This window comes from Phyllostomus hastatus, unplaced genomic scaffold (genome assembly GCF_019186645.2).
Source record: "Phyllostomus hastatus isolate PE091 unplaced genomic scaffold, TTU_PhHast_1.1 phas_scaffold_555, whole genome shotgun sequence".
NCBI classification, from domain to species: domain Eukaryota; kingdom Metazoa; phylum Chordata; class Mammalia; order Chiroptera; family Phyllostomidae; genus Phyllostomus; species Phyllostomus hastatus.
Window position 1 is genome coordinate 1,020,872 of NW_025334036.1, and position 54,783 is coordinate 1,075,654.

Below are 54,783 nucleotides of genomic sequence, written 5' to 3' on the forward strand. Positions count from 1 at the left end.
TTAAAAATTCTGTTTAGAAGCAACAGCGAGCTATCAAATGGGGTGAGGTCATCAAGCCACCGAGACCATGGAAGGAAGAAATCACAGAGGTGAACCTGCTATTTGGCACAGCCATTTGCCTTGAAGCTTTTTCTGATTCTTAAGAAAAACCTAAGAGCTGGAAAGCTGTGCTTTGTGGAAACGGATGCATGAAAAATCCAGGCGGAGGAGAAACAAAGGAGAGAACAGCAGCCCTTGGCCCAGGGCTTCCCACCTCCGGCCGGGGACCGCCTGCCTCCTCGCATCTGCCCCACACACCCACGGGAGCGCTGACAGGCTCGGGCACTCGAGGAAGCTCTAATGGACTGAGCCGGTGGCCCCAGGACCCAGGAGGGCTCATGGGAGGCTTGGGAAGAGAGAAGCCAGGAATCCCTCGCAGACGGCAGAGGGTGATCAGAGAGCAGGGCAGTGGGAAGAACAGGCTGTGAAATCAGTCCTCAGCACTTACTCCGAGCGGAACCTTGGCCTCAGTGTCCTCCTCCGGGAGAAAGGCACAGAGATAGTCCCAGAGTCAGAAGGAACTGCGAGTGCTACTACATGTGAACAAGTGCAAAGTGGCCACTGTGCGTCTCCCTTTCCCTGGCTCCGTGCGCTCCTGTGGGAGGACTTCAGCCAGAGTAAGACTCCTGTCCCCTCCCGCCTCCCCTCACCGTCGTTGGGTGAGTTTGACAGAGGAAACTAAGGCTGCCGGCTTCCGCGACACTGCCACACAGCATCCTCCACCCCCCGGAAGGCCCGCAAGCACGCTGAGCAGCCGTGCCCACGGTGCGTGCAGGACACGTGTGTCTCAGGCAGGAGTCCAGCATGAGGAAGGCTACACCTGAGCCGCATCCTCCAGCCCATTCATGAAGCTCCCTCTCCAACCACGCTCCACCCGAGCGCTGTGCCCTCTCCGGTGGCGTGGACCCCAGGAGGGCAGCGCCTGCAGCCTCCCGGTAGAGAAAGCACTCCCTGAAAGCCTGCTGCACGTGCACCCCCATGAACAGGGTCCTCCCACCACACCTGTCAGAGCTCCTGGACAGTCCCTGTCCCCCTGAAGGGACACTGGTCCTCCTCTAAGCAACCCAGACAATTGCATAATTGGTCAGCAAACCAGCCTTCCATTTCCGTTACGCGTCCTGATGGGCCCTGGAGGAGATGTCTGGGGTTTTACTTCCACAAGCCACTGCCCCCAAGGCTTGAGGCCCTCCCGTTCTGGGGCACTGTGGCAGCTGGACACCCTCTGCAGAGAGCTCCAGCCTCGGCCAGCACACCATTTCTTCCTCCAAGAAAACCTCGGAGACCACGGGCAACACGCACGCGGGTCCGTTCCTTTGTCAGGAATTCACAGGCTAACGCTCTGAGCTGGGGTCCTGCGGGAAACCATTACTTGGGCAGAGAATTTGGCCGTGAGCCAGCGGAGAAGGTAGCATGTAAACATGACTAAACCACCATGTGATTCACTGAATTCCCAATGACCTCTGAGAGGAGAGAGAAGAGCTGGGACCAGGAAGAAAGCTCCTCCGTGAACCCACCATGCCTACACGGTTACCAGTCCGTAAGGAGGGCCCGTGACTGGCACCCACTGGGTGGACCAGGGCCTTGCAGTTTCCTTTCCAGTTGAACCAGGCACAGATCGCAGAGTAGGCAACGACAGGGACGCGTGGGGGGCCCGCAGGAACCCGTTTCTGCGCGGATCCCATCGCTCTGCCCTTTCCCTGGGCTGTCCCCGCCCCTAGCCCCTCATCAGGGCGCTCATTTCCAGGGTTCTGGCCTTGCCCTCAGCTTGTGCTGTGTCCTGGAGTGACGGTCGTCATCACCTGCATCGTCAAGGCTGTCTCTCCCCTTCTCGGCATCCTCTGCACAATGACCACCTGGGTGGACCCCAGGGAGTGGCCCCGTTCCCAGGAAGACCCCACAGCCCCTCCCCCTCCTGACTCTCAGCACCTGGGTCCCGGCCAGCGGCCCCTGCACCCACCTGCACCCGAGGGACAGAGCAGAAGTTTGTGAACGCACCCCTCTGGCAGAACAATACACGGCGCCGAAGCTCAGACCGGCTGCAGCTCAGGAGGTTCGGTTTCACTGTCCAACCAGCTCAGGCCCGTGTCTGTCGGATGTACCGACGTCTCACACGACCCTCGGGTGGAAGGTGCACAGATTTCTAACCAGCACGGTAACAGAAGCTGCTCCCTCACTTCCATCTGCACTGCATTATGAAAATCCAGTATTAGGTCAACTAACACTTTTAAGGTGTTTTCACTTTTGTGCATAAAACATCAAATCATACGCTATTATGCGAAGGATATGGATCCATGTTTTAAGTGGAAATACCCTGTATTCAACTAACTCATCCAAAGAAAATCCTCAATCACTCTATGTCCAGGTATCCACCGAAGTGCGGGAAGTAATATTTCTGGGGAGCTTTTGCACACGAAGACCCCACCACGGACCAGTGAGTCACCGTGGAGCCTCCACGTGCTGCCAGACCGAGCAGGCCCGTGGAGGGCCTCAATGACAGAGCGTCCCCTCCAGACGGTCCACCTTCCTCTCACTCTGAGCCAGAGCAGTTCCTCATAAATATTTAACTTAAACTGAAAAGCAGAAAGATCAACCTGTCATGGTCACACCAGGAAATTAAGCTCAAATCCTATGGTGACAGCCTCCATTTTAATTAATGTTCTACTGTTCACAAGTGTATTAATTCTTAAAGATGGCTTTACATTATTAGGTATTTTACAATTACACTGAAAACAACGTAGCCCGTATTCCCGAAAGTGTGCAGCTTCAGCTAATTTCTGACAAAGGAAATCACACAGTCCGCAGGGCACTGCTTCTTCGGCACACAACTCTGGTTATCTGGCTGCAGCTGGCAGGACTCAGGATGCTGAGGCATCTTCATAGAGGACTTCGTCTACCTTCACGTCATGTCCGTCCACTGGGACCTGCAGGCAGATCTGCTCCTTGAAAGCCAAGGCCATGGTGTAGGGCTTCGTGTGCTGCTGCGCACAGCGCTTCAGGTACGTGTCGTAGTAGCCCTTGCCCCGTCCTAGCCGGTTGCCTTGCTTGTCGAACCCAAGACCCGGCATGATGATGAGGTCCAGTCCCCCTGTGGAGCAGAGGAACACAGGCACAAAGGTGAATGGTTTCTGAAAGAGACTGGCCACTCTCAAATCTGGCTCTCGCTTTTAATGACATCTATTCCTCCTCTGAATTCTAAGACAACGCATGCCAGTCTGGGAAATCCAAAAAGCACAGGGTATGGCCAAGAAAAAAATAAAAATGATTTGCTACTCAGTAAGCCAATCACCTGCCTCTCCACTTCTCCATGGAAATATGTACAAAAACGTCAGATTCTAGCCCAACCACACCTAGCTCAAGAGGTGCTCCAGGGACAGAACCTAAAAAACTTATTTCTTCCTTTCTTTAAGTGTCCAGGTGCCTCTACACACCTGCCAGGCCGGGGCTCCTGGGCCCTAGGACCATGACAACTGGAGGAGTGGAAAAGGGTCAGGAAGCAGCCAGATGGGCCAGAGTTTTCCCTCAGGCAGCGGGAACAGGGGCAGCTTGTGAGGGGATGGAGCCAACTGCTTTCACTTTCCTTCCCCCTGGTGAGGCGAGGCCAGGCTGTCACATGAGGGCGGGCTTTGCTCTACTCAGGGACATTCCAAAAGTACAAGGTTGAGGCCCCATAACTGGTCCTCTACTGGATGCCCTCAGGGGACCCAGGGACCAGAACTGGCCATGGCATCATCAGGACCCAGCAGGCTGCTGGGGTGAGGCAGAAGGGTGTGTTTTGGAAGCTGTAAAACCCTGACCTACGAGAGGTGTGGGGGTGTCACATGACGAGAGCAATGAAGGTCACGAGGTGGAGATTCTCTGTGGATGTGGGAGGCCCTGAAAATGGTCCCCGAGCCTCTGGCAGGCAGCATGACAGAACTCAAGTTCCACGTCACATATCCAACCCAGGGCCTGCCGTCCGGCCTCCGTGCTGGGCTTTGGCCTCCTAGAGGCCGTCCTGGACGCACCATTCCTGCAGCGTGGCTGGCAAGGACACGCAGGCTGGAAGCCACGGAGTCTGTTCCAAGCAGAGCGCCCCTGCTCGCAGCAGCGGCTCCAACTGCCCGCAGAGCTGTGAGGGAACTCACCTTCTCTCCGGCTCCCAGCACACACTTGTCCACCCCTGCCTGCTAAAGCCAAGCAGAGTGCATCCCAGGTCACAGTCATGACCTTCTCATGTAAACCTGCCATCTGTTCCAATCCCATCTTGCCAAAAGGCCCTGGTCACCGGCCTTTCCCTTTCCTCAATGTCCCTGTCCTGCTCATCTTTCTCCCTTGGGACGAACAGTGGCTGTGCACTCAAGACTCTGCTCCCTCCTCATCCTCTTTCTGCTGCAGAGCACACACAGGCCAACAGTGCAGCTCCAACCTTTTCTCAGGCTTCTTGCCTCCTTAGAATGTGGCAGGTGGTTTGCAAGGTCCTGGAGAGGAGAGGTGTTGAAGGTCGGTGAACATAAAATATGCATGTGTCGTATCCGTCTCAAAGGCAGGCAGCAGGCTCTGCCAATTTCTCAAAAGCAAGAGTCAAGAAGAACTAGAGATGTCAGCAGAGGGAGAGCCATTCTGGCTAGGTGGTCAGGGAGGACTCGTGCAGAATTCTGACTTGACCTGGGTTGTTAAGGATGTGTCTAAGTTGGGTCTGAGCACATTTTAGAAACCGAGAGAACGGTGGGAGGGGCAGGCTGGTGAGACAGGAACAGGAGGGCAGAGGGTGAGGCTGAGGAGTGGTGGGAAATGTGAGTTCCTCAGACAGGCGGATAGAGGTTTGAGAGGTCAAGTCAGAGAGACCCCTACAACTAGCTCAAGAGCAAAAAAACCCCAAATAACCCAATTTAAAAGATGGACAAAGTGAACAGACATTTCTCCAAAAAAGACCAAAAACAATGTCCATGACAAGATGCTCAATGTCAGCAATCATCAGGAAAATATAAATCATTACCTCAATGAGTTATCACCTCACACCTATTAGGATATACATTAAAAAAAAAAAAAAAGGCTTCTTGTTTACATATATATAAGACAAATGTTGGTGAGGATATGGAGAACCCGGAACCCTTGTGCATTGTCCCTTGAACATAAAAAGGTGCAGTCACTACGGAAAACACTGTGGAGATACCTCAAAAAATCAGGAACACAATCACAAACAATCCCACTTCTGTGTATTTATCCAGAACTGAAGCTGGGGTCCTGAAGAGACACCTGCACAGCTGTGTTCACAGCACACTGCTCACAATGGCCAAGCGGTGGAAACAACCTAATGTCCACCAACAGAACAAATGAACGAACAGAATGTGGTGCACATGGCGGAATATTATTCGGCCATGAAAAACAAAGTCCTGCCACATGTCACAACACAAGGAAGCGTGAGCACACCAGGCCGAGTGGAACAGGCCAGCTACAGAGGGACAAATGCCACACGACCTCACTTATGCGAGGAATCCACAGCAGCCAAACTCAGAGGGTGGAACGGGAGTTGTGAGGGGCTGGGAGGAAGCGATAGAAAGCTGCTGCCCACCCGGCGTGAGCCGTCAATTGTGCAAGATGAAAAGGGACAGGAGCGATCTGCTGTACTCTCCGTGTCTACAGCCAACACCGCTGTGCTCAGCCACTAACTCTGACGTACACGGGTGTGGATCGTGAGGCAACACTGCGGGATAAGAGAACGACAGAAAGACTACCTTGCACAGCTGCCTGTTCTGAGTGATCTCTGCGACTGTTAGGCAAGAGCAGCAGCGTTGAGATTTTCAGGTGATGGACAAAAGGCTCTGAAGTGGCCCTTCACAGGCAAGAGTCCTGACACCCTACTTTGGGCATTGCTCTGGGACCCCAATGCATAGGACTACTACTGCTGCTGCCCCTGGCTTCAGGTCCTTAGGATCCCTTCTGAGTTCTGCTTCTGCTATTTGGAGACATCAGGTGTTTTCCTGAAACTTGTACTATATTCCTTACAGACTTCATCCATCCGCTGTCACCCTTGAAGTTCTTTCCGTGTCACCACCATCACCACACACGTCACCCCTCCCCAAGGCGCACACGCCTGGGCTCTGCACACTGCCTAACACTGTGCTGGATGCCTGCCCTCCCTGAAGACGATGGGCCACCAGGCCCTGCAATCACGCACAGGCTTGACAAGCCCCCCTGCACATGCTGGTCCCACCCTGGCCCGCCCCCACTAACAGAGGCTGACCCAAGACCCCTCGAAACACACTGTAAAGTCAAAACTCACCTGAGGGACAGGAGAAAAACCCCGGGCCACAGATGGTCTTTTTAAGCCTCTAGCACAGCTCCATTTTCAGACCACCACAGGCTCCCTGAGAGAGGACATGGACGCTAGCACTACAGGTGAGAGGAGCCCGCTCAACATGGTTCAATCCTGGGTGCCCCTGCCAGGAGCCCCAGCTGCATGGGGACTGCAGCTCCAAGTCCTGGAAATGCTCTCTGAGAGGCCCAGGCTGTTCTGCAGAGTCACGGTTTGCTGGGTGCCTTTCCTCAGGTTTTGCTGGCTTTCCAGCATGATTCTGCATTTCAAACCTGCCAAGCTAACCTTCCGAAAACTCAGGTAGCCTCACATACTGCTTGCTCCAACATGTGGCCTTTACATCTGGCACTGGCTCTGGAATGCCAGTGCCCTCTGGTGGCCACCCAGCGTGGTGGGCAGGGCCTTGAGGCCATGTCTGCAGGTAGCCACCCTCCAGCTATCCTTCCTGTGCGTCTTCCACCTCCTCAGGGGCCAAGAAGCAGCCACACACAGTACCTACCTCACAAGCCTGGTCCTGAAAAAAAGTCTGTGACCTCTCCTGCACAGGGCTCAGATTACGCCTTTTATGATCACACGCGGCCCACAGATGCAGTTTCAGGACAGTGGAAACCATGTTAAAAGGTGACAGAACAAGTGCAGCAAGGACAGGAGACTAAAGGGAATCGCTGGGGTAAGGATAATTCAAGTGGGGAGATGGAGACAAATCTGAGATGTAGAATTGGCTCTGGGAGAAACAAAAGGAAACACAGGAACTAGGTCCTGGAAGAAAATGAAGAGGGCCTGTAAATGTTTTATTTGCTCCTGAGACAAAGCGCTACACTTGGCACCGAGGACTCAGTTCGCTCCATAAAGCACCCTTCTTTTAAACCCTAGCCGAGGCAGCAGCCGCTGGGCCCAAGCACCTCCTAGGAAGCCCGAGACTCAAGATTCCCGACCTGGGCTCTCAAGAACAGGATCAGGCCAGCCACAGACCACCTGCCCCGCACTGGCGAGGAGCTGGAAAGGGAGAGCCCAGCGCGGGCGGGGCTCTAACCCGCACACTGCCACCATGTGCTGCTCACAGACGTCCACTCCCTTCTCCTTCCTCCTCTTTCCCACTCAGGGTGTGTGGCTGCGTCCCCCCCAGTCTGCTCTCCAGGAACTTCATGACCCAGCGCCTGCTCCCCAAGGAGCCCTCTGCACCACTGCCGGAATTCTCGTCTCCACCTGTCACTCTGAACACGCCCTTCGTCCTCAAGTCCGACTGGTTTGCCTCCCACCAGGCACTGCTGGTCTCAACTGATCCTGAAGTGCACCTCCGTCATGATGCCCCTCGCTCACAATCTCTTAGAAAGAGAGCATCCAAATTCCTCAACTGGTTGCGCAGGACCAACACCACCGTGCCCCGATCACCTCCCCAACACTGCCTCACAGCACATCAGGTGGCCCCAGTTAAACGGAGTCACTGTGCCACACCGACCCAGGATTTCCTGCCTGCACGTCCTGGCTCCTGCTGCGCTCCTCTCCAAGCCTGTGAGGTCCTTCTAACCCCTTAGTTAACTTGTCTGACCCCAAGGCACAGTGTAACCACCTCAGACGAACTTCCACCTCATTCTCCCTGCACGTGCAATCTGCTGTGAGCAGCTCTCGTGGGGTCCTGAAAGTCCACCACCCACCGAAGAGGAGGAATCCTTTCCCCTGCCTTTTGGGAACAGAGCTGTGCTCACTCCCCTGAGAGAGACTGAGCTCAGTCTAGTTAGTATAAAAGGAGGAACGACAGTGGGAACAACATGTCTCTTGACCAAACTCATCTTCGTTTCCTGACTACACCCACAGTTACCTGTTCAGACCATCCCCTGTGACACTCCACGCTTATCCCAAGTCCAGCTTCTGCAAGGGGGAGCACAGAAGCTGGCCTCGGCGGGCGCCTGCACTGTGCCAGGTGCAGCACTGTACCCTGGGACAGAAGGGTGACTAGGAGCAGCTGCTCAGCACATCAGACAGACTGGGTGAGTCTGGAGGCCGGGGTTTCATCCCCATTTCACGGATGGGGAAACTGATGTCAGCGCCCAGACAAGTTAAATTAGTCTGTAAGGACACTCAGCTCCTAAGAGACAAGCCAAGAGCTTGCTGCCCAGGTGGATGATGACGCAACAGCACACACTGCTCCTATGGCTAAAAGGTGCAAGTGGGACCAGGCAAGGCGGTGGAGGGAAGGTGACAGGGCAAGTGTGCTTGGGAAGAAGCGGGGGAGGGGCTGAGTGTGCCGGCTTCCAGACAGGCTGTGGGAGGCTGAAGACCAGCACCACCACTGATCAGCTAGGGAGCATCCCTCGGAGGTGCCTCCCCCTACAATCTACGATGGCTAAGCACACTGTGATGTGAAGAGTCTCTAAGCTATTAACATCAAATGTCAACTTAATCAATTGCTGCACGCACACTCCTTGGGCCATGCGGCTGATTACAGACACAGGTCCTTCCATCAAACCTGGCCTGAAATACAAAGAAGCTGAAATCCTGAGGTAAAGCACAGAACCAATAATTCATGATATCTCCGGTGGCAGAACTCTCAAAAGTCAATACCGCGTGCTTTAAACTCACAACGGCCTCCGAAAGGACAGACTGAAGCACGACCTCCTTGAATCACTCCTCATAGTAAAATGGTGCACACCACAGAAGGTGAACAGAACCATTTATGTGATTACTGTCATAAAATACATTCGACTTCTGATTACCTATGAAATCGGGTTTTTAAAAAATGTATGTCCCTGTAAATCCATAATGATCTTAAGCAGTATTCAACTAAACCACCTAACGTAGACAGCTAATTTAAAAAAAAAAAAAAGGTATTATAGATGCACCTTCACACTGTTTGGCTGCATCATGTTTTTGCTGTTCGGCAATCTCCACGCAGAATCAGACACACTGCAGTAAGACCAGCTATTACAGACACAGCTGCTGGTTCTGGCTGGGTGCTCAGCTGGTTATAGCAGTGTCCCCATAAGGTTGTAGGTTCAAACCCCGGTTAGGGCACAGACAAGAATCAACCAATGACTGCATCAAAATGTGGAACAACAAATCTGTGTTTTTTCTTTCTCTCCCACCAACACTCTAAATCAGTAAATGGACCACTAGTAGCAGTTTTACTCTAACAGCCTTTTCTAGATGTTACATTTGTTTTGGGTTGGAGCTTGGGATACGTTCACTGTTACTGATAATCAACTGACCTTAGAACTGAAAAGAAACTCCAAAACTTCCTATGGTTTCTCACTAACTTTGGGCAACCTCTGGCTGTCCAATCTGTAATATGAGTGGATGGCACTCTTCAATTTCTCAACTTTAGAATCAAAACTTAGCAATTCTGGGAACCTTAAGGACAATTCCTTGTAGTGTATTGTAGCACAATCAATCAACAAATTAAGCCAGTCACAAAATGACAAGTACTGCATGATTCTACCTATATGAAATACCCAAAACAGTGAAATTCACAGAGCCAGCGAGCAGCATGGGGGCTGCCAGGGCTGGGGTAGGGGAGGTGGGGAGGAGCTACTGGGGGCAGAGGGCCAGGGCTGCCATAGGAGAAGGCCTGGAGACTGGTTTCACAGCAATGGGAACACCCGCACCACCACTGAACCGTTCACTTAAAGATGGTTAAGATGGTAAAGTTTATTTATGTTATGTGTTTTTTACAACTAAAAAAACAAAGGGAAGTAAGAACTTAGGTGCTGGAGTGAAGTCAGATGCATCTGTAGGCAGCCCCACTGCATAGCCCAGGTCATGTGGTGTGTACTTAAGAAGGAAAAGAAATGCCTGGTTCACTCCTGAGGGTGGTGAGGAACGGCTTCCTCAGACCCAGAAACAAGTGGGTGCTGCTGGAGCTATTTCTCTTTTTCTCACTGTGGGAGACGGGCTCTCAAAGTCACTACGGTAAATAACTGCTGCGAGGCACGCTTCCTGAGCCTAACAGCTTGGTGAAGTGGAAGCCTTTCCCTGGCTCCCACAATTTGTTTTACCAAGGCTGGTTAAATGAGCATTGGAAAGTACTGCAGACTTTCTGGTTCAGTGCATTTACCTAAAATAAAACTACACAGCACGTTGTATTTCTTCTGCTTGCTGTCGTCTTCTACCCTAGTAAGACGCGTCGCTTGGCCCCTATGAGCCTGTGCCGTCTAGAACACATTCCATTACTGTCAGCCTGAGATAAAGTAACCTATTATTGTGAAGTGATAGTACCTGGTTTTTATATAATGGCCTGTACTAGTACGTTCCCAGTGCTTTTTCGCTTCCACTACCCTTATCTGCTTCGTTAAGTCTTCTACTAGGGGACAAACTTGCTCTTGAAACCCTTAATGTTTCATAAAACCTGCTTGAGTACCTTGATAGGAAGAAGCAGAAAAAAAATCCTGAAGATTTACAGCTCAATAAAAATGCAATGGAATCAAATTAATAAACACCCATTACTAACAACTCACCATATGGAAGGCCCTGTCTGAAGAACCAGAGAGGACACAGAGATAACTAAGCACTCACACTCTAGGATGTAACAACCTGAGCAGATACTCCCGACAGGTTGTATGTATACAAACAAGTGACAAGGTGAGAAGCTGAATGAGGTAAGGAACCGCTGCACCCCACTGAGATAGGGTAGCCTGGGAAACCTCACCGAGGAGTCGGCCTACTGAGCCCACCATGAAACAACAAGCAGGGTGCTGAAGGGTCAGCACAGAGAGGCAGGGAGAGAGGATGGGGATTGAAAACAGGGCCGGCACAGGCAGAGACTTGGGAAAGCACAGTGGGGTTCTGGGCCCGTGACTGTTGGTGACGGCTGGTATGAAGTAGGGGGCATTACATCAAAGATCACTTTTATATCCAATAATTATACATTCTGGTAACAAAAGCCAGCTATTTTTAGTTTCTGTTACCCAATTATTATAATCCAAGACTCTAACATCTCATTCATAAACAATGTTTAAACATCTGTCTACCCAAACAAACTGAGCAACACCGCTTCCCTTCGTCCAAATGTGACTTCCACAATGGACTCTGCGCTTTCTCTTCCCTTCGACACTGGGGAGGGCCCTTTACTAGAGGGGGGCTTCAGAACCACCGCCCAGGTTTCAGCCTTACTCTGTGACTGCTGTGACTTTGGACAACTCATTCCCCATCCAGGCCTGCTTCCTCATCGGCAGAATGAAAGGACTGACTTGGATGATCTACAGAATCCCCCGTATGACAATTAAATGTCTCTTGGATATATAAAGGCAGGACACTGCAGACAAAACCACCAGTTCAGAGTAACACATTTGTAAAACGCTGACATCTGCTGGACACTGGGAAAACTGCTCGGCCTATCCAAAAGGCAGCATCCTTTATAAACCTAGTTTTGGGCACTTACTCTGAAACCCGTTACTGAAGATGCAAATTTCTTATGAAATTGGGTTTTCTAAAATTTGATTCTATACAACCTAAGAAAATTTTGAAAAAAATTAACTTTAAAGTTACTTCAGGGATGCCTGATGCCACTTGGAAATTTGTGCCTACTATGCTCCTATGCTTTCCTATTATCACAAAAATAACCAGTGTTGAAAATATAATGGAAAAAGATTCCATTCACAATCAGCGACAACAAATACTATTAATTAACTGGGAATATACTTAACAAAAAACGTGCAGAAGCCACACGATTAAAAGCACGACCAACAGAAGAACACACAGGAAGTACTGAACTGCTGGGCACAGGGCTGCACTCCTGGAGCGGAGCAGACCACCTGTCACAGAGAAGTCCCTTCTCCCAAACCCAGATCTTTAGAGGATCTGGGGCGCAAAACTGACAAAATAACGTTAATCTCAAAAGTGAACGTAAGGATAATCAGCTAAATTTTTAAAATAAAAATAATGGGACAGGACTTCTACTACCAAGCACTGAAGCATTCAAGTGCATTCAACAGTCACTATACGACATCAATCAAAATAGTACGGCACAGGTTCCAGAACAGGCAAGCAGATCAATGGGAAAGACTAATCCAGAAACAGACCTTTGAAATAACTGAGTGCACAAAAATGGCGGCACACTTTAAATAGGCAACACCATGTTAACTACCACCGCAGCACTGTGCATTTCACTCCTATTACAGACCGAGAGTAAAACAAACTTCCCAGGGGCAAAGTTCTCCCCAGCAGCTGCCTGCAACAATCACTTGCTCTCTGATTCCCTCACTTGAATGCATCTCTAATCGACCAAAAATAAGCCAGCAGCTTTCAACTCTGCCCTTCTTTCTCTATCTGGGCCTGAATATCAACCACATAATCTCTAACAGGGCCCATCAGAAGTACCAATATACAGCAAACCTAAACTTCTTTCAGATGAGGGAGGAGAGAAAAATCACTGCAATTTGAAGGTTTAGATGTTAGAAACAGGAACACCTTTTTGCCTTCTTTGCAGTTACTATTAATCATTCATTCAACATACAATTATTAGACTTGTACTTCAAAAAAGATATTGAAGCTAAAGAAAAAGTGGACACCTCCATGCTCACTTCAGCAGCACATACACTAAACTGGAATGATACACACATTAGCATGGCCCCTGAGCAAGCATGACGTGCAAATTCTTGAAATGTTCCATATTTTAAACCTCATCAAAATGAAAAGGGATCCAACCATATGGAAAACCATATTTACAATGATACCTCGGACAAGGGTTTGATCTCCCAAACATATGTAAAGAACTCATATGATTCAACAGCAGAAAGACAAACAATCCAATTAAAAAATGGGCAAAGGACCTGGACAGACACTTCTCCAAGGAGGACATACAGAGGGCCCAGAGACATATGAAAGAATGTTCAGCATCACTAGCCATCAGAGGATACAAATTAAAATCTCAAAGAGATGCCACTGCACACCAGTCAGAATGTCCATCATAACCAAATCAACAAACAACAAGTGTTGGAAAGGCTGTGGAGAAAAGAGAATCCTAGTGCACTGCAGACCGATGCAGCCACTGACTGTGGAAAACAGTAGGGCATTTCCCCAGAAAATTAAAGATAAAACTGCCTTTTGACCCAGCAATTCCACTGCTGGGATTATACCCTAAGAATCCTGAAACACAAAATCTAAAGAACCTATGCACCCCAATGTTCACAGCAGCACAATTAAAATAGTCAAGTGTTGGGAACAACCCAAGTGTCCTTCAGTAAATGAATGGATCAAAAAACTTGGTATTTTTACACAGTGGAATACTAAGCAGCAGAAAGAAAGGAGGAGCTCCTACCCTTTATGACAGCATGGATGGATCTGGAAAGCATTATGCTAAGTGAAAGAAGCCAGGTGGGGAAAGAAAAATACCATATGATCTCACCTGTAAGTGGAACCTAATGAAGAGAACAAACAAGCAAAATACAGCCAGAGGCAGGGTAACAAGGAACAGACTGACAGTGACCAGAGGGCAGGGGGTAAGGAGTTAAAGATGGAAAGAAGGGAAAGGGACTAGTCAAGAAATGTGTATGAATAACCCATGGACAAGGACAACAGGGTGTGGGCTGACGGTGGGAGTGGGGGGTGGGGTGGGGGGAGGAGAACAAAGGGAAAAACTGGGACCACTGTAATAGAATATTTAATAAAAAAACGAAAAAGGTGATACCTCAAATCCACTGGGGTACTGTGCTGAGCCCAAACACCACAAAGGAAACGCCTGAAGAATATTTTTGTTTCTCCAGGGGCAGGAGGGCTGCCAGGTGAAAGCTACAATAAGGCACATAGAGAATAATTTTCTGACCTTTATAGAATGGTCTAAAATGGAACGGGCTTTCCCGTTAAGTTGTGGGCTCTTGATCCCTGTATTCAAGTAAAAACAGAGAAACACTTTGAAATTACATGCATGGGATGCAGTAGAGCTAGTCCACTTACATGAAGCATACTGAGGTGTCCCAGCATGGGTAGAAATACGGAGGAAGAAGGGCCCAAATCCCAGGAGGCTGCAGCACATAAGCTGAGACAAGGAAGGTGAAGACCCCAACAGGCAGACAAGCACGATGCACATTCGGTAGGACGGAACCAGAGAACAGAGGAACAGAGGCCAAGAGACCTTCCCCCAAAAAGGAAACACACACACACACCCCCCCTCTTCCCTGACTCTGGCTACAGAACATGGACTTGTTTTCTAGGCTGCAAAGACAAAGCTGTCACGTAGTGGAGGAACACAATCCAGCTGCGTGTTAAGGTCACTCTGGCAGGAACATGAAACTGAGAAAGCAAGCGTTCGGAGAAGGTGGCGAGTTGGGCATTCACTGAAATGACGTAAGACAGAGAGCACAACCCTGCCATGTGCCAAAATCACTGGGGGCAAAGGTGCAATTTCACTTCCTGGTGCAGCTCCCTTGGAATCACCTCTTGTCCTCATTTTTCAATGGAGAATACTTTCTAACTTACTTTTCTGGAAAGAAGAAAATGTTGTAATTCATCAAAAGAAATATCCCAGTCTTGTGGCCTGTCAAGATGCTACAATAAAGAATTTTAAAGGGATGTTTTCACTGATGAAAACATTCACAGAAATGCATCCTCTTGGCTCTTGCCCATAGAACAGGAAAAAAAAAAAAAAAAAGAAGCGCTACATCCAGTCTTGGGGTGAGGAGTCCCCTAGGCCTGCTGCAGGACTGTCCCACTGTTCCTTGGGGGCAGAGGAGATGTGGAGGGGCACAGAGAGATGAAGAGGGGGATGGAGGGAAGAAAAGGGGTGGAGGAGGCAGAAGAGGTTAAAGGGGGGATAAATGGTGATGGAAGGAGACTTGGGGTAGTGAACATAATATATAGATGCTGTGCTGCATAGAACTATATACATCTGAAACCTATATAATTTTATTAACCAGGCACCTCCAAAAATTCAATAAACTTTTAGAAACAGAGGAGTCAGGAGGAGTCAGGGTTGAGAAGCACATTCACATAAACCCATGATGACATTTTTATACACACAGGTTTTCACCAGTCTAGCTTGAGATTTAAGGGTCAGAATTAAACTAAAAACAACTTTTTTTTCCTATTTCAAACGCCTCTTAAAATTAAAAATTCTGCTTCTTCTCTGAATTGAACATATATGGAAACATACATAAAACTAATAGACATCTTAATGTCTCAACTAAAGGTAATGAAATAAAAACTGAATTGGAAAAGGAGTTTAAATACCTGAAATTTTGTGTGTAGGGACTTGAAGTCACCCGGGTTAGTTCCTTTAACGATGCTTCAGGGTCCAACAGTGCACTCAATGCATCACTCTGCTTGAACAGAACGTTTAGCAGGCTGACCCATCTTGGCAAGAGTAACAGGCCATAACCCCTAAGGAAGTATCTTTTCATCTTAATGGGAGTTAACAAAAAGTAAATTACCGCTCTGTGAAATGAGAATATATTCTAAATTTGCTGCTGCAAAAAATAAAATAGACAATCCTGGAAGAGCTCCAAGGAAGCCTATAAGTGCACTTACAAGTCAAATGAAGGCCCTGACATAAAGGAAAAGCCTTGGCTCTTCTCCCTGTGTATTTACTTGAATAAAAAATACCTGGGGGAAAAAAAGTAAGGTTATGACCAGTGTACCTTTACATACACCTGACTTAGTGCAAGTTCTTCCTTGGGAAAGTTACTGGCTTTCCCACGAATGCCATCGCCAAGGGTACCTGTTCCATGAGTAATGGTTCTCATGCAGAACGCTGTCAGGAGAGAGGCAGAAAGTACATGTGATAGAGCAATCTTAATGAAGGAGATGTTATGAAAAGAAACGGTGCTTCAAAAGGCACTGGAGTGGAAAACAGGAGAAGTGGGTGCCCATGGCCATGTGAACTGCCTCTGTGTCCTTGGAGAAGTCCCTTGAACTCCCTGGGCTTCAATGATCCCATGTGAAAACAGGGCAGATGAAGTGAGGCCTGTGAGAGTCTGCTGTGCCTCCGTCAGCACCTGACTCTGGGGGAGGCACTGTGCAGCCCAGAACTGCCACACTGGCAGATGAAGTGCGCAAAAGCACATTTTAGGTTGCAAGGGTGGTTCCGAGTCAGGTGATGGCTACCTTTTACCTAGCCCTACTGAGTAGGGTGTAGGCACCAGAGGCTCCCGGCCCGCTATTTTTCTCGCTGGCTTTCAGCGGGCGGAGCAGCATGGGCCTACCGCCGTCCACCATCCAGTTTAGCGCAAAATTGCAACTGCTTTGATTTATTTTTAATTTTGATTATTTATTTATTTTGGGAATGAAAACAAAATGAGTGAAGGTGATTTTTTTGCGAAGCAAAAGAGACATGTTAAAGGCTTAGAAACTCCTCTTGTAGTCAGAGCACGCGCTATTGCTATGAAGCATACTGAAATATCAAACCTGGGAGGATCTTGTGATTGGTTATTTTTTGGCATAGTAAAAACTAAACAAAGAAACAAACTTACCACAACACTCTGATAGTCATTTTGACAATCAAGTGGGTCAGAGGTGTAACAACTCATCACAGTCGGACACCACCCTAAGATGTCAACTCTAACACCACATGCTCACCTGTTATCAAGGCCTCCTCTCGAACCTCACCCTCACCAGGCTGATGAATATTCCAGGATGTTTTGGGAAGTGAAGAAATTTCCTCGGGCGATGCTAATTTGACCATATCCATGTGACTGCTCTGGAACTGGTACCGTGGGATAAAGCAGGTTTTCCCTTGCTGGAAAATGTCCTTGATGATCTCTTCTGTCTCAATTTCATCCTGCATGCTCAGAAAGATGGAGATCCTTTTGGACTTCTGATACTGACTGTGGGCAATCACCTAAATGGAAAAGGACAGCAGTTATATTTTCCAAGATTATACTCTTAACAATCAGAGACTCCCTTTAACAGTTTTAACATTTTCTCCCTTCTTTATCAGCCTTCAACTCCCTTAGCTGTCCAAAAACAAAAACCAAAAACAGCAGAGTGCTTCAGTGGATCAGTGCTGCATCCTGAACACAAAACTTTTGGTTCTGTACCCCACACTTCTCTGATCCCTTTACATAGGTCAGGCACACCTACTTTTGTAGGTGTGAAAACTCATTGTAAAGCTACTGTGTGGTCCTGCTGGCTGTTTAGAGAATTCCAAGCTTGACCTCCATCTATCTACTCATTCTTTTCGCTCACTTCTCCTAGTTATTATTTTTATTACTTTAACTCTGAACCTTGGCTCCCACAAGCTCCTTCACTCTTTGGATTGTCAGGATTCTCTCCTGAATTCTACCCACTTAAACCCAGCTCAAGCGCTACTTTTCCTGACTTCTGCCGACCCTTACATTTACAGTTACTATACGTAACTCAACACTTATGTAGTGTTGGGAGTTGATGACAAATTGTTTCATGTGCCCTCAATGTGCTACTCTAATCAGTCTGGAAGCTCCCAGGAGGCAGAGAACATGCCTTACAATTCTCTTATCTTGACTCAACCTCCATCCTCTTTTCTAACCTTCTCTTCATGTGCATATTAAAAGGTTCACAAAGATGTGGGTGGGGGTTCTTGGAGAAACAAAGTTCCTCTAAAAATAAGTACCAAGTTTATGAGAAAGTAGACATGGGTGAGAGAATTCTCTTCATATTCATCAGGTTTAATGGTTCATCAGGTAGGAGAAGGAGGCCTCACTTTGCTTAACAAAGAAAGTTAACAATCTGAGAACTTCCCCACACTCAGCCTTAGCTCTCAGCTCCCCTTTTTCCCCTTTCCTTTTCTGTTCTCCCTTGTTCTGGAAGCTAAGAAGAAAAAGATACCACAAAAGTGGCTTATAAATGTGACTGGCCAATTCAGAAGAATCAATCTTTCCTAATAAAAAGGGACATATAGTAAATAGAGCACACCAAAACATTAAGGAAGAAAATTCATTCCATCATCTGAGAGGTTACTATGCTGTTAGGCCTAAAATAGGCAAAGCAAACATCAATGTGAAACCCCAGACCTTGGGTGGCAGATCTGGGACTTTTGGCACCCAAGTAACCTGAGAAAATTAAGTGTCTTTTTTTGGTGCTTTTAAAAGAAGAATATAGAAAATCAAGAGCTGAATAAGTAGTAATGAACATCGGTTAAAATTCAGTGTGAGACTGTGCATATATTTGCCTTTCTTCCATCCTTAAACCTCATTTATGTAGAGTAAAACAAGCATTTCAGCACTGAGAGCAGGAGCATAGAGATTTCACTGATTTACATAAGACAGAAAGTGGATGAGAGAGTATTTACAAACAAAGCCAGCAGCGGACCACAGCACGTGGAGAACACGATGGATGTAGGTCAGGCAGAATCCATTCCTCTCATGGAATCCCAAAATGAGTACAAAAGGCACAGGAAATCCCCATTAGCTATCGCTCTTCCATTGATAAATATGTACAGGCAGTAAAGGTTCATCCAACATCCTAGAAAGCCAATGCGCAAAATAAAACGATTAAAAAGGGTGGATGCCCTGGCCCGGTAACTCAGTTGGTTACAGTGCGGCCCTGATATGCCAAGGTTCTTGGTTTGATCTCTGAACCCCACTGGTCAGTGCACCTAAAAGAAACAACCAATGAATACATAAGTAGATAGAGCAACAAACCAATGTTTCTCTCTCTCTTTAAACCACAAAACAAGCTACTACAGGAAGCAGAGAATTAAAAAATATATTTGGAAATTAAAATTACAAAAATTAAAACAATTCAGGAGAAAGCCTGAAAGAACAAAACAAAGAAATGGGGAAAAAAAGAGAAAAAAATGTTGAAACCAAGATCAAGCTAGAATTTTTATTATTTAACAGGAATTGCAGAAAAGCAGAAAAAGTAGTAATCAAAAATATAATAACAAAGAAAAGTAATTTTAAACTTTAAATTCAAACTATCAGCTTTAACTGGTGTGGCTCAGAGGACTGAGTGCCGGCCTGAGAACCAAAGGGTCACCAGTTCAGTTCCGGGTCAGGACACAGGCCTGGGTTTTGGACCGGGTCCCCAGTAAGGGGCGCATGAGGCAACCACACGTTGATGTGTCTCTCCCTCTCTGCCTACCTTCCCCCCTCTTAAAAAAAAAACACTTAATCTTTTTAAGAAAAGAATTTGAAACTATCAAACAGGAAGGTATAAATATTTCCTAAGGTATAAAGTATCACCTGGTTTACCTTTCACTGTGCCATACACGTTAAACTAGTAATACTGTACGTCAACTGCAATTGAAAAGTATTTTCAGTTACTAAAAACGTGAAAAATGTTTACTTATTCACTGGACATCGATTTTTCTTTCCGGTGTCCAACCAAAGTCAGTCTGGTTCGTGCCCTCGGGGCAGCACAGGGCGCCATGTTTTCCGGACGGGAAAACCCACGAACCATAATGGCGGCCGCAAAGGTCACCAAGAGGAGGTTTCGAACCCACGGACGGGGAACCTCGTTCACGGCCCCCTCACCTTCCCCCTTCACCGGCAGCAGCAGGCTGAGAACCAAGTGTCTTTCAGCAACTCAGAAAGACACGCCCTGGTCACCCACTGCCCCACACGAAGCCGCGAGGCAGGCCCGAGACGGCCGCCATGCTCTCTCAGTCAGTCAGGGCGGTGGTCGCTCGCTGGCGCCTCCATGTCCTCACAGTCCTCGGCCTAAAGAACAGCGTTTCTCCGGTCTTTTCGGCTCCCTCTCCCGCTCTTGCTTCGCGACCTCCAACACTGACCGACGCCACCTCAGCTGAGGCCCCGGTGTCCACGTCCCAGCTCTCACCACCACCCCGGCGTCGCCCGGAAGTGGGAGTCACGCGCTCCGTCCCCTCACTAGCCCTGGCGTTCCCCCAGCAGCACCCGCGCAAAGACCTCGTGCTTACGAGAGTCCAGACACGCTCCAAGGGACGTCAACGTGCCGGACGGAACGTGCGTACGTCGAGGGGGCGGAGAAGTGCGACGGGGGTGGTGCGGTGAGACACTTGCGCACGCCTGGGGAAGTGCGGCGGGGGTGGGGGAAAAGCGCGCAACGGGGGCAAGTGAGCGCGTGGGAGACGTGCGCGCGGTGTGGGGAGTGCGCGCGCCGAGCCCTGCGTCTGCGCAGGTCCGCAAGCCCTCGCGGCGCGGCCGTGAGTCAGTTTAGCCCGCAGCCGTAACCGCCTCAGCGGTCGCCCACCTTCTGGGTCAGGAGGCGGGACTGGCGCAGCCGCTCCTCCGCGCTGATGGCCCGCAGGCGCTGCTTCAGCTCGGCCCGCAGGCTCCGCTTGGCGCCGCTCACGGCCGCCGCCGCCGCCGCCATGTCGGGTACCAGTCCCTCACGCCTACTCCGCGCCGCAGATCCCGCGGGTCGGAGAGGGCCCGGCGGCTTCCGGATTGCGGGCGCCCCGCCCCCGCCCCGCCCCGCCGGGCGACCGCCGCGGGCCACCCCTGCTCTCTACAGGCTGCGGGCCTCCGGTGTTTCAGGTGACGTTCAGTGATCGAAAGAAAGGGGGGGGGGAGTCCAATGGGTCAGGAGATTAAACTAAGATAACTGCAAGTTTAGAAAAAAAATGACTTTGTTTTATGTTAATCAACTTGTTTGAAGTTCTTACGGAGAACAAACATTCAAGAATAGCTAGGATAACACTGAAAACCGAAGGTCCGGGGAGGGCGGGGCGGGGGGCCGGAAAGTGGCCCTTGCAGACACTGACACAGAGTCTGAAGACTATGATTCACCCAGCGTGGCAGTGCCACTCGCACGCACAAATCGACAGTAGACACGGGCAACAACAGAAGTTTATCAGAATTGAAAACATGTGCATGAAAAGACTCCCAAGAAAATGAAAGGATTATCTAGAAAATGGGAGGAAATATTTGCAAATCGTACATTTGATAATCCAGAAGAGTATATAAAGAACTCTTGCAAGTCAGCAATTAAAAAAACAACCATAATCCAGCTTTACCAGGGCAGAGGTCTTGAGTAGACATTTTTCCATATAAGATGTACAAGTGGCCGATAAGCACGTGGAAAGATTTCAGCATTATTTGTCATTTAGGAGAATGCAAATCAAAACCACAAGGAGATACCACTTCACACCCACTAGTGCGGCTGTAATTTAAAAAAATAAAACAGAAAGGGACTAGTGAGGATGTGGAGAAACTGAAACCCTCACACCCATGAGAATTAAAATGCTACAACATGGATTGGCCTTCAAAATTGTACACTAAGTGAAAGAAGAAGCTAAACTTGAAAGGCCATATAGTCTATGACCCCACTGATAGGAAATTTCCAGAACAGGCAAATACAGAGACACAAAGGTTAGTGGTTGCCTTGGGCTGGAGACAAGAGGAATAAGGTCAAGGATTTCTTTTTAGGATGATGAAAATTCAGTTGCGGTGAGAGCTGTTCCACAGTGAATATGCTTAAACCACTGAACTGTACATTTTTAAAATTCTTATTCATTGATTTTGAGAGAGAGAGGAGGGCAGAGAAAGAAACATTGATTCGTTGTTCCACTTATCTGTGCTTTCATTGGTTGATTCTTGTAGGTGCCCTGACTGGGGATCAAATCCGCAACCTTGGCGCATCAGACAATGCTCCGACCAACTGAGCTACCCAGCCAGGGCTTTGAATTGTATGTTTTAAAAGGATGAATTCAGTGTGAATTATATTTCTATAAGGTAGGAGAGATAAAAGAAGATATAAATGTTTCTGCTCATTTCTAGAAGAAAGCAGTACACATGCACCAGAACCTAAGTTTAGGTACCTGTAGGGAATGGGTGAGGAAGGCTGGAAAGACTGCGGAGATGGGACGGAGTGGCAGTGAGGAAGAGCCAGCGACCTTTCTCTCATGGCTCTGGTTTGTACAGCTCTGACTCTCAGAGTCATGGCGATGTTACATATACATACATGTAACCAGGGTGTGGAGGTTAACCCAAAACAGACTGCAAGCAGGGACAAACAAGCTGTACTGTGTTGTAAATGATTAACATACCACTACCAAATGGGTGGGGAAGAAAACAACTTAAGTAACTTTGGAAAACAGTATTTTGACTAAAGGCCAAAGCCAGACACAAACAACTTGATATAACCATTGCATTCTAGTTGCATTTGTTTCTTGTAGGGTTATAAATTAGCAACTGACAAACTGCTTTATCTCTGTGACAGAATTGAACAAGTAAGTAAATATATTGTGGATAATGAGACTCAGTGTTTCTCCCTTTTGGAAAAATAACTTATAAATAAGGAAAGAGGAAGTTTGGATTGCACCCTGTGGCATTGTGTTGGAATTAAAAGTGTCTGTGTAAACTCGTAGTTTTAAATACACACACACACACACACACACACACAAATAGATGCATGAATTGTAGTGACCTCCAGTGTAAGTCAACTGGTGTTTATTTACCATCTGCCACAGCAGGCTCCCAGCTGGTCTCCCACCTATCCAAGTCTCCTGGTCACAGCACTGCCAAACCTCACCTGCGTAGGAGAAATGACAGCGAGTGTGTGTCCAGAAGAAAGGGAGACTGAGATGCAGGAGAGGGAGCGATAAGGGCCGAGGTCTAGTGCACCAGTATTAGGAGTTGACCTTAGACCAGCTGATTCACCGTAGCAGGAGGGAAGGAAGATGCACCGGCATTGGTGCAGGGTAGGTGGGTTAGCACGGCGTGTGGACCTGTACTGTGGAAGTTCGTGAACTGGGAAGCAAGGTCGGCGAGAGTGACATTGTCTCAATAGTGTTGCAAACATGTATAATGAACTCTTCCTGTGTACATGCTCCGTGGCTGCACAGACTTCTGTGATCAGCCTCCAGCTTGAGAGCAGTTTTAGAGAACCTGAGTCATGGGTTTGGTTCTCGTGGGAGCCACACGCAGGCAGTCCTAGCCCGAGGCTCTGCTCGACCATCCTGCCTCGGGTCAGAGGGCAGATGAATCAGAGTGCCGGCCCGCCTGCCCACCGGCACCAGAGGAGTGGCTGAGCCACCCCCTGCCCTCCCGCTGTGCCCCTCAGAGCACCTTCCAGTAGAAGTAGCCACACAGAGCTACTGTTTATAGAGAAAGGGTTAGTTTTATTTTTATGCAGGAATATATAAAGCAACTTTCCCCCTCTGGCAAAGGTTTCCAGGTCCCAAACAGGGGCGACCAATGGTAGGTTGGACAACACTACAGGGGAGACACAGGATGCTCACCTGGCAGCTGCAGGCCCACCGCACCCTGGGGAAACCCCTCTCACCCAGCTGACCTTGACCAGCAGTTTCCTCTTGTGAAGGGGGTGGGGAAGGAAGGACGCGGCGGGACTGGGAGGCACCGTGTGCTCAGGGGGAAGCATTGCAGGGAGAGAAGGCTCAGGGCAGTGAGGTCCAGCATGGGCTTGAGGGGCCATGTGACATGCCCACTGACTGCACGACCTTGGACAAGATTCGTCCTGCTCTGAAGCCTGTTTTCCTCAAGAGTACAATAGGGATGATGTCTACAAGTCCCTAGGAAAATCAGTGCAAACTCCGAGGGCAGGAGATTGTATGGTGGGAGGAGGAGGAAGAGTGGGAAGGTCTAGAACAAAGGACAGAGACCCCCGCTGCGGTCCAATTTGCTGACCTCAAAATTGGAACATGGTGTAACAGATGACAATTTTCTAATTTGTGACATATTCTAAAACGAAGGTTTACCTTGGCTGGTGTGGCTCAGTGGATTGAGCACCAGCCTGCAAAACAAACAGTCGCTGGTTCGATGCCCAGTCAGGGCACATTCCTGGGTTGCAGGCCAGGTCCCTAGTGGAGGCACAGGAGAGGCAACCACACATTGATGTTTCTCTCCCTCTTATTGTGTGCTGAGTATCTGGGTCCCAAATCCATCTGCTTCAAATGGCAGGCCATGGAGTGATGATGGGGGAGTCATCAAGGGAAAACCCTAGGCATCCAGGCACCCTGGGTGGGACAACAGGGCTCAGAGGGAGGTGGGAAGCCAGCCCACCCACTGTGCAATCCAGACCAGTGACAGAATGACTTCTGGGCCATGGGCTCAGCCTTAAGGAAGTCTGCAGGAGACACCACCTTCCTCTTACTCATGGCCTTCATCCAGTACCTGTCCCCATATCAAGCTTCCCCCTCAGCTGGACTCCCAGGCAGGACACTGGTCACACAGAGACACACATATATTAGATTTATTCATCACTGTGGAACATTGGGTTGCATCATGGAGGTTGGTTGTCCAGAAGCAGAAGAAAAGTGTCCGCAATTCTTCTTGCAAGAGTCCTGTTAAGTCTGTGTGTTTCACAATACGAGTGTCCTTTTCAGTTAGTAGTATTGCTTCAGGAGAGAGAACATTGTGCAGACCTTTCCTATAACGTCCAGAAAAGTCAGCCGATGAGATTTGGGTTCAAACTTCTTTATGAAGCCATTTTCCTATGAGAGAACAGATTGAACACTTTGAAAAATCAATGGAGACTTAAGTATGCTGGATTGGAAACAAACTTTTGTTTAAATAATGTAGGCAGTTAATCTGCGTGGTTTCCCTACTTTATCCTGTGCATCCTCATCATCTTTTTCTATCTCTAGTTCAGACCCTGAGCAGCACACCCAATGAGGACATACTATATTTTGCAGTGTATAATGTGCACTTTTCTGCTCAAGTTTTTGAGGGAAAAATAAGGATGTGCATTGCGCACAATGATTACGTGCTGCGGGTGTAATAATGGTGGTAATCCCGTGAACAGCGTGCACAAAAACGGGTGTGCATCATACACAGCAAAATATGGTAGTGTAAGATACATATGTAATTTAATTTTTCAGTGGCCACAATTTTAAAAGGAAAATAGAAATAGGCAAAATTGATTTTTGAAATATATTTATCTAAAATACTATGCTTTCAATATGTAATCAATATGAAAATTATTAATGAGGTGTCTGACATTTCTTTTGGTTTCAAATCTTTAAAATCCAACGTGTGTTCTGTACTTACAGCATATCTTCATTCAGACTAGCTGCCTGTTAACAGTTCAAATGTCCCAAGGGACAAGTGGCCACCATGCTGGACAGAAGCTCTAGGAGCTAGGAAGCCCCCTTTGCCCCCTCTTTCTCTTTCAGTTGTCAGCAGTGAAGTGTGCGTGCGTGCTTGGCGTGCGTGTAAACCGTGTTATGCTGAGCGCCGTGAGCACTCGCCGTGAAGGCAGATGGAGTCGAAGTCGGCACTTCGGAGCCAATGAGAAGTTTGTTGATTGTTTCTAGTACAGTTCGTTTTCTTTTTGATCATAGTTTTTAAAAAACAGAGTATGGATCGGACATTGTATTTAATTTATGGCTTACAATTATGGAGCATCCTCAGCAAAAACTACCTCTGACATCAGCCGGCTTTTGACAAGTGAGGAAACTGAGCCTGGGAAAAAGTAAGTTACCTAAAGCTACCCAACCTCTTAGTGCCTGGGCCTGCGCGGGAATGCAAACACTGTTCTTTTCACCCTGTCCATTTCCGAGCCACCAGCAGACAGATTAGAAAACTGGTAAAATAAAATGTTTAAATGTTCATCTAGTAAACATTTGCTCTGCATCCGGCAAGCTCCAGATTCTGGAGTTAGAGACTGCCTTCGTGTCTAGTGTGATGAACGCCAACAAGTAAAGCCCGCACATCTCTGAAAGCCAGCGGAGGCCTGAGGGCTCTGCGGGGTCTGGGAATCAGCTTTCTGAGCATCTCTGGCAGCAAAGGTCAACTCAAACCAGCCAGGGGAGTTTTGCATTTGAAAGGTGGCCCAGGAAGCCAGCTTCAGCCTGTTAGGTGTGGAGTCATCCTCTGAGACACACTGCCGCCCCAGGGAGGGAACAGTCTGCTCCTCCGCTCCTGTGCCTGCCCCTCCCTCTGGCACAAGGCCCGCAGGCTCTCAGCTCCCAGCCGCTCCCTCCCTGGGGTTTGCACAAGCCCCCACCAAGGAGGCACTCCACCGGGAATGCATGAGTGTGCCCGTGAGCACTGCCCGTTAGGATCTGGCATTTAGTAGGCATCTTCTTGATATACATTCAACTTCTAAAGAGAAGAAACAAAGGAAAAGCCCAGCAAATTCATCTCCATGAAGATGAAATGTACTTTTAAACTACAATAAAGAGAGCAGACTAGGAAAATGTTTACAATGATAGAGTTCATTCAAATGCAAGAGAAAGATCAAGCTCTTTGTAGTTACAGAGGCAAAAGCTATTGAAAAGAGAAATATAAACCATTAACAAGTGTATGGGAAAAATTCAACATTACTGGCAATTAAGTAAATTCACCTTTTAGCCCTGGCTGGGTGGCTCAGTTGGTTAGTGTGTCATCCTGTAGACCAAAAGGTTGCAGGTTTGATTCCTGCTCAGGGTGAGTACAAGAAAACAGATAGATTTATCTCATATAAATGTTTCTCTTCCTCTCTCCCTTTTTCTGTCTCTAAAATCAATTTTATATATATATACCCTTGGGCGAGGATTAAAAAATAATATATTTTTTGGTGTGCCACCGAGTTTTAGTAATTACATGTTTACATGTGCCATGGGGTAAAAAAAAAAAAAAAATTGAAAATCACTGATTTCGAGCAAGAGGACCATTAAAACAATAAAACCTACTTACCCTAGCTCTCATGACTCAAGAGTTTTACATGCTGGTTGCTTGGAAAGCACCAGCTCTAACCGCGCATCTCTATGCTCACAGGGGTTTCCTTTTCAGTAACTAGGGCAGTTTCAGCAATCACACATGTAAACTGGTCGGGATTTCCCTCAGAGCCTGCCTAGTTATATTGTATCTGACAGTTTACAAGCACTCAGGAGAATGTTCTTAAATGTTTTAGCTTCCCTGCTAAGGTAAAGTAGTCTTGTCATTGTATTACATGATACAAGAGGACACATGACGCGAAATGAAAGACATTACCTAAGGAATCTGTGTCTCCAGGGGCTTCAGGGCCTCATCCAAGGCCACACCTCTAGCCAGCAGGGAGACCAGGGCTCGGACCTCTGGTCCGGCGCCAGTTCACTCTCTGTCCGCCAGCACCCCTTTGCTGGGCTCGTTCTCTGCAGAAGGCCCTACGTGAGCCTGAGGTACACGAGGCAGAGGTCTCCTGCGTGGACTCTGGGCACCATTGCCCGCCCCTGGTGCTTAAGGACCCGAGATCCCCAGGGTGAGGAGTTTCTTCTCAGGCACATTCTCATGGCTTTTAAGAACAATAGTTGCCGCCCGAATGCTCAAAGCAGACAGCAGAATATTGCCCTTGCCCTCCTACCAGGTCTCCTGAGAGCCCAGCCACCCTCAGCACCTCCTGTGGGCAGCTGGAACAGGAGGAAACAACAATAAATGAGGAAGAAAGATGAGAAGCAGCAAAAGAAGGAAGGAAGGCAGGGAGAAAGGAATTCATACCGATAACAATGAGGAAGGATGGATTAGGAGCTTACAAATCCCATTACTGATAGACTGGTCTCATTTTTTCCCCCTTAGGGCATCTGTTTGAGATGCCCTAACATCTCAAACTAACATCAAACTGTCATTGATCATGTACTTAATGGAGAATTAATATACTTATTCCGGGAAGTTAGGCAGTACTACTGCTAATGGTAATCACAGCAAGTAGTGAATCCTTGTTTGCAGAGACTGTTCCAGGTGCCGTGTCACTGACTTCACCCTCACCCTGTCCTGGGAGGCAGGGGCCAGCGGTAGGGGAGTGACCCTGGCTGAGAGGAGTGAAGTCACTTGGTGAGTCATACAGGTAGTAAGCACTGCAGCCTGAAATGGAGCCCAGGTCCGACTGCCTCAGAGGCACCACATTCTTGGTCCAAAACCATTCATCAAACTTTGTGGGCACATTTACAGTGTGATGAGATGATGGGTATTCCCCAGTTGTAGTTTGGGGTGAAGGACAAGCAAATATGGACAAGACCCAGGACCACAGAGCAGCACCTCCCAAGGGGTGGCTGGTTCTGAGCGTTTGGTCAGGAGCGGGGAATGTGAGAAGGCAGTGCTGTCCAGTGTCCGACTAAAGCTGTGCAACGCCTCTCTTTGTCCTGTGGGCCACCAGAGGCCACTAGCACAGTCATGAGGCTGGGCCATTTCCCGAAATGAATGGTTCAAGAGGAAGTTCATTCACTGCAGTGTCCCAACTCGGAAAAGCAGGGCCTCCTGGGAGCAGAACTGTGTCAGGGAGCCAGGAAAGGGAGACGGAGGAGGCGGTGAAGGGGAATCGTGTAAACTGTTTCCATCCTGTCTCTGACGGAAGTCATCCACAGCCTGAAACCTACCTAAGGACTATGTGCAGGCAGAGTGTGCTGTGGACACACGCGTGTGTTTACACCTCCCCGAAGGAGAAGCACACTCCAGAAATGCTCAGAGACGGTTCCCCACCCCCACTGGCTGAGTTCCAGGAGGTCACCCCATTTGTTGTCAAGAGGCTGAACCGTCAAATACCACGGATCGCTGTCTGTGTCCCAAAGACTAGAGGGAATCGTCCCAGCCCAGGCTCGCGTGCGGGCTTCTGTGCTCGGAAACGTCTGCTTCCCCTGCACCGCAACCGGAAGAAAATACGTCATGTCATCACTCAGACACCTCACCCAGGTCAGGCTGAGTTAGAAAGCAGAGCTGCAGGAAGCCAAGCCGAGTGCAGAGGGGCGAGCTTGTAGTAAACCCCCTCCCTCCACAGCAGGGCCTCAGACCAAGTGCCAGACACCACGATGTAGGACTGCATCCAGTTCTAAAACATTTATAATCACTGAAGACGTCCATACTTTCCAGACACGGCAAAATGGAAGATATCTGCCACGCATACAGAAGTATTTTCTATCCAGAATATCCCAGAAGTCCATACAAGTCAGTAAGAAAAAGGATGGGAAAATGAGCAAAGTGTGTAAGTAGGCAACTCCCTGAATGAGACTTGCCGGTGGTCAATGAGCCCATAAGAAGACGCTTAGCCTTGCTGGCAGTCAAGGAAACGAGAATTACACAAGATAAACTAGGAGTACATTCTGAACCCAGCAGAGTGGGGACATCAGGAGACAGCTGTAACCTACTGTTAGTCAGCGGGGCGTGGGGGGTGGGGGGGACAGTCTGATCCTCTCACACGTGGTGATGGCAGTGTGACTCAGAAGACCCAAGTCAAAGTCATGGTGCATCGTGAAGCACTGTGCGTGATGGCTACCTGTAGAAATGACCTGAATGTCCATCAGCTCAAAGTGGCCAGACATTCCACAGTGTTTGCACACGGCACCATATATGGCATGTCCCATTCTTTTTAAAATGCTAGTTTACATTCCATTGGGTGAAGAAAAAGCGGGAGAAGCACCATATACTATTTATATGTATAAAAAAAACCTTGTTTACAATGAAGCACTATGTATATTTTCTATGGCTATATTCAATAGCTGTGTGTTGCATGTAAAACGACTGATAGCAGTGATTACCTCTGGGGAAGAGGGAAGGGCAGGGCTGGGGAGTTGGGCAGAGGACTTCCGGGGACACGGCGCTTGAAAAGGCCGAATGCTCAGCACTGGGATATAAAGACAAGGACAGACACCAACTGCGGAGGCGCCGTGTCCAACCTGAGTCCTGGCTTTCTGAGGCCTCGATAATAAAGTGCATTTTCACTTGGGAATTCCTGAAAAAAGTTTCTTGCTGGTGGCGCAGCCCCTTACTTTTTACTATCAAGCTTGAACACCCAGAAATTTGTTGTATTAGAAAACGGGGGGAGGGGGTGTGGATCAACTGTAAGCAAGGAACCTGCAAAAATTTATACCTACCTTTTGCAACATCATAAACATCTAAGTATAACCGTATCTCATACCAAATCTTGCCGCTTACGTTGTCATGACAACGCTAACAAACATGCAGCCCTACACCGGGCTCTGCGCTATCGATTCTACAGATGGGTCAGAGATGTGCTTGAAAGTACATATATAATATATAAATATATTTATCTATCAAATAAACATATTATCAGGGGAACTCTAAATTCCCATTTCAAAGTAAAGGACGATGAAGCCTACTTACCCAGCCTCCGTTCTGCCGTATCCATTCTCCTGTGTGTTTCGTGATGAACTCGGCCACGAAGTGGGAGATCTCCTGGTAAGCGTCCTCGTCCGCGGCCCCCTGCGCTCCGAGCAGCTTCTTGACGAGAATCCCTTCGAAGGCGAACACGGTCACAATCCGGCCCCAGTTGACGACGCCGTCCTCGAACTCCTTCTGCATGACGGCGCGGAACAGCACACGGGCGGCGTCCACCGACTGCACGTCCAGGCTGTCCAGGCACGGCTGCAGAGTCTTCTCCACCTCCTTCTGGACCGACGAGGCCACGTCTCGCAGCAGCCGGGCGACCCTGCCGGGCTGGGCCTCCGCCGCGGACAACTGCAGGACATGCTCCAGGTAGTCCTGCGCCAGCGCGCGCACGTAGCCGAACTCGCAGTCGGTCATCTCCGCCCGGCTGCAGTGCCCCGTCCCGAGCGGCTTCCCAGGGCAGCGGCGGAGACGTTGTGAGGCCCGAACTCTCGGAACGCAACGCCGAGGGGCGTGACCCACAGCGACGTCTGCGGTGGGTGGAATTTCTGGCCGCAACACCCGTCCTCCCCCGTTGTCACGTGGGGCAGCCTACAAAAGTAACAGTTCAAAACCGCCTCCGAGAGGCCCACTTCCCCATCCGGGCCGGCCTTGGTTAATTCGGCGTGCAGTCTGAATGGAAGGCCAGGGTGCACAGAAACGGGGGCACCCCCCGCCCACATTGCTGGTAGGACGGAGCTGGTCCAGCCCCCGTGAGAGCCTGGTAGCTGCTCAGGAACTTAAAAGAGAGAAATTACTTCTCTGCCCAGCAGTTCCACTTCTCAGTGTCATGTGCCCAGAAAAACTGAAAATGGGGGGACTCAGACAGACACTTAAATGAAACACCAGCGGCCACAGCAGCGCTACGCCCAACAGCCGAGGACCGACCCCAGTGCTCGTCACCAGAGGGATGGATGGGCGAACAAACCGGGGACCAGTTATTCAGCCATAAAAGGCAGGCTGCGTAGTGGGTGAATCTCAAGAACACGATGCCAAGTGACAGAAGCCAATGTAAGGGAAAATTCCAAAGAAGTACATCAGTAGAGACAGGAGGCAAACTGGTGTCTGCCAGGGAGGGGCTGAGGGCAGGGAGGGGCGGCAACTGCTCCCCAGGTACAGGGTTTTGTTTTGTGACAGAAATGTTTGGGAATGACACGGAAGTGGTGTTTACACAGCCTTGTGAATATCCCAAACACCACCGAGCTCTTCACTTTAAAATGAGTCATTTTCCATGATGTGAATGCCATCTGGAAAAAAGGTCTTCAGTGCCGCCCCGGGGCTCGAAACTGGATGGGTGAGCTCAGAGAAGGGAGGACAGCGAGCCCCTGGGGCAAGGCTCCGGCTGCGCCTTGTGACACTCTGGCGCTGGGGGGAAACCAGAGGGGAGGGGTGGGGAGGTCCAAGGACTCCCTGTGATCTTCACCTCTGCTGGACTGGGAAACTTCTGAGGAAAGTTCCACTCGAAGCCGGCGCCCTTAATGTGTGGTTTATTCCGTGCACACATCAGAACTGTGGGCAATCAGTCAGAGGCAGAGGACCCTATTGGGTCCCAGCCCAACCCCCAGCCCCTCGCTCACTGTGTGTGTTCCCTGGGGACTGGACCATAAGACACACTGACCTCAGAGGGGGAGGCGGCGTGGAAGGAGGTGGCCCCTGTCGCCCCCATCACCACGCCTGGCACCCCAACGGCCAGCGCAACACTACCATCCGGTTCCCCATCATCCTCTCAGGGGCTGACGGCGAGGCACGGGGCCCCTCGTGAGGGCGAAACTCTAAGCAGCGCAGTTTGAAGTGAAATGCAAATCTGGCTTGTGATGAGCTACGGTGGCAATTCTGGGTGGCAATTCTGGGAAACCGTGGAGACGGTGAATTTACCAGCTAAGCGAGGCAGTGGGGATTTTGGGCAGGTCGCCCGTCGCACCCCTGTCAGCTGGCTGCACCTTCCTGTCTGCTGAAGGGGCAGTGGGAGGGAGGAGGGAGCAAGTCAGGGTCCCTGGAGAGGGGATACCCACTTGTTTTTCCCATCCACATGTGGAGTGACTGATTCTTTGCATTAGGGTCTAGGAACAGCTGCAAAGAGCAGGGGGAGAGTCACCTGTAGGTGGCATTTCTGAACTATGGCCGATGCTGCTCTGAGTGCCAATTCCCAGGGATCTGGTGGCCCAGCAAACGCACCTCTCGGAGGTCCCACTGTGGGAATGTGACTGAGGAAGCACCCTTGCTGCACCCCCCACCTTGTGCACCCCCCCACCCTGCCGCAGCCCCCCACCCCACCACTCCCACAGGCTGCCCCCCCAACCCCTGTCAACCACAGAGCAAGGTGTGGGTGCTAAGAGCGGTTCCTGTAAGTCATCCCCTTTGCCAGGCACCTCGGAACCCATGACTGCCCATGACCCACTGCTTTGTGGCTGCAGCCCCACCCGGCCTCTCTTGTCTCTTAACTCTTGCGTTGTCTCCAAGGTCAGCCCTGCACCGGGGTCTGCCAGCCTCCCGGCCTTTCCCACCTCCCTCCCCACTCTCCCTCAAGGGCACTTCCGCCAACAAATCTCTCCCCCACACCTCCTCCTCTCGGGGTGTTTCCTTGGAGTGCAGAGCTGCAAAGGAGCGCAGAGACCGGGGTCGGGGGTCAAGCTTTCCCCAGCATGGCCTGTCCTCCCTCCTGTCCCCTCGAGCCATCGCCGAGCATCCTAAGAACTGCCAAAGGGTTGGGAAGTTTCCCTTCTCCCCCATGACATTCCCACGGGGATGAGTGTTTCTAGAAAAACAGTAAACGCATGTGCTTCAAAAGCTGAATGTGGCATTCCGAGGTCAGCGTCAGTCTTCTCCCTGTGTGTCCCAGTGCCTGAGCCCGGACCCGGGAAGGGTGGGGAGCCGGCCCCGGTAGGGTAGATGGAGCACACACCCATCACGCCTGGGCCCAGCCACGTCTGGGGCCCTATATGCCTGGCCCCTTGGATCCAAACACAACTCACACTCAAACTGCTAAATAGTGTGGCCTGCTTTAGTTTATTTTGGAGAGTTTCCAGAATAAACGCTTTTTAAGAACGGGTGAGAGGAAAACAAAGTATTTTCCAAAAAGAATGACTCCTTTCTTTCTAAAGCACAAAATGACCAGAGTGTGGGACACAGACAAGAGGCTGACCGTGGCCGGGCGTGAAGACAAATGTCTCCTTTCTCAGCGTAACCTGTCACCTGAGCCCCACGCACCAGGGTCTAGTGTGCAGGTCTGTGTGGACCAGCATAGGTTCCCCGTCTCCGGAGTCCACATGTGAAATTTAGGTGAAGTTAGGGGTCCTCCCAAGAACCCTCTGGGCGAGTCAGCCAGAGTGGTGGGGTCTGGAAATCTCGCATGTGTTCAGCTATTCCACAAGCACACGCACGTGCGAACCTGCGACGGAGCACCAGGGACCTGGAGGTGTGGGAGAAAGGACTGTCTGTGCCCCCCTCCCCCAGGGAACACTCTCGGGAAGGTGCCGCAGGACAGCATCCACGTGGGGACCCGCCTCGGCAGGGCGGCAGGTCTGCGGCTGGGCTGGAACGGCTCCGGCAGTCGGGGCTGGAGATTCAGGGACTGGCCGGGCAGCTCTCAGTGTAGGGTCTTTCTGCGTGTGTCTGCGGCCCGGCAGCCTTGATCTGGTCACGCCTGTCCCGTGCTGGCTTCTGCCCACGATACTGGCAGCAATAGCCACACGCCCGTCCTCCTTCAAGGAGAGGAGACGTGGACCATTCTCACTGGTAAAACGTGTCAAAGAATCTGCAGCCACGTTTTAAAACTGCCGCAGTGTGCCACTCCTACGCAAGGGCCGCTTACAGCCCCGTGCACAATTTAATCGACGCCATCCTCGTACCATCCCTTGGGTGGGTAAGGCAGGGAGGCCGTCCAGTCTTGGGGCGACCACCGACCCCTCCTCCCACCAGGCTACCAGGGGGCCGGGCCCCTGGACTGGAGCCCTCTCAGGACAGAGTGTCCCGAATGCATCCAGCGGAGATGGGGAGAGATCTCACTTTATCCGTCTCCCAATCCCAGGGCTCTGTTATCCGAATACCCCTTGCCCCGGCCAGGGAGCAGAAAGGGATGGCCAGCTAAGGGTCAGCTCTGATGGGGACTGGGAGGGAAGGACCCCGACGCCTCTGAGCCCGCTGCGCAGCCAGAGGGTCCCAAGCTCCCAGACAAAGCTCCTGGGGTGCGTGACCTCGGGGAGATCCCGCTGAGGTCAACTACCCCTTTCCCCAAAGGCGGAACTTGGGCGGAAACTCCTCGGGCTTTTGGCTGCTTCTGAGGAGGTGGCTCAGGGGAACTCCCAGCCCCTCTGAGCTTCTCAGAGCCACTTCTTGTGCCAAGGCCCTGGCCAGGCGACTTCTCTGTAGGGAGCAGCGGTCATCAATGGTAACACCATGCAACGCACGAGGACGGCAAGTCCACTCCCCACCGAGAAAACCAGGGGAGACCAGGCGCCTGGGGGGAGCTCCATTTCTATCCAAGGAGACCCATTCCCGTGGATCTGCGAGCACGGGGCGTTTCCCCCAATTCTCCTGCTGTATTTGGGAGCAAGGCGTACGTGGGTACGCAGGGAGCTGAGGGGCAGGGACACAAGAGTGAGGTGTCAATGTACAAGCCGCCTGGGGTAGGGTTTGTAAACGACGGTCACAGAGGTCACCAGGGAGATGGAGGAGGAAAGGGTAGAAGGGAAAACCCCAGGGTTGGTGGCAGGGGGGCCGGGGGCAGTAAACATCACACAGGGCCCCACATGAAACAGAACGCCTGCCTTGCCCGTCACCCCGCCCACCCCGCGGCCCTCACTGGAGCACCCACTGTTCATTCCACTCAGCAGCTCAGGATCCTCCAAGGGCTCCCCGTGGCCTGCAGAGAGGAGCCCCAACCCCCCAACCCCTCAAAGGATCGTCTGCTGCGGCTTGACCTCCACACTCAGCTCTTCCCCCAAGCTCAGGCCGCTCCCCCGGCCGTGGGCTCTGTCCCAGCTCCAGAAGCTGGGTCTTCCCGGTGTCTCTAACTGGAACAGCTTTCTCCTGTCGTTTCCGCACGCCCAGGTCTCCACGGGCAAGGCCCACTCTCCGTAGGCAGGGAGGCTGTCCAGGCACAGGCTCCTGCAAGAGTCACCTGAATAGCACATTTTGGGGTGCACCTGATGCCGCAGCCCCTCCACTGAAGGTCCCCTCCTCGGGGCTCCAGGCCACCCCTCTCCTGGGGACAGGGCTGCCTCACTCATCTTTGCTTACTTCCAGAGGCCCATCGCCCCGGGGCTGGCCCCAGAGAGAGGTCGCCAGCATTCTATCATTATCACTTCCAAGACGGTCGTGTCGCGTGTTTTACAAACGGGCTACTTCCCAATCAGACTGACACTGGGGCTGTATCCATATCAGCTTTTCTCTTAGGTTTTGGTCTGCAGAGCAGATGCAGCCTTTTCTTTTGTTTTCCTAAATGCCATCTGAGGGGAAGTACAAAAGAAAAGCCTTATTTGCAGAGGACCTTCAAGCGGTGTGGGCGAAGGGCCCTGGACTTTCCACCGCCCGAAACCAAAGGGCAGAGACGGAACACGAGGAAGGAGAAGTGTGCTGCCCCGCGAGGAGCGAAACCGGGCCCCTGGAGCTCCACGCTCGGCCGAGAGCCCAGAGCTCAGATCACTGTGCGGAGCAAAGAGCAGAGGCCACAGCCAGCCAGCCCCCTCCACTCCACGGAGCCCCCGCACTGGCCAGGGGCCTCGCTCCTGACCGCAGGTCGCCTGTGACGTGGTGGGGTCTCACCCGGACCCCCACAGAGTCCAGCCGCTACGTGTTAAGTGGCCCAGTACGAAGTGACCGGAGAGAGCTTCCCCGAGGGAACCTCGCCACCTTGTCAGCTCCTGACGAGCTGAGCTGCGGCCCTGGGGGCCGCGGACACACTGGGAGAGGCAGCGGGGACAGGGTCCGGCGGCCTGTGTACGGGACTCGGAGCTTGGACGTAACTGAAAAATAAGAGGAACCTCTGAAGGGTCTTACACAGGAGACCAGCACACCAGATCTGCATTTTTGGAAGGCTGTTCAGAAGGAACTGCATCACCCCGGCTGGTGTGGCTCAGTGGACTGAGCGCCAGCCTGTGAGCCAAAGGGTCGCTGGTTCGATTCCCAGTCAGGGCACAGGCCTGGGCTGCAGGCCAGGTCCCCAGTTGGGGGTGTGTGAAAGACAACCACACATTGATGTTTCTCTCCCTCTCCTTCCCCTTCCCTTCCCCTCTTTCTAAAAATAAATAAATAAAATCTTTAGAACAAAGAAGAACTGCATCAACAGGATTGGTATCCTGAGGACACAGGAAAACCGTGTTATTTTAAATCATTATCACATTCGATTTGCGAATACAAAGTCCACCCAGGTTAAGTGGACACCTCAGCGAGTTTCGACAAAGATAAACATTCCTTTCATAACATAAAACGTTTCGACCGCCCCAGATGTGTCCTAGCCCACCTCCCACCACGGCGGTGCTGCACATCGCAGTGGGTGATTTCCCCTGTCCTAAAAGCTCTTACAAATGACCAGTAAGAGCTGGTCTGTGTGCTTTCCTGTCTGGCTTCCTTGACTTAGAAGGGTGGTTCTGAGATTCAGCCTGTTGCTGAGAATGTCGGGGCCTGTACCTTTCTCTAAAAGGCAAGTCTCTGCAAGTCTCTGCTCTCCTGCTGACAAAGGACATTTGCACTGCCCACAGTTTGGGGCTGTTGTGAATAACGCTGCTATAAACATGTTGATTCTTTACAGGAACGCGGGTGTTTATCCCTGAGGGCATTCACCCTGGAGCTGGACGGCTGGGTCCTCAGGCTCAGTGCGTTTTGTCCGGAGCTCCTTTCCGAGAAGGCTGCCCCACCTGTCTCTGTTTACCCTGGGGAAACACCTGGGAATAGGATGTCAGGTCAAAGGTAAGTGACGTGTTTCGTGTTCCATTTGCTTCATCAGAACCTTCCAGACTGAGTTCCAAAGCAATCTCACTACCCGTTTCCTGCTTCCACCCACACCAAGGCCTGCACCCCCACCCTGCCGACGTTCGGTGTGGTGGGTCTGCGGAACGGTGCCGTCTGGTGCTTGTGTGGCAATGGCGTGTTGTGTGTTTCTGTTTTTGTTTTCAGGTTTTATTTATTTACTTTTAGACAGAGGGGAAGGGAGGGAGGAAGAGAGGGAGAGAAACACCAATGTGTCAGAGACACATCAACAGTTGCCTCTCTCACATGCCCAGAACAGGGACCTGGCCCACAACCCAGGCATGTGCCCTGACTGGGAACTGAACCAGCGACCTTTCGGCCCACAGGCCGGTGCTCAATCCACTGAGCCGCACGAGCCAAGGCACATTGTGGTTTTAATCTGTGTCTTGACCACTAAAAACACTGAACATCTTTTTGTGTGTTTATTGGCTGTTTGTATATCTCCTTTTTATGAACCGTATATTAAAATCTTCTATTTAAAAAAAATACTGGAATTGTTCCTCTTCTTACTGAGTTTAAAAGCAGCTTACACGTTCTGGATTCTAACAGAGACCCCTGAGGCCTGATCGGGGTCACAGCTGTGAGTGACCAGGAACAGGCAGGCCTGACCCGACAGGCTTGGGGCGGGGGAGAACGCTCCGACACAGCCGTGGGGAGACGGTAGATGTTAACAGATTCCCCGTGAACAATGCCACCACCTGAGCCCCAGAAGGTCTGGCACGGGGTGGCCTTTGGGGTGTCCAGGGCGGTTTGACTGAGCACAGACTTCCATCCCCCCTGGGCCAGCAGGCCACCGCCGCCGTAACTATGAACACACTTCCCCAAACCTGCATGCAACACCCCGGCCACCACTTGGGGTCACACCCTCGGTCTTATTGGGTCAGGGCAGCTGGCTGACCGGGGCAGTTCGGCTCCAGGCTCCGGAGGGGCAGGTCAGCTCAGGGGGCTCTGCCCCACCTGCCCCACCTGCCTCCCCTGCCTGAGGGTTGGGTGGTGCCCACGCTCACGGCTCCTCCTCGAGGGGGTGAGGACACAGCAGAAGCCCAGGGCCCATTTCAAGCCTCACACCACTGGGACGAGGCAAGTGTGGTGGCCAGTCCCTCCGAGGGGGGGGGCCGTTTCCTCCGTCATTCTCCGAACTCCTCCGCAAGCTGCGGGGAAGCCCCTCCCGGGCACGGAGGTGGGCCCTCGCCGGTCTGCTTCCTGTCTGCCGTGGGCTCTTCCCGTTTTCTCTGAGAAACTTTCCACTCGGTAACTCCAACACGTGGTTCCCACTGGGGCTGTCACATTTGCCACAAGACCGTCCAGCCCCACCTCCGACTGTAGCTGACTGGTCCTGACACCCCGAGGTCCCTGGGGCTCCCCACGCACAGGCTGCCCCCCCAGGGCCGCTGCACTCAGACTCATGGCTCTTCGGGGCACCTGAGGGCCCTCCCTCCCCTTCCTGCCTTCAAGGCCCTGCTCACTGCCCCCACGGGGCCCCGTGTTTGTGTTCATGTTCATTGTGTGTGTCTCCGAGTGGAGCGTACACGCCCTGAGGGCAGAGGCCCCTCTGTGTTCGTCCTGTAACCTCAGCTCCTGGAACCCAGAGGGCGCCGGCCCGTGTCTGCTGAAGGAACATGCACAGGAGTGAGTGGGGAAGGCCTGGCTGAGCTCCGGGGCGGTGGCAGGCCCGGGACTACAGCACCCGAGCCACAGCCCGGCCGCCCCTGCCTCAGACGTTTCAGTTCTGTGGAATGATCGAGTTCTGTTTGCTGCTGAGGCAGCCCGTAGTCAGCTGCTGCTGCTGCTGCTGCTCCGCCAGGCCTGGGTGAGACACCCTTCCCCAGCCTCCGGGACTCACGGAAACCCTCGGGCTGTGGGTGGAGTTCCAGGTGACTCCTTCCCGCACCAGCAGCTGCCTCGGGCGAGATTTCCCGGCTGATCCCAGAAGCACAAGATACCAGACCAAAGTCCAAAGTCCCTCTGAACCCTCTGTTCCCGTCTCCGCTGCGGACCGCACGTCGCAGAGCTAAGCGAGCCCCAGCCACTTGAAGAAACACACTCCGCCCCCCCTACCGGGAGGTTCCGCACAGTTGTGTGGAGGCATGACCGTGTATGACTTCATTACAGGGAGGAGGTGGGGAACTGGCACCTATGACCCGGTTGTCACATTCAGCGAGCATCTGCCGCTGAAGTCGAAAGCCCTGACTAATGCGAATGACACAGGAAGCTTCCAGCTGAGGAACAGAAGAGGCTGTGGTCAGGGTGACAGGGGTGAGAGGTACAGAGACGAGGGTGACAGGGAGCTCCAGAGTGGCGGCAGGGCCACAGGCACCGTCGTCAGAGCAGACAGACAGACGGGACAGGATGGCAGCCCTGAGGCCGTGGGCAGAGCCTCACCCCTCTGGAGTGGCGGCCGGCGGGGAGGGGACTCTGGCTGACACTATAACCTAAGAAAGACGGACCAGAACACGTTTCAAATTCCTCCCAGCTCCACAAATTCTTTGATCCTTACCTTAGGGCTTTTCTTTAAAAATATTTTATTTATTTATATTTAGAGAGGGAAGGGAGGGAGAAAGAGAGAGAGAGAGAGAGAAACATCAATGTGAGGTTGCTGGGGGCCGTGGCCTGCAACCCAGGCATGTGCCCTGACTGGGAATGGAACCTGCGACACTTCGGTTCACAGCCCACGCTCCATCCACTAAGCTACACCAGCCAGGGCTACCTTAGGGCTTATTAGCCTCTTACAACAGAATAAGTTGCTTCTACTGTAATGAAAAGAAAAAGTTTGGGGGATGAAAAACGTGGGCAAACGTTGGAACCTGTGAAGCCGAGGGCCCTCGGAGGTCGCAGTGCTGCCCTCTCTGCAGTGGGCGCGTCGCGCTCTTCCCAGGAGAAAGAAACATTTAAGGAACAGAGGCTCCGTGGGACGAGTGTCGTGATGACCTGTGTTTCCTTGCCCCCCTGGCTCCTCCCAAAGGAAATCTCCTTCCTGTCGTCCTTCATTCCCATCCCCTCTGGGGCTTCAGCAGCCACACCGCTCCCATGTTAAGAAAACCTGGGGGTTTCCAGAATCTTCTATTCCCACTTCCCACTTTTCCAGTGATTTGAATTATCACATATGTAAAGAAAAAAAGGGGAAAATGCATGCTCTTTGCCAAGTTGGGAGCTTTAGGGACACCCCTCCAACCCACAGTGGGGACAGAGTCCCTCCTGCTCGAGCTGAGCCTCCACTAGGAACCTGGGCCCAGGGCGGCAGAGCCGAAGGTCAGAGGTCACTCTTCCCTGTGTCCGTTACGGGAATTGTGTCCAGCATTCAGGACAAATTACCGAAGTGCTGGTAGGAAGACCTCGTGGCTCACGAGCGACCCATCTCCTCACAGCTCCATCTGCGCTCTGGCCATGGAGCCCAGTCACCCGCTCAGGTCTCCCCTCAATCAGAGGGCACTTAGGGTCACTCCCCCTTTCCAGCCTGGAAGGGCTGGGAAGCCCAAAGAAATGTGAGCTGCCCCAGGTCTAGGAAGAGCCGCTCAGGGGAGACGCCTGACTCATCCCCCAGGATCCAGGGAGTCAAACAGGACCCCGGAGGGAGGGTGCCCCCAGGCCACGCATGCTTTCTTCAGTCTAAAGCTGTCCCAACTGAGCTGTTTCAGCCAGAGATCTACCCACGCTTTCTGCCTCTGTGTCCTCCCTGCCCGCCAAGCCAGGGAGACAAGCCCCAGCATGTCTGGGACACAGGAGGCCCTGTGTGGGCCAGAAAGGTTGCAGTCCTCCCTGTCACTGCCCCAGGGGCCACCCTTCTCGCAACTGGACTGCAGCCAGACTGGCGCCTTCTTGTCTCAGAGGCAGCCACGCCTCTGGGGTCTTCACAGCAAAAACACCAGTACAGGTTTTACCACATTCCCCCCACTATGTGTTTTAGGCAAAAACAACCGAGAGCTTAGACCTTAACTTTGTCTGCAGTGGAAGTAGAGGCAGTGGAAGTAGAGGCCGAGGTGACCACGATCATCATCCTTTTGTTGGGTGTTGACTGTGTGTTTGGCTCTGGGCTGGGTGCTGAATGCAGAGAAATCAGATAAGTGCTGCCTGCCCTCGAGGGTCCCCAGGCTGGAGGAAGGAGCAAGGAGACAGACAGAGAGGCTACTGTTCAACAGAATAGACAGCAGTGGACCTCAAGGAGGCACAGGAGGTGAGGTAAGGATTTCCAAGGGAAAGCGAATGTGTAGTACGTGCCAGGAATTATGAAAAACCTCGTCTCCTTGAAAGCCCTAAAAGTATTCACTCGGTTCCATAGAGGGGAAGTCTGACACCCAGAACTTGCGGGGTCTCACCGCTAGAAGCAGCAGAGCCAGGAATAAAACCCAGACCCCAAACTTCCGTCTGACCCCAAAATAATAAATACAATGCTATTTATAAATTTTTCCTAAATTCACATATAGACATGAGTAAATGCAAGTTTCTATCACCTCCGTTCATTGTCGCACCCAAGTCCAGTGTCAACCAATCCACTCTGGATTTCCAGGCTCCGGCTGCTTGGGCTGGGAGTCTTGAGCACCCAGCAACCCCTGAAAAAGCCTGCGTTGGGCGCCATCTGGTGGCGACAAGTGGGAACGCAGCAGGGCCCCGCTGGCCCTGGCAAGCCAGGAACCCCTTCCTCGCAGGGCTTAATGTCAGGGTGGAAAGTGCAGGCGCCATCGTCAAAGGTTTGGCTTGGATTGAGAAAACCAGGGGCGCCGAGGAGTGGCAACAGCAAATCCTCTCGGGAACCCTAAAATCAAAGAAGCTGCATGTGCTGTGTTTGCAAGAAAATCCTCCCTGTAAGGAAGGAGGGCATAGCCACCTAGGGTTGGTCCCCGGAAAGCCGATGGGGGTAGGGAGAGGGCATTTCCCTCAGGATAAAGCTCAAAATGACTATACAAGCGCCTTAATGAAAACGTCATTTCCGTCAGTATAAGGACAACACAAATAGGTCGACGACATTAAACATCATTTCACTCCAGAGGAAGGTCAAAAGAATGTGAGGGCGCTCTATTTTCAGTCGCCCCGAAGGTCTGGACGAATATGTGAGGTCAATGGTTTCAAACGTCATTCCCATCGTAAAAAAGTTTAAATGAATGAGGCCACCTCACTTTAGACGTCACTTCCGTCACATTGAAGGTCTACAAGAACGTGTGATGTCACTGGTTTCAAACGTCATATCCATTGAAAAGGTCAAAATGATATGTGGGTCAACTACATTAGAGGTCACTTCCGTCTCAAGGATGGTCAAATGATATCAGGGAGCCTTCAATACGTCATTTCCGTCAAAAGGAAGGCAATAATACGAGGTGCTCTTAAATACGTCATTTCCGTCGCGGGTAAGGTCTGCAAGTGTGAGGTCACTGATTACTAACGTCTCTTCCGTCGCCGAGAGGGGCAAATGAAGAGTTGTCGACTAAATGAAACGTCACTTCCGGGGCAAGTAAGGTCAAGTAGTCACCATTGCTTGTACGTCATTTCCCACTGGAGGTCAGGAGCGCGTGTGACGTCACTAATTACAAATCGTCATTTCCATCGCAGTGAGGTGAATAAATTGAGTGACTATTAATTTATACGTTTTTTCCGTTGGGAAGTCTACAAGTATGATGCCACTAAGTACAAATGTCATTTCCGTCGCGGAGAAGGTGTGTAGCTTGTGTGACGGCACTGATTTAGGATGTCATTTCCGTCGCTAGGAAGGTCACATAATTAGTTTTATACGTTTTTCTGTCGCTGAGAAGGTCAAATGAATGTAGGGGCCTTTAATTTTACGTCATTTCCGTTGCACTGAAGGTCTATGCTTATCGGTGAGTTCAGATGTCATTTCCGTTGCGAGAAAGGTCAAAATGATTAATGGGTCGACTACATTAGGCATAATTTTAATTGCAAGGAAGGTCAAAAAGAAATGTGAGGTCTGTTCAATTTATGTCATTTCTGTCGTGGGGAGCGTTGGGTCGTTATGTTGTCGCTTTTAATTTTTACGTAACTTCCGTCGCTGAGAAGGTAAATGAAGAGTGGTCGACTATGTGAAATGTCATTTCCGTCGCAAGGCTAAAAATAATTAGTGACTATTATATGTCATTTCCGTCGCAGAGAAGGTCAGTAGCACGTGTAATGTCACTATTACAAACATCACTTCTGTCTCAAGTGAGGTCAAATTAATATAGTGACCATTAATTAGATATCATTTTCGTCGCATTGAAGGTCTATAGTTACTATAATGTCACTTACTTTATATATCATTTTGGTCACGAGGAAGGTCAAAATGATTATTAGTGTTATAGAACAGGGACCAGGGCCAAGGGGGATGTGATATACTATTACCGCAAGGACCCCCCACGAGGTTCGCTTGTCCGCTGCCAGAGGAAAGACATCTCTCAATGCCAGAGATTTATAAAAAGAAAAGGAAATATTTATTTAAAGTTATACAGACTTAAAGTAGTGACCTAATGTCTTCATTAAAATATCAAAGTCCTTTAGGGTACCCACAGATGCGCACAGTGGTTCCTTCTCCCTCTGCCCTAATATGGGGTACGGTATCTCAGGAAAAGAAGTATATTCAGGCCCCTAACACCCTCAGCTGTGTCATCGGCCAGGATCAAGTCATGTGGTTCTCTCCTCTGCAAAGCTGTGGGGGTCTCCACCCTGGCCAAAGCCTCCTGGTTCTCTCCTCCACCAAAGCTGTGGAGGGTCTGCACTCTGGCAAAGCTGCGTGGTTCTCTCCTTAATGGCTGCCGCGTCCGAGTTTAAATCCCCACGCCAGTCTTGCTCTGCAGCCCCATTTCCAACTCCTCCCACAATCGGGCTACACCTGCCAGCCCTCCCATATCCTTCCAGGTTTACTGGGCTGCCATAGTGGGTCTGGGCAGGTGCGGCCCCATGGCATGGAGCCAGTCATCTCTAAGCTCTCATGCGGGTGCTGTAACCAGGGGAAGTTGCCTCCCAGTTACATCTTGGGTGGAAGTCACTCCCATCTCCCTGGCTCAAAGCTCAGCCACAGCTATTCAACATTTCTATGAAACCAATTAAAGGCTATAGATATATTAAATGATCATTACAGAGGTTATCTGCAAAACTGTTGCTATGCAAAACAACTCAATGGCCCTGCTCCATGTGTCCTTTCCCCCAGCTCAGACTTGTGGGAGTGAGGACATCCCATATTTTTAATATTTCCTGGACACCCTGAGTTCTGGACCCTATTACAAGTCCTCCTTTGGGGGGCCTCCTGGCTGCACCCTCTTACACTAGGAGACATCACGCAAGCCTCGACATCACCTGAGCTGGGACCTCAGGTGGTACTGCGGTCACCCCCGCTGCAACAGAAGTCAGGGCAGCTGCAACACCGTGTGGGCTTATTGTCACTCCAGCTGGGACAGGACGTCACACGAGTTGGGAAGTCAAGGCAGGAACCCTTCAGCTCCATTATGACCTTATGGGATCACAGGGGTATGTTTGACCTGTCCTTAAGGAAACTTTCTTATGCAGTTATGCAATCCCTTTATTATTTGTCTTACAGCTGTGGACCGCTGCGATTCAATGGGGTGTGGAGCATCTTTCAATTAAGCGATAGTGGGATAAAGCAGACACTGTATATGAGAGAGGGGAAGAGACTTTGATTCTTTCCTCATACTGTGCATAAAAATACTTTGAGGTAGATCATAAAACAATGAGAAAATCTATAAGAAAACAGGGGAGTATTTTTATGATGTGAGAATAGACATTTAAATAGGATATAAAAAGCTCTATTCTAATACAATAAGTTGATAGATAAGTAGTTAAAATTAAAACTTGTGTTCCATGGCTGGTGTGGCTCAGTAAATTGAGTCCCCGCCTATGAATCTAAAGGCCACTGGTTCAATTCTCAGTCAGCGTGCACGCTGGGATCGCGGGCCAGATTCCCCACTAGAGGGCGCGAGAGAGGCAACCACACATTGATGTTTCCTCTTCCTCCCTTTCTCTCTCTCTAAAAATAAATAAAATCTTTAAAAACACTTATGTTAATCAAAAAGCACTATTAAAAGAGTGAAAGATAAGCCATGGACTGAAGAAAATACAGTGCTGGTCTGGCACAAATAACACTTTTTTTTTAATTACAAAATCTTTTATTACCAAATCATAAGCATGTAATTCTGTAACATAACAATATCACACGCAAGCACACTATATGACATTTTAGGTGAAATGTTCAAATTAAAACTATAAATTATTGCACGCATATCATCACCCTACCAACCATGCACAAACGGGCCTTCCTTCTGCTGGAGCCCTGTATATGTGCAAAACACACACCCAACAGAGGACTCCTAACTGCCGTATGCGAAAAACTTCTACAAATCAACAAAAACCTATCACCTCGATTTCTAAAAATAGGCAAGTGACTTGATAAGCTATTCCTCAAAAAAACATTTACAAATGTCCGATAAACAGAGAAACTCAGTATTTTCCTGTGAGCCTCCTTTCCCCTCACACAGAGCACTTCACTTCTCACCCTTCTGGTGTTCAGATGTATGGGGTTTACCCCCAGACTAAGTGATTCTCCGGGGTCAGCCAGGTGTCCTGCCCGGGTCACAGACAGGCCCAGGAAGAGGAGCCGACACCATGTCTTTGGCTTCTTTGCTGTCTCCACCCCCACCCCACTCCCCGCACCCAGAGGGCATTCCTGGCCTCTTTTGGGTTCCTCCAGCCTCGCCCACTGACTGGCTGCACGCCTCCAGCATCATCATTACAGAGGCTGGGCCGTGGATGGCAGAAGAATGAAGCCATTACAGTAATGAGTGGCATGAGATGACCTCATAGTTGGGACGGGAGGCAGCTGCTGGGGCAGAGCTATGAAGAGGCCAGGCCTGGCTGATGCTGGGGCCAAGGGGGCAGCACAGAGTCCCACCCCAGGTGCAAGGGCCCCGGGCTTGCAGGTGGGTTTGCTCACGCCCTGGCCGCCCACAGCTGCTCTGGTCCCCGCATTTCCCTACCACAGAGTCCTGGGGTTGGCTGAGTGGGTCGGGAAAGCTCCCTGCCTGTCATCAGATGAGTAAGAAAACCGAGTCGCACAAACAACCTGCAGGCTGGCTGCCAGGTGAGCACGCGGAGACGAGCGCACACCGGTGCGTAGGAAGCGCAGGATGCTGACCGTCGTCTGGCGCAGCTGAGCTCCTGCCGACGCCCCTCAGCCCTCTGTCCCTTTCCTTTCCGTGGCCCTGACCGCCTCCTGCCCAGGCTCCAGGGCAGGGAGACCTAGGGGCCCCGGGGCTCCCTGAGGGGCTGCAGTAAACAGTCTGGCTGTGGTCCCACACTCTGGAGGCCCTGCGTCCCAGGGGCCTGGGTCTCTGTGCCTTGATGCCGCCCTGGTAACCTGCCTGGGCCCGGCCCTCCACGAAGCTCTGGGTCCCGCCAGGCTCTCTGGGGAGCGCCAGCCCCTACCTTCCGGCTCCTGTGCGAAATCGCCAGCGAGGGCTCTGCTGTTCTTGCAGGCTTTCCTGGACAAAAGATAATGCCCGAGTTTGTCTTTCTTTCAGTCCTCGTTCTGGTTGAATAAAAGCAAGATTGGGATGTTTACATGGCAGCCGAACAATAGCCCGCTGGAATCCAGCCAAAAAGCCGAAATCATGTTCTGTGAGGTTTTCTGACAAATTATTATTATTATTTTTTTTGCCAATACATTGTTTCCCTGCTTCGGAAAGTGCAGATACTGGTGACTGGAGTCAATGAGGTTGGAAGGTCGGGAGAGAGGTGCACTGTGACAGGTTCCAGGGCTGTGTGTCGCCCGGGCCCAGCTGGACCGCTGTCCCCAGAGGTCAGCCGTTCCCTGGAACCACCCCTATGGGCAACTCGGCCTGCTTCTGAGGGGGTCCCGCAGAACGGGGAACAAACGGGGCCAGCAGACCAACAAAATGGTTTAAAAAAAACCTGGAGTGGAGGCAGAGACAGGAGATGCAACTCAGGAAGATACGACGGGGCTGCTGCTGGTGACTGGGGGAACTGGGCGAGGCCCCAGGGTGCCTGCTGTGGAGGGGGCTGGGGCGCCATCGCCCCGTGCGCCGTGTTTCGTGCATCCCGTATCTCCTGCAGGAAACGTCTCCAGGTCTCATGATGCGCGGCTGAGTACTTTCTGGACAGACCTGGGTTTTCGAGGGCGGGGAGACGTCGCTCTGAACCTAAGGAGACGGGGAGATTGGATTACGGCTCCCCTTAGGGCCCACTGAGCAGCTTGTTGGTTCAGAGGCCTGGGTGGGGCTCTGGCGAGGACCCCAGAGGGCGTGGGGACAGCCCCCTGCCGCGGGCATTCTTCCGCCTACGCGCCTGAGCCCCTCCAGCAGCCCGGCCTGAGCGGACACCGCGGGGGCGGAGCAGGAGTCCGGCTGCGGGTGTTCAGGTCCTGGCCCTGCCCGTGTGTCGCTGCGTGTCCTTGGGCAGGTTTCTTACTCTCCCCGTAACTCGGTCCCCCCGACTGTGCAGTAGGGGCCACAGTGGTGCCTGTCCCGCGGGGCTGCTGTGGGGACTGCGGCGGCAGGGCGTGGGGCGGCCTCCGGCAGGGTCTGAGGCACGGATTGACGGGGGGGCTTTTCTGAGCGGACGGAAATAGTCTGTCCCGGCTTCATCCAGCCCGCCTGCGGTTCCGTGGGCGGTGGCAGCTGCGAAAAGTCCACTGAACTGAAAACTGGAAAAAGAAAAACAAACCTCACATCAAAATGCACACTTAAAATGGGTATATTTTATAGTATGTAAATTTTATTACGGTCAGTGTGTTTTAAAAAAGAAGAAGAGCTGGCCTCGTTGGTGGGGGGTTTTTGTTGTTGTTTTGCAACAGAAAAACTGATTCTCCACCTGAGGTGGCAGAGGGTAGGAGAGTTGGGGAGGGGGCCACTTTCCAAAAACACAGTGTTGTGACTTGGAGTCCCCGGAGGAGAGATGTTTTCTTCGTCTTGGAAAAGTCTTCTACCCTGGCCCTCCCCCAAAAGGGGCAGATCACTCCTTCCAAGGAACCTTCAAGAGAGGACAGAAACGGAGAAAATGTATGTTCTCTTACCCTGGGGCTCCTCCTCCTTCCGGGAACATCCTGTCTGCTCTGCTGGGGCCGGGGCAGCTGAGGCAAGCTCAGGACGGGTCCCTTGTCTGAGTTTCAGGTCAAGGAGGGAAGCCCTCACCCTGCTCCCCCCGCCCCTCACCGCTGCCACCCCAAGGCAGGGGCGCGGGACACGGGCCAGGCTGCTGGGGCTGGTCCCGCAGGAGAGCCCCGGGCCCCTCCCTGCTGCCCAGGGCCCGACGGAGCTCCCACCCACCGAGACAACCCGTCCCCTCTCCGTCACAGCCCACGCCACCTGTCACGGAGGCCTGCCCTTTCCGACCTCACAGTCACCCCTGTCTTGGTCTCTCCTTCCCTGTCCTCGTCCCTGGCACTTTGTATCCTCACACTTGTCTCCCTCTCGCTCCCATTTCTGTCTGCCCTGTAGTCGGTCACACACCCACATCAGCCAAGGGGTCTTTGGAAAATGTAACTGCACTAGGCCCTGGCCAGGTAGCTCCGTCGGTTAGAGCATTGTCCAGGTGTGCCAAGGTCGCGTGTTTGATCCCCGGCCAGGGCCCATATAAGAACCAACTAGAGAATGAACATAAGTAGGTGGAAATACAAGTCAGTGTTTCTCTCTCTCTATGTGCTCTCTCTCTCAAATCAATGTAAAAAAAATTTTTTTAAAGTGAACCACATTAGGTAATTCTCTGCTTACAACCCTTCCAAGATATGCTGTTACTTTTAGGAAGAATTCCAAAGTCCTCAGGGTGTCCTTGGGACCTCTGGTGCTGCCCTGTGCCTGCTTCCTTCCGTTCCCAAAGCTGCAGCCGTTCCAACTGCTCTCCCCCGCTGTGGCCCAGCCTCTTTGCTGCCTCAGGGCCTTGGCACGTGCCGCCGCTCCCATTCCTTAACTGTTCTCTTCCTCCACGCCTCACCTGGCTCGTGCTTCACACGCCTCAGTTCAGAAGCCATAATCCTGTCCCCGTGTGCCCACATAGCATGCTGTAATTATTTTCTTCATCTGCTGTGCCACGCTTTTTAATGACACATTTATTTGTGTGATTATTTGTTTCATGTTTGTGGCTCTAATTATACTTCAGAAAGGCAGCTGCAGTGTCTGGGTTGCTCACGGCTGGGTCCTCAAGGCCTAGGATCGTGGCACTTACGTGGCTGAGGTACATACTCTTTAAATGTATGGATGCATCAATAAAGGGTGTTTTAAAATACAGGTTTTATTATTATTTAGGTGTGGCAAGGCCAAGTGGTCCGCAGGTGGCTGCCATCTTGAAAAGAGTTTGTGATCCTCACAGAGCCCAAGAGGAGGGGGCACGCCACCCTGTGGGCATGCAGAGAGGCACCCAGGGGGTCAGGTGGCAGAGGGGGTGCAGGGGGTGCTGGGAGCTCGTGGGCAGGACCCTCTACTACAGTTTCCTCAGGAAGGAATGGGGCGGGGGGTGGTGAGGAGGCTCAGGACTGGCGAGTGTGAATGCTTTCAGCCGACCCTGGCCATGATAGGAGCCGCCTCCCTCGCCTGGTGCCCGGCCCTGGGTGACTGGGGCAGCTGGGCCGGGGCCTGGGGCGGGAGCCCCACAGAGGAGGTGGGGGGTGAGGGCCCTGGATTGGTGGGCCTGCACTGGGAGGGTGAGCTCCCGGTGGGCTCTTCACTGTGTTCCGGGGGTCCTGGGAGCAGGAACCACGTGCCCCCTGGAAGCCTGTCGGCCCAGGGGTCCTGGTCTTCTGCAGACTAGGACACTGAGCTGATCCGGCACAGTGGCCCCACCTTGTCCCAAGGAGGGCGGCGGCGCCCCTCCAGAGGCCTGGGAGTGGCCGGATGGACCCAGCCGCCGGCAGGCGTGCTCCTCCGGGCCGTGGGGTGCTGTCTGAGTCCCCGGTGGCAGACCCCAGGACCCACTGGAGCTGGTTTGGACAAAGAGGCGTTCATGAAGGACCAAAGCCAGATCGTGGAAGCACAGGACGGATGACCATGTGCTGGAGCGAGCCCCCAGGAAGGGCTCCCGAACCCCCACACACACAGCACTGGGCAGCGGGGCCTCTGCCCGCGCACGGTCAGGGCGCCGGTCAGGGCGCCCCAGGGGCAGGAAGCCGCCTCCCGAGGCCGGAGGCCGGCTGCAGCCACCAGCTTCTGCCACGGTCCCGCGGCACTCCTCTCCCTGTGGGGTTCAGGGTCACGGACAGTCTGTCTGGTGGCAGGAAGTAGTTGCCGTCTGGTACCCTGGGGACGGGGAGTCTGGAAATGGCACTCACAGCTCCGGCTCTGAGTCAGGGTGGTGTGTGGTGTGCACCCATGCGTCCACTCCACGCAGTTTGGTGCCTTTCACTGGGCCTCTCATGTGTCCTTACAGGACAGACCTGCTTATTAGTCTTTGAGAAAGGGGAGCCACTGGGCAACATCCTGTGCCTGGAGCTCTGTGGCTCTGCTCCCACGACCCGACCCCCGATGCTCACGGCCGACCTGCCCGGGTGTGCAAGGGCTGCGGTCCCTGACCCCTGCCGGCACACTCAGGGCCTTCCAGACACGGCGGCAAACATCCGCCCAGACTCCGGCCACCGACGGGGAGGCTGCAGCTGCTTGTGTGGAAGGTGCTCGCTCTCCCCAGCCGCACGCACCGTTTGCACGGGCGGGGCCCGCCCACAAGGCCCGGCAGCCGCTCCGGACCCTCACCGTCACTGGACTCGCGTGGAGGAGCCCCGGGGACCTAGCAGACACCCAGGCGAGGAACACCGCGTGCTCCTCCTTGGGACGCAGTTCGAGGTCCCCACGTTCACATCCGGACTCCACCATGATGTGTATGGGCCCCCAGGGTGGCCCAGAGACGTTACACGGAAAATTCCAGAAGCAAATAATTGGTGTCAAACCGCAGCGCTCTGAGGATGTCCCTTAGTCTCGTCCCGTGGGCGTTGCATCGCCTCCCGTCACCACAGGGCGGCGACGGGAAGTGAGGTCCTGGGCGGGGGAGAGACCACGTTCACGCAGGCTTTCCTGCGGGGCGTCTCTGCGGTGGTTCTGCTTTTATCAGTCACTCCCGAGGATCTCCTGCCGTGCCTCGTTTGCACCCTGAACTGTATCATGATGGCACACGTGAAAACACGGTCGTGTGTGGGCTCTGGCACCCCCCCCACCCCCGTGGCCGGCACCCAGTGCGGGACGGGGAGGGCGTCCCCCGGGGACGAGGAGGAAAGCTGCGTTGTCCTCACCTCCACGGGGACCGGGAGTTTAATGCCCCCACGTCACCGCCCGAGCAGATTGCCGTGAAGGCTGCAGGGTTCCCACCCACAAAGCTGCCCTCTTGTACTTTCAGTCTCCCCGGCCCTCGGTCAGCACCCCGGTCATCCACTGGCGCCCAGTGCCCCCTAGCCCCTCCGCGTCAGTCCCGGCGCCCAGCCAGGGGATGCGTCCCGCAGGCTCCATCCCGGGAAGCCTCTGCCCGGCCTTCCCACCCCCCGCCCCACCACGGCCTTGGCCGTCGCCTGGTTCTGGCCTCCTTCCTGTTCTCACTCTGGGTTAGTCTCCTGACGGGCCCCTGCGTCGTCATCACTCTGCCTCAGCCCCAGTCTGTCCCTCCGTCCCTCCGTCCATCCATCCACCTACCCCCCCCACTCAACCAGCTATTCATCCATCCATCCAACTTGTATTTATTAAAAGCATCGCCGTGTGCTAGGCAGTGCAAACGCTGTAAGAAACGAGACTGTGGCGGAGATGATTGGGAGGACCCACACTAATGAACGAGCCCCACTAATTACTACGTAATTACAGGGGCTATGAATGGAAACGAGAGGTTATGAGAGCATCCAAATGGGGCCTTACACTGGTCATGGGGTCAGGGGAGCCGTCCCTGAGGAGGTGACCCCTGGGCTCAGGTGTGAAGGTTGGAGGAGGTGGGCTGGCAGAGGAGGGGAGTGGGGGGGGGGCGAGGCCCGCCAAGCAGAGGGGCGGCGTGGCCGGCAGGTGCAGGGGGCCTCTGGGACCCCAAGTCCAGAGCAGCGCGGGAGCCGGCCTCGTCTGTCATCGTGCCCCGGGGCCGCGCAGGGTGCCCACCTGCCGCACAGTAGGGGTTTCCGTGGTTTGTGAGGGAGCTGATGACCATGCGTGTGAAGGGACGATGGGGGCAGGTGGACGAGGCATGAAACTGTAATCCAAGGCACAGCCCGCAACCGGGAAACAGAGCCGCAGCTTCCAGGTCCCCCTCCCCCAGGCCCCCCTCCCCCAGCGCGTCCAGCGCTGCCCCCACTGCAGCCTGGCTCCCAGCGCACCGGGTCTGATGGGCCGGCGGCGTCTCCCGCCTGCCCGCCAGTGGTCCACGGGAACCGGTCTCATTCACCGTGCGGCCCTGCGCAGCAGGTGAATACTTCACGACTCGGTCGGCGCAGCAGGTAAACGCCGAGCTCCGGAGTCAGTGGGTGGAGTTGGGAGTGAGTAAAACTTTTAGCAGGTCCCTGCCAGCGTCAGTTGGCTGAGAGCCAACTGGGACACACACATGCTGGTGGCATGTGACAGTCACGTCTGGACACACGCCCGGAGCCGGGAGAGGTGAGCAAAGACGCAGGTGCAGGAGACTCGAGGAGGAGCCATGGGAGGGCCCAAGTCACCGGGACAGCATCTCTCTGGCTGCCCTAAACGTCCTGGCCTCCGCGCACAAGGTCGCACCATGGCCCTCAGAGCACACAGCCACACATGACACCTCACAGCTTATCTGCAGCACCTGGCTCTGTGTGTATCTGGGCTGAGCTCCCCTGGGACACGTGCACCCCTGCAGGGGGACCCCTTTTCTGTTAGCACCTGCATCCTGCCGGTGCCCTGCCCAGGGCCGCTGAGGAGGATCCAGCACATGCGTGTTGGTGGAATGAATGGCCCATAGGAGAGAGAGAGAGGGGGCGGGGGGAGAGGGAGAGAGAGAGAGCGAGCCCTGGACCCTGCAGCCAGACCAGCTGGTGGGGAGGCCCCTAGACAAGCTCAGGAAATCTAGCAACGCCAGGCCCCAGGGACACCTGGGAGGCGGCTGTCGGAGCGCTTCCTGTGTGTGTGTGTGCTGGAAGCCAGACCTCCACGGCGTGTCTCTTCTGGTCCTCTCGTTCTGACTTACCACCTTTCAGAATGATCACCGCCCCGCTCCATTCTGCCCTTCCAGTTCCCGCCTTCTGCAACAGCTGCGTTGCAGCTTTGCATTTGCTCACTGAACTCTCCCCGAGTCCCTAGAACGTGCTGGGTGTGACGCCACCAGCCGGGAGAGTCTGTGGGAGGACCTGAAAGGGCAGCGGAATGATGAGCATGCAGCCTCCAGGTGATAAGAGAACAACACACCCAGGGGACACTGAGGGCAAATGCCGAACCCAAACCGAGCATTATTTACCTTCCGTGATTTTCCTGCCTGCACTTCCTCTCTCTGTCAGAGTGACTCATGGGCAGGAATTGCAGGCATTTGGGTGGGAGATGCCTGTTTCCCAAACACCCAGCTGGGAGGGCAGCTGGGAGCAGGCACTAACCCTGAAGCAGTCTGACTTCCAGGAACCAGGCCTGGGGCTCTGCCTAGGGGTCAGCCGGCCTCCCCTCCCTCCCAGCTGCCCAGCTGCCTAGGGGCCTCAGTCCTTGGGCCTGCTGCATCAGAGTGACCCACTGTCTGGTTTGCTCAGGCCCGGTTCAGTGTCAGCCCTGTTCCCACACACATTTCAGGCCCCGGTCGACGGCGACAGCTGGTTACCCATTGGTCCATGTGCTTCGCTGCGCGTGCTGGTTCACACGTGTTCCAGGGCAGCTGGTCCGGATCAGGGTAAGGGACACAGAGGTGTCAGCTGCTGCACAGAAGCATCTTGGTGCCAGCACCTGCCTCCCTGGTCTGCTGTCCTGCCAGCCTCAGCTCCCAGGACCCAGGCCACTCAGATCTGCCACGGCTGACTCAGCCACGCCTCACCGGCCACGTCAGGAGGGAGAGCAGCGAGCTCTGTGAGGTGGACTCGCAGCAGCTGGCACCAGGCTCTGGTGGGGGGAAGGGATGCGTTTAGGGATGGTCTCGGTCTCTCCGCTCAGTGGGGCTGAGCAAGCCCCTGACAAAGGCCACATACTCCCTACTCAGGTCTCCCTGCTGCCCTCCCTGCTGCAGACCCCAGGGGCCCTCCCAGAGCACCCCTGCGGCCTGGAACCCAGCCCTCCCTCATTCCCCCAGCCCAGGGAGGGGGGCTCTCGAAGCTGCCTAGCCTCCTAGGCCAGTATCTGACAGAACTCTGCCCCCTTCACCCTGGGGTGGCCTTGCCTCCTTCCTGCCAGACTTGCAGGGCCCGGTGCCGAGGCTGATCACCTGTGTGTGGACTCCGTTTGCCCACGGTCTCGTCTGGCAGCTGCCTGGGAGAGAGTCCTGTGTTTTACCCCCACTCCTCCTCTGGGACGTGCGTGTGTTGGCTTTTCTGAACCTCTGGGCCGGCAGCTCCTGTGGGTCCTGTCCCCATCCCCACCCAGCTGCACCCACACTCATTTGTGTATTTCTGTAACACCAGAGAGGTAGGTGCATTTAAGGCTTTTTAAACGGCTGCAGTCTGGTATTGGTGAGCCCCAAACTGAATGA

The 54,783-nt window shown here is 52.3% G+C and overlaps 2 protein-coding genes, 1 long non-coding RNA gene and 1 other non-coding gene across 5 annotated transcripts; 2 read left to right on the top strand and 2 right to left on the bottom strand.

The window, feature by feature from the left end:
* Window positions 1-2,666: 2,666 nt before the first annotated feature.
* LOC123809672 (5-formyltetrahydrofolate cyclo-ligase-like) lies at window positions 2,667-20,666 on the bottom strand. 2 transcript variants are annotated; one of them, XM_045824908.1, is made up of 3 exons: window positions 20,411-20,666; window positions 16,838-17,099; window positions 2,667-3,124 (listed from the first exon to the last, which is right to left on the bottom strand). In XM_045824908.1, exons 1-3 carry the CDS (start codon window positions 20,531-20,533, stop codon window positions 2,895-2,897), a joined length of 615 nt encoding a protein of 204 aa, XP_045680864.1. In that variant the 5' UTR covers window positions 20,534-20,666; the 3' UTR covers window positions 2,667-2,894. The 2 variants fall into 2 exon arrangements, with proteins under 2 accessions (XP_045680864.1, XP_045680865.1); XM_045824909.1 differs by lacking the exon at window positions 20,411-20,666 and adding an exon at window positions 18,528-18,679.
* Window positions 12,842-12,944, top strand: LOC123809857. The gene has a single exon (XR_006784143.1). It is a non-coding gene; the product is annotated as a U6 spliceosomal RNA (small nuclear RNA).
* On the top strand, window positions 20,583-22,522 carry LOC123809675. Its single transcript, XR_006784051.1, has 2 exons — window positions 20,583-20,697; window positions 21,763-22,522. It is a non-coding gene; the product is annotated as an uncharacterized LOC123809675 (long non-coding RNA).
* A 1,835-nt stretch (window positions 22,523-24,357) lies between these two features.
* BCL2A1 (BCL2 related protein A1) lies at window positions 24,358-30,691 on the bottom strand. Its single transcript, XM_045824910.1, has 2 exons — window positions 30,196-30,691; window positions 24,358-24,614 (listed from the first exon to the last, which is right to left on the bottom strand). The coding sequence occupies exons 1-2, from the start codon at window positions 30,613-30,615 to the stop codon at window positions 24,507-24,509; spliced, it is 528 nt and encodes a 175-aa protein (XP_045680866.1). The 5' UTR covers window positions 30,616-30,691; the 3' UTR covers window positions 24,358-24,506.
* Between the last annotated feature and the right edge of the window lie 24,092 nt (window positions 30,692-54,783).

What these genes read in the sequence shown, in the direction of transcription:
- BCL2A1 (XM_045824910.1), bottom strand. Translation starts at nt 30,615, where the DNA reads ATGACCGACTGCGAGTTCGGCTACGTGCGCGCGCTGGCGCAGGACTAC. An exon ending in TACGGCAGAACGGAGGCTGG is followed by an intron (nt 24,615 to 30,195) that starts GTAAGTAGGCTT and finishes GTTCTCTCATAG; the next exon opens with GAAAATGGCTTCATAAAGAA.
- LOC123809672 (XM_045824908.1), bottom strand. Translation starts at nt 20,533, where the DNA reads ATGGCGGCGGCGGCGGCGGCCGTGAGCGGCGCCAAGCGGAGCCTGCGG. An exon ending in CCCGCCTCCTGACCCAGAAG is followed by an intron (nt 17,100 to 20,410) that starts GTGGGCGACCGC and finishes TTTTCCATTTAG; the next exon opens with GTGATTGCCCACAGTCAGTA. An exon ending in AGAGGAGGCCTTGATAACAG is followed by an intron (nt 3,125 to 16,837) that starts GTGAGCATGTGG and finishes TCTGCTCCACAG; the next exon opens with GGGGACTGGACCTCATCATC.